Source organism: Musa acuminata, chromosome BXJ1-6 (genome assembly GCF_036884655.1).
Source record: "Musa acuminata AAA Group cultivar baxijiao chromosome BXJ1-6, Cavendish_Baxijiao_AAA, whole genome shotgun sequence".
In the NCBI taxonomy this organism is placed as follows: domain Eukaryota; kingdom Viridiplantae; phylum Streptophyta; class Magnoliopsida; order Zingiberales; family Musaceae; genus Musa; species Musa acuminata.
The window spans coordinates 16,947,917-17,019,723 of NC_088332.1; the positions used below are offsets into that span (position 1 = coordinate 16,947,917).

Consider the following 71,807-nt stretch of genomic DNA (forward strand, 5'->3'; position numbering starts at 1 on the left):
TCTGTCGTTAAGTGGGTCTAGAGGATAGTCAGCACGATAGAGAAAGGGCAACTGATGGGGTTAAGGCGTGACCATGAGCTAAGTAGAGAGCCATGACCAACATGACCAGAATGATAATTTTCTTTAAAAAAAATAGCACATTGTAAAAAAAATTTAAACTACTTCGCACAATATCTAAAAAATTCTTAAATTTTAAATTTTTTTAAAATTTACCCATATATATATATTTAAAAAGTTCAAAAAAATATTTATTTCTTAAATTTTAGTATTTAACTTTTTTATATACACCATTCTCGTTATCATCCGTTCAATAAACCAGATTAGCTTAATAGTAATAAAATTATATAAAAAATAAAAATATTAAGATTATCTTTTGCCACTTTCCATGATTATGAAACTCCTTATTTTCTAAATTTAAATGATAAGCATAATATATATATATATATATATATATATATATATATATATATATATATATATATATATATATATATATATATATATATATATATAAACATAGTCTAAGGATATATGTATGTAATTTTACCGATGTACAGATTCTTCCATCAGACTTTTCCCAACCTACTTTACTTCTAAAAGCTTTTCTATTAGCTCAACCATCCAACAACAACGAGTGTTAGCTCAAAAGCAAGATTAATCTTACATTACTTGGTCAAATTCTTAGTGACACAACCAAATTGTATTCCACCATCCCAAATTTATGTTATTTTTATTGTATTGGACCAAGGAGTGTGAAAGCATATCTCTCACATGAAACAAGTACATGTAGCCTGCTTGGAAAATGGAAATCCAATAATAGAGTGGCGTAGAATTCAATGCACACCAAAGTCTTAATTGTTCAACCACGAACAATATTACTTCTTGAAGATGAACAAATATGGAGTGTATGCAACATGCTAATTATGAGAACACATGGAAAAGATACTCCTACCTTATTGAGCCATGACATTGATTGATTAGCTTGTGCACCAATTAGCCAGTTGATGCAGCTCTTGAATGTGCTAGGTTTTCTTCTTTGTCGAGTGACTGGAAGCTAACAAACTAAACTATTGTACAGGATATAAAATATAAGCATAGCCAATCAGAAATTCTTTTTCATACATTCTCTCCCTTAAATTACATATTTAAAGGATACCGGAAACCCTGTTTCTAACTTGATATTTGTTTATCATATCTAAAATATCTGAAAATTATATATAATAATAATAGGCACAATATGAAATACAAAAAGAAACTCAATCCACAAGCATACAAGTATAAAGTTATTTTCATTATTCACATCCGATTCACCCAGATCATAAAGGAATAATGTTACAGACATATATTTATATTGTTGATACAAAACCATATATCACAAGGGAAATAATTAATCACCAAAAAGTAATATTTAGTCATCCACCCCAGAGAAAATAATAAAGTTAAAAGGACTGAAATCATTATAGTAGTTTAGGTCATAACCAACCATCCACTAAATGAGTTAATGTTATCAAAAGAATATAAATATATAAGTCATCAAAATATTAATAAAAAATCCTTTTTATGACAAAGAAATTATTCTCCTAGCATTAAATTACATTGTCTAAATCAATCCATTTTACACATGGTTCACCCTCATCTCATTGAGAAACATCACCAAACAGTGTTTGCCTATAGGGTCCATTTATAGAGTTGTAATACAATTGTCTTTATATTCATGAAGAATGACAAGCACTTGACTTCTATCTATCATATTATGATCTCATCATATATAAGATTTACCAGAACCAATTAGCTCATAATGCTCAATAACTAGGTAATGATTAACATTGCATACATGAAGAAAAATAATCCAGGACGCCATACAATAGTATTAAGAGATAAATTTCACAAGTTGGAATGCTATGTGCAATGGAACTATTTGAACAATAAAATATTTCTGTCAAAGAAAGGTAAAGGACGGATGATCGATTGTTGAACTCAAAAACTTGGGAGTAACGATTAAAACAATCATGAAAGTTTTTTGGTAATTTATTATGCTAGCCAACATTTCTTTAGCAACAATTTCAACAAGTTGGGATACTATGTTCGGTGGTAATGTTTTTCATTGATAAATAATTTTTAAAAGAGACGGTCAAAGATGATCATAAGACCCAAATACTAGGAACTAATAGATCAATATTTCAGAACAAATAACCACAAGTTGGAACGGGATGCAATCTATCTGTTTACTAGGTACTTTTCGGTCAGATATATAAGAAAGATGATACCAAAGACTTGGGGCCATCGATCAGAAGAATCAGGAAAGTTTTTATGTAAATCATTTTTCTATTATGATTTTTTTCCCCAATCATTGTGTATTCATAAAAGCCAAGAATGCCATATCAGATTCATACAAATATGTCAAAGCAACATATTTAAATCCACATACATATCTTGGTGCCATTTATTAGACCTCCAAAGCATGTGAACCAACCGGAACTAGGAACATTTAAACAGCTAAATCATTACAGAAGAACGAAGACGACTACATTCACAAAGACAACTGACCGATGAGCAATAATTTGAGAAATAACATTGTCGGAAACCTTTGCATTAGGGTGAATGCAACATTTGCTTTGCTTTATAGCAAAAGTTTGAACAACATGAAACAACCATATCTAAAATAGATGCATACATTGAAAAAGTTGCATATTTCCTTTTTAACCATCTTTGCAGATATTGCAATTTACAAAGTTACACGTTCACATTGTTGTAAAAGTTACATATTCAGATTATTTGATTTCATCAAATTAAGATCCACAAAACACTACACAATGAGTTCATAGATATTAAAACGGATCAAGAATCATACATAACAGTAACAAGCTTCTCATACAATTAGATCCACGTAGTTAAATTATTTTTGAACTTGCAAGTTAAATAACTTTGAGATCTAGTTTATAACTTTATATGCTGACGCAAATAGATCATCTACTAATCTGACAACTACTCTTTGTGATAACAGGAGTTTTTCTTTCCCCACTGCGATCCAACTGATTTCGTATCGTTGAATCTCGTATTTTGATGATGAAATCAATTGATACGTGTTTATGTTTTAATTTGCATTTCGAGTGACACAGGATGTTTCGATCAGGATGAGACAATTATAGTAGAAAAATCATGTTGTGCCGGAGGAACATGTCAGAAGATTGGACGTCGGACCGGTGGATCGGTCGACGCATCGACAGAAGGCTTCGGGCCGTGGATTCAGACATCGGGCCAAGAAGAGCAGAGATTGTGCCAAGGATATCGGAGTTGCAGAGTAAACTGGCCGATTGGACAATAAGCTGCAAGAGAGGATAATGCGTCGAAGAATCAGACGAAGCGTCGAAGGACCAATGACATGCTGGACAACTTGATTAGATGCTTAGGATTAATTGTCTAGATCGAAGTGTGTTTTACATGTGCATGATTAACTACGATAACTTAAAGACATAAAGCAAGAGAGGATGGGAGCCTCATCGAAGAAGGCTTCGAAAGTGGATGTACGTCATTTGACCAAACCACTATACATTGTGGTATTCCTTGAATGTGTAAGTGTTTAATTTTCTAAACCATTTCTCTACTTAGCTGCAAATCGTTCGGTTTTCATCTCCCTACTTTTGACTACCTTTACTCGAGCTATTTTAGCTAAGTCATCCTTCGTCGAATCGAAATCTCTATACATTTACGAAATCGATTTCAAACTTACGAGTTTTCATCCCCTGCACTAATTCACCCCCCCCCCCCCTCTCCCCCCCTCTTAATGCTGCTGCGATCCTAACAATTGGTATTAGAGCAAGGCTCACTCTCATATTTGGTTTAATACCCAAGAGAGATGTCTTACTCCGGCATACAAGAGGGTCACTCTATTACACATTCGCCTATGTCTAATGGGTCAGATTACACGTATTGGAAGACTTGTACGAGGATCTTCCTTATTTTCATGGATTTTGAGCTTTGGAATATTATTGAAAATGGATTTCAAAAATCTTCTCTTCTGATGAGCAAATGAGATGAATCAAAGAAGAATGTTTTTGCTTTAAACGCAAAGGCTATAAATGCCTTGTTTTGTGCACTTGACAAAAATGAATTTAATTGCGTTTCGATTTGTGATTCGGTTTTTGATATTTGGAGAACTCTTAAGGTTACTCATGAAGGCACTAGCCGAGTGAAAGAGTCCAAATCAACATTCTTGTGCATTCTTATGAACTTTTCCGGATGAAACCAAGTGAGTCCATCGGAGACATGTACACCCGTTTCATGGATGTCTCGATTTGTGATTCGGTTTTTGATATTTGGAGAACTCTTAAGGTTACTCATGAAGGCACTAGCCGGGAGACATGTACACCCGTTTCATGGATGTCATCAATGCCAATAACTCCATTTTGGTCCTTCAACCACATTGCCCACTTCCGATGTGGGACTAATGGGATGTTACATTATCCCCAACTCAATTAGCTTGACGTCCTCATCAAGGCCCAACATATCCCAGATCGAACCCTAGCATAGTGCATGTGAGGATTAACTCAGTAGTGGCTCCACGCCGTGATGAGTTCTCTAACTCCATCCACGGGTAGCCCTTTCCTACTCGAGCCCTCTCACCCTACCCAAATGCTAGGTCGGCTCTGATACCAAATGTCACGACCAGAGTCTGATGAGCTAACTAGCCAATAACTCCATTTTGGTCCTTCAACCACGGACCAAAATGCTTAAGCGTGAGTTAACGTAGTACACTCATCAGGCCCTTATAAGCTAATCATACACATTGCCCACTTCCGATGTGGGACTATTGGGATGTTACAGACTGGTGTGCTGTATACCCGTCCATATGATGGATACAGCTGGTCTCATAGCTGCTCGTGTAGGGACACTAGGGATACAATACAGGTGCTCATTGGAGAATAAGTTCACTGATTGATCCGCTTACGGAATGCTGGATGGTTGATGATGCCTTATTGTCAGACAGCGATTCCGTAGTCCTAGTGGTGTATCTGGTCCTTAGACTTGAGACACTAAGGATGTCCTGTATGAGTGCTCCACTCTTTGATACCAAACTTATAGGTTTGATTGTCCCATATTTAGTACATCTGGTCATTTGGAGTATTAGTCGACCTTACGAGGGCTATTGAGTGTCGATAGAGGATCATCCACTCTCGGCGTCATGAGAGGAATATCTCATGTGTTCTTGCTCAAACAAATCCCTGGCCAGGGTCATTTGGGTTGAGAGAGAAAGAGTTCTCCGGGAGAATTCGATTAGAGCGAGACTTGAGTAGAAACCGTATGGGTCTGACAGCACCATGCTCGATATACGGTCTCTGGGATATTAGAGGGATGAGGGACTATAGGTACATGGTAACTGAGGACAGACAGGTCCAATGGATTGGATTCCCCTGTATCGTCTGGGGACTACGACATAGTGGCCTAGTACGTCCGTAGTCGATGAGTCAAGTGAATTATTACAGAGATAATAATTCACTGAGTTAGAAGGAGTTCTGATAGGTATGACTCACGGCCAGCTCGATATTGGGCATAGAGGGTCACACATATATGGTAGGCATTGCGATGAGTAGAGGTTCGGATATGAGATATCCGACGGAGCCCTTGTCTTATTGGATGCAGATCCAATACCCACTAAAGGGGGACCCATTAGGGTTTGACAGGGGACCTCTATAAATAGGAGGGATTCAGAGTCTCCTCTTCCTCTCCACCTCAGAGCAGGCCTGGAGTTTTGAGGAGCGTCGTCGCAACCCTACTATGTGGATCACCGCTAGAGAGGAGGACGCTTGACCTCCTTCACCCTCTCCTAAGGAGGAAACAAGGATATACGATCTCCCTATGTAACACAATCTACTCTATATGCAGTTTTAAGTTTCGCGGATTTTGCGTACCAATCTTCGCACGACGACGAACATCTCTTTGGGAATCGGGGATTTTGTTTTCTTGTTCTTCCGTTGCGCATATGATGTCGCCCCCAAAAATTTCCCAACAGTGGTATCAGAGCCAGGTTGTTCGTGCGAATGATTGGTTTTGAACTACGTGTGTTGTGTTTAGGAAAAACTTTTGACGTCAAAATCGTTGACGCAAAAGCGAGAAAGGGCAGCAACAGTTGCTGACCTTGATCTGCGTGCGTGCAGCGCAGCCGCAGGCGGGCAGCACAAGGGCTGCGTCTGCAGCAGCCGGCCGGCGGCTTGCTTGCAGCGAGCTTGCGTCCGGCGGGGCTGGCAACCCGCGGGCAGAGGCACCTGCGGCCGCTTCTCCAGCGGGGTGAGGCGCCGCAGGACAGCACCGCCTGCGGGCATTGCCCCACCGGCAGAACCGCCCACGGCGGCACCCACCTACAGCGGCAGCGCCGCCAGCGGGCGTGCCGCCTGCAGGCGAGGGCAGCGCCTTTGCCCCGCCGCACAGGCCGCCGCCAGCAGGGTGGCGGCGGCGGCAGCAGTAAGAGGGAATTAGGGTTTTGGGCAAAAAGATAGTTTTGCCCCTATGAATTTATGAAATTTCAGTTTGTCTTTTGTCCAAATTACGAAAATACCCCTATGAATTCCAAAATTCCCTATATGTCCCTGATTTCAGAAAATATTAATTAATTAAAAAGTTTAGTTGATTATTATTTTTATTATTATCTAGTAATCCTACATGATGATTATTTATACATGTGATGTATGATGTGTGGACGGATGATCATGGACCGTGTGATGTGTGTACTTGTGATTATTATTATTGAGGTCTGTGAGCCTCCATTATATTTCTCGTTTATTGTTGAGCCTGCGTGCCTATAATTAAGTTGTAATCACATGAGGAGACGCAGCGGGAGCGTGGATGCGATAGTGGGACCTATGAGACGGACGATCGCGATACATGAAGATGCATCAAGATGTTGACGGAACCAACGAGGACGACATGGACGATCACAGGGCATGGAGATGCACTGTTGCACACATAGATCTTGATGTGAGTGATTAGGCCTACTGGCTCGGGCCTAATCACATTAGGTTGTGGTCTATGATCATCTGGTGTGATTGCTTATACACATACTAGATATGTATATATATTTGTATGCGATGTAGATATATATTAAATATGTATATGTGTGACATGTCATATTAGGAGACCAAATCATAGAAACATCTCTCGATAATATTAAGTCGGTAAACGTGAGGCAATTAGATTGACCCACGTGGCCTTCCATCGTTATAAGTAGGAACCGATTCCCGGTGTAAGTTGAGTTGGTCGAGTCCCTCGAGACTCACCTATATCGTGATTCGCTATCTTGCTTACAACATAGAGATGTCACCGGTGACCTAAGGGCATGGTATGCTTGGTCGAGTCCCTCGAGGGTATATCATCAAATCAGACTCATCTTGTAACGAAGGTGTTGACTTAACCGAGCATAATGGTTGGTCGAGTCCCCTCGAGGCCATGGTGATTCGGAGGCCGAACAGGACGGGAATCACAAGGAGTTGTGATCGGCAAGAGTTGCCTACCCTTTAGGCTTAGTGTGATTGGTCGAGTCCCTCGAGGTTACACTAAGACGCTGATTGGATCCTAATCCCCATTAGAAGTCTGTCGGAGACTTCCGTTTCACGTGCTGAGGGTGTCGCATGACTCGTTAGTAAAATAGTGGGAGTATATTAAGATAGAAGTCCATATCTTGATAGTTTATTTCTTGCAAAATCTGCATGTTATTCATTTCTGCTGCATCGTTATTTTTAGAAAATGTTGCTTTCAAATCCCTTACGTGGCATACTTGATGTCAACCGCCTCACTGGTCCAAATTATACGGATTGGCTCTGTAACTTGAAAATTGTTCTCACAGCGGAGAAAATCGTGTACGTCCTTGATACAGTGATGCCTACGCCCGAAGAAGGGGCAAGCGAGGATGAGATCATTCACTACGTGAAGTACATTGATGACTCCACTCTTGCTCAATGCTATATGTTGGGCTCTATGACTCCTGAGTTATAGAGACAACATGAAAAGATGGATTCCAGATCCATTCTCCTACAAGTCCGCAAATTGTTTGAGGAACAGGGAAGGACTCAGTGATATGAGATATCCAAGAGCCTCTTCCGCGCTAGGATGACTGAGGGGACGCCGGTTTAGAACCATGTCCTAAAGATGATTGAGTGGATAGAGAAACTCACAGGTCTAGGAATGGTCCTAGAGGATAACTTGTGTATGGACAAGTTATCTACACAGTTCATAATGAATTTTAATATGAACAAGCTTGAGGTGACTCTCCCAAAGCTCCTCAATATGTTGAGGGAGGCATAGAGTACTATTAAGAAAGAGAAGTCAGTTCTCTACACTAGTGAGACCAGAAAGAAAAGGAAAGCAGAAAGGTCCCTTAAGAAGGGAAAGGGCAAGGGCAAACCAGGTAAAGCAAAGGTTGCTAAGAAAGACCCAACAAAGGACTAAGGCCAGTGCTTCCACTGTGGTAAAGATGGGCACTGGAAGAGGAACTGCAAAGAGTACCTTGCAGAAAGGGTGAAATAGAAGCTTGGAGAAGCTTCAGGTACATTTATGATCAATCTCCAATTGTCAGATTTTTGTGATAGTGCATTGGTATTGGATACCAGTATTGCTTATCACATCTACAATTTATTGTAAATTCTAGCAAAGCCGAGGGGAGATTGACGAGAGGAATATTGCATAAAGGTTTGTTTATGCAAGACACTACTCCACATATCATGAATGTAAGTGTCTAAGAGGAAACGAGATGAGGTGAACAGTGCAATAATATGGCATTGTAGGCTAGGTCATATCCATGAGGGAATGATTCAAAAGTTGCTAAATGATGGATATCTAGATCCATTCGACTATGTGTCATATGTAACTTGCGAGCCTTGCCTTCGTGGAAAACTGACCAACTCTCCATTTAGTGGAACTTGAGAGAGAGCCACTGAGCTGTTGGAACTCATACATAGTGATGTATGTGGACCCATGTCAACTCATGTCATTGGTAGTTACTCCTACTTCATTACCTTTACTGATGATTTCTTAATGTATGGATATGTGTACTTAATGAAGTACAAGTCCGAGGCTTTTGAGAAATTCAGAGAGTATAAGAATGAGGTGGAGAACCAAACTGGAAAGAGTATCAAAACTCTTCGATTAGATCGAGGAGGTGAGTACTTAAGTACATAGTTTACTCAGTTCCTCAAGGACCATGAGATATTATCCCAATGGACACCTCCTTATACACCTTAGCTCAATGGTGTCTCTAGAAGGAGGAATCGTACGCTATTAGACATGGTACAGTCCATGATGAGTTTCGCTGACCTACCCATCTCATTCTGGGGATATGCCCTAGAAACCGCATCTTACCTTCTGAATAGAGTTCCAACTAAGTCGGTAGTGTCTACACCATATGAGATATGGAAAGGGAAGAAGCCTGATCTTAAGGTTGTTAAGATTTGGGGCTGCCCTGCCCACGTTAAAAGACAACCCCGATAAGTTAGAATCAAGGACAAAGTGATGCAAATTTGTGGGATACCCCAAGGAAACTTATGAGTATTATTTCTATCATCTCGAGGACCAAAAGGTCTTTGTAGCTAAGAGAGCAGTGTTCCTTGAGAAGGAACACATTCTTGGCGGAGACAGTGGGAGAATGATAGATTTGAGCGAGGTTGGAGAACCAAGCTCAAGCACCACTTTACAGCCCGAGTCTGTTCAGGTACCTAATACACAAGTTTCAACTTTACGTAGGTCTGATAGAGTATCCTATCCTCCAGAGAGATATGTGGGACATATTAGAGGAGAGGATGTTGAGGATATTGATCCTCAGACCTACGAGGAGGCTATTATGAGTATAGACTTTGGGAAGTGGCAAGAAGCCATGAATTCTGAGATGGATTCTATGTACTCCAACAAGGTTTGGAACCTAGTTGATGCGCCCGAAGGTATTGTACCCATCGGTTGCAAGTGGATCTTTAAGAAAAAGATCGGAGTAGATGGAAATGTAGAGACCTATAAAGCAAGGCTAGTGGCTAAGGGGTATCGTTAAAGGCAAGGTGTTGACTACGACGAAACTTTCTCACCCGTAGCAATGCTAAAATCCATCAGAATTCTATTGGCTATTATAGCATACTATAATTATGAGTTCTACTAGATGGATGTGAAAACCGCATTCCTCAATGGGAACCTCGAGGAGGAGGTGTATATGATGCAACCTGAGGGATTCATGTCCAAGAACTGCCCAGATAAGGTGTGTAGGTTGCTTAGATCCATTTATGGATTAAAGCAAGCTTCCCAAAGTTAGAAAATAAGATTTGATGAGGCAATCAGATCATATGACTTCGTTAAGAACGAAGATGAGCCTTGTGTGTACAGGAAGGTAAGTGGGAGCGCTATCACTTTTTGGTGTTATATGTGGATGACATCCTCATCATTGGGAACGACGTAGGAATGCTATCCACAGTAAAAGCTTAGTTATCTAGACACTTCTCCATGAAGGACTTAGGGGAAGCATCCTATATCTTGGGGATTAGAATCTATAGAGATAGATCCAAGAGGATGCTTGGCTTGTCCAAGTCCAGGTACATAGAAACCATTGTCAAAAGGTTTGGCATGGAAAATTCCAAGAGAGGTCTCATACCGATGAGACATGAGATATCGCTTTCTACGATTATGTCCCCAAAGACTCCAGAAGAAAGGGCGAACATGAATATGATACCTTATGCCTCAACAATAGGGTCTATCATGTATGTCATGCTATGTACTAGGCCTGATATAGCGCATGCTCTGAGTGTCACGAGTAGGTATCAGGCGGATCCAGGCTTGGAGCACTGGAAAGCAGTAAAGTGTATCCTTAAATACTTGAGAAGGACTAAGGATCTTTTACTAGTATATGGAGGTAATAGCCTTAAGGTTGAAGGCTACACAGACTCAAGTTTTCAGTCTGATGTCGATGATAGTAAGGCGAATTCAGAGTATGTGTACACCTTGAATGGAGGAGCAGTGTGCTGGAAGAGTTCCAAGCAAGATACTACTGCTGACTCGACCACAGAGGCGGAGTACATTGTTGCATCTGATGCAGCAAAGGAGGGAGTCTGGGTGAAGAAGTTCATCACAGATTTGGGAGTCGTGCCGGGTAGCAAGGGGCCAATCTCCTTATATTGTGACAATAACGGGGCGATTACTCAAATAAGGGAACCCGAGTCTCATCAGAAGTGTTTTGAGGAGGTTCCACCTTATCAGAGAGATCGTAACCCGAGGAGATGTAGCAGTGGAAAGAGTTTCATCCGAAGATAACATTGCAAATCCATTAACAAAGCCATTGTCTCAAATTATCTTTGAGCGTCACAGGGGTCTGATGGGGATCAGACACATAGGTGATTGGCTTTAGGTCAAGTGGGAGATTGCTAGTTATAGGTGCCTAGCAAGCCAATCATGTGAGTGATGGCACGTGTGACTTGATACAGAATCTTTTTGCTTATTATATTTTGGCGTATATCACTTTATAACTATTGCATAAATGCATATATATATTATGATGTCCTTGGATTTATGCAATGAGAATCGGATCGTGATGAAATCATGATAATGAGATCGATTCACCTTTAAACACATATCCTAAATAATCCTGGTCATAGGTTACTCGAGAGGGACATCGTGATAACCGGACAGACTGGTGTGTTGTATACCTATCCATATGATGGATGTAGCTGGTCTCATAGCTGCTCGTGTAGGGACACTAGGGATACAGTGCAAGTGCTCATTGGAGAATGAGTTCACTGATTGATCCGCTTACGGAATGCTGGATGGTTGATGATGCCTTATTGTCAGACAGCGATTCCGTAGTCCTAGTGGTGTATTTGTTCCTTAGACTTGAGACACTAAGGATGTCCTGTATGAGTGCTCCACTCTTTGATATCAGACTTATAGGTTTGGCTGTCCCAGATCTAGTACAACTGGTCATTGGGAGTGGTAGTCGACCTTACGAGAGCTATTGAGTTTCGATAGAGGATCATCCACTCTCGGCATCATGAGAGGAATATCTCATGTGTTCTTGCTCAAATAAATCTCTGGCCAGGGTCATTCGGGTTGAGAGAGAAAGAGTTCTCCGGGAGAATCCGATTAGAGCGAGACTCGAGTAGAAACTGTATGGGTCTGACAGCACCATGCTCGATATATTGTCTCTGGGATATTAGAGGGATGAGGGACTATAGGTACACGGTAACTGAGGACAGACAGGTCCAATGGATTGGATTCCCCTGTATTGTCTGGGGACTACGACGTAGTAGCCTAGTACGTCCGTAGTCGATGAGTCAAGTGAATTATTACAGAGATAATAATTCACTGAGTTAGAAGGAGTTCTGACAGGTATGACTCACGGCCAGCTCGATATTGAGCCTAGAGGGTCACACACATATGGTAGGCATTGCGATGAGTAAAGGTTCAGATATGAGATATCCGACGGAGCCCTTGTCTTATTGGATGCAGATCCAATACCCACTAAAGGGGGACCCATTAGGGTTTGACAGGGGACCTCTATAAATAGGAGGGATTCAGAGCCTCAAAGGCTAGAGTCTTTGCTTGCCTTTCCTATTCTCCTCTCCCTCTCCACCTCAGAGCAGGCCTGGAGTTTTGAGGAGCGTCGTCGCAACCCTGCTGTGTGGATCACCGCTAAAGAAGAGGACGCTTGACCTCCTTCACCCTCTCCTAAGGATCTGCAAGGAAACAGGGATATATGATCTCCCTAGGTAACACAATCTACTCTTTACGTAGTTTTAAGTTTCGCGGATTTTGCATACCAATCTTCGCACGACGACGAACATCTCTTTGGGAATCGGGGATTTTGTTTTCTTGTTCTTCCGCTGCGCATATGATGTCACCCCCAAAGATTTCCCAACATAAACTAGTAACTAAAATTTTAAGATCCCTTCCAAAGAGTTGGGATCCAAAAGTTACGGTCATTCAAGAGGCCAAGGACCTTAAAATATTTCCTCTCAAAGAACTTATTGGGTCTCTAATGACATACAAAATGACGTGTCATGCTCATGAAGAACTTGAGAACCACCTTCCAAAGAATATGGAGGATTTGGGACATAGAACACATGAAGACCACTCGAGCATAAGCTCAAGTGATGGTGAACTTGAACTTGTAAAGAAATTTAAAAAGTTAATGAAACAAAAATTAAAGAACAAAAAGAACGGAACTACTTGCTTTGAATGCAAGAAGAAGAACACAAATTGGGAAGACTCGAGCTTCTCCGAATATGAGGCGAAAATCAACAAAGGCGAGATGGTAAACTACGCCTTAACGACTTTCGACGATAAGGTAATAAAAATGCCCTTAATTTACTTCGAAATTACATAATGCTTTTCATGACATATTTTTTTATTTTAGTTTAGAATTAATTTTCTTAAAAATTACATATTTAAAAATGAAAATACAAAAATTATGATCATGCTAGTAATTTCGAAAATGATAATAAAAAATATATATTTTATGATAAACAAACAAAATGATTTTGATTGAAAATATAATCATATGTGGTTAAGAAGTAAAAGTGTGTATAATGTTGATTTCCATATTATTTCTCGATTTTGATTAAATGAAATCATATTTGATTTGAAGTAATGCATAATGATGTAATGAAAATATTAAATGTTTTGATTCCATGAGTGACGATTTTTATGCATAAGATTTCAAAGTTATATATGATGATTTTTATGATTATTTGATCTTGATGATATGATGATATTTTTTTTTCGATTTTAAATCATGATGTATGGTTTTCATACGAAAAACTTGAGCATGCTTATATGAAATCAATCACTTAAAATGTATCATTAAAAAGGGGAAAATATTTTTTTCTTCTTGAAAATTATTTTTCTCTATCTTATTGATATTGATGATTATTATGATAAATCTATGTATACCATTTTGAATTTGTTGAAAGTAATGTTGAGATTTTGATGAATTTGACGATTTGAATTTGATTGAGTTTATATTCAAATCATGATCTTGATTTCTTGGATTTACTACTTGAGTATTTTTTTTAATCACGAGTTCTTCTTTGTACACCTATAATTTTTGTTATTTATAAAAAGAAGAGATTTGATAAAATGAATCATGTATTTTGTAATTCATGAGGTCTTATCTTTCATGACATTATGCCATTGGATTTATGGCTTGTAAGCCTTCAAATAATTGAAATATTTTATACCATTTTGTTCTTCCCTTATTCTTTTTTGTTTACAATGATAAAATGGGAAAAAGTTATGATTATGCATGGCAGGATGCAATTTGACAGATTAATACCATGATTATTTAAAATATTTATGATTTGGAATGATGCATATGCTTTTTATTATGATGATATATGTGATGTATTGCATATGATGTGTATAATGAATACTTTAAATGATAAATGTTTGATACCAACAATCATGAAGTGATAAATACTTAAAAATATTGATTTAATATTCGGTATCATAAATACTTTATTATCATATATGAAAATAGTGATAAATATTTTGAAAATAAATGCTTTTATCATGTTAGATGATTTTACATTTTGTGCATGATGAGTTATAGTGATGATTAAAACAATGATTGAAATAATATGAATGATGATTTAGAATCATGCATATAATGATGAGTTTATATGTTTTGAAAATATATATGATGATTTGGTATTATGCAAGCAATACTTATGCTTTTTATTATGATAATGTATGTGATGTATTGCATATGATGTGTATCATGAATGCTTTAAATGATAAATGTTTTGATATCATGATTGATAATTTTGTTCTATGCATGAGATTTTCGAAATTATGCATGATGAATTTTGTGATTTACGGATTATCGATTTTTACCATAATGAAAGTGCCTTATTGATCCTTGTCGTAATAAATCTCGCACTTTCGGTTTTAAACATGATGCATGTTTTTATTTGATATAAATAAAAAAGGGCATGCTTGAATGAAATAAATCACATGAATTGAAACAACTAAAAGAGAAGAACATTTTTCTTGAAAATTATTTTTCTATATCTTATTGATTTTGATGAATCCATTTGTATTATTTTTATGAATATCATGGATTATGGAAATGATTTGAATTTAATGGGTTTTATTGAAATCATGATCTTGATTTCTCGCAACTATAATTTGAATTTTTTATTGAATGAATCAAGATTGGTTTTCATTTAAAAGGAGATTTGTCGAAATGTTTCATGGTCTTTTAGTATTCATGATCTTGATAATTATGTTTTGAAACTTTATGTAAATTAAGATTCTTCATCATGATTCTCTCGTTTTAGAAAAGAGGAGATTTTCTACGTGAATCATAAGATTTTATTAAGATTTTGTTCTCCTACAATTCTTTTTGCTATTAACTAACAAGAAACTTGTTCTTGTAAACCATGATATGCTACTTGACATCTTGATAATTTATAACTTGAGTTTTCTTTTTGAATCAAGATTGTTTCCTATCATGCTTTCTATTTACAAAAGAAGAAATTTGTCAAAAATGATATATGTCTTTTGACATTCATTTTTCATATTTGTTATTTACCCTTGTCATGATTTGAAGATTATAGTAAAGGGAAATGAATTACATGATTGTATTGTTATTCCCTTCTATTTGACAATGACATAGGGGGAGCAAATTTTACTAATTTGCATACTTCAAGAAGAAGCAAAAGTGCTGTCTTGTAAATCTCAAAAGAAGCAAAATGTGAAAAGTTACACATTTCGAAAATAGGCAAAATAATCCATCTTGCACATCTTTTTGCTAACTTTTTATGTAAAAGTTGATAACTTGTATACTATAAATTTGCATACCAAAAGCATAGTCTTGCCAATCTCAAGATACTAAAAGCAAGAGTTGCTTTCTTGAACGTCTCTAATTTGCTAGCTAGTATGATATAGAACTTGCTATCTTGAACATTACAAAAAAAATGCTATCTTGCACATCGCAAAGAAAAGCAAATATGCTAACTTGCACATCTTTAAATTTCCTAGCTTGTATGTTGTAAAACTTTCATATCTACAACTTGATAGCTTGAATGTTCTAAGCATGATGTAACACTTGCTAAATTTTCAAGCTTACAAATTGCATGATGATAAAACTTGATATTATGTTTTTCATGCAATATGTTGAACGTATACTTAAACACATGAAAGTTGGAACATCTCCTTTTTGTTGATGACAAAGGGGGAGAAGTATGTTGATGACATACATGATTGATCATGACATGTTGCTTGAATTTTTTAATCCAAGAGTTTCTATCATTATGGCATATTGATAGGGGGAGTATGTTTAAACTCCGGGAGTTAAGGTTAACTCCGTCATCGATTGGTTGTCATCATCAAAAAGAGGGAGATTATTGAATCTTGTATTTTGATGATGAAACCAATCGATATGTGTTTATGTTTTAATCTACGTTTTGAGTGACGTAGGATGCTTCGATCAAGATGAGACAATTATAGCAGGAAAATCATGCTGTGCCGGAGGAACATGTCAGAAGATTGGACGTCGGGCCGGTGGATCGGTCGACGCATCGACAGAAGGCTTCGGGCCATGGATTCGGGCATCAGGCCAAGAAGAGTAGAGATTGTGCCAAGGATATCGGAGTTGCAGAGTCAACTGGCCGATTGGACAATAGGCCGCAAGAGAGGACGATGCGTCGAAGAATCAAACGAAGCGTCGAAGAACCAATGACATGCTGGACAACTTGATTAGATGCTTAGGATTAATTGTCTAGATCGAAGTGTGTTTTACATGTGCATGATTAACCACGATAACTTGAAGACATAAAGCAAGTTTACCGGAGTCGAGTTTGATGGGTGTTCGAGAGTCCGTCGAAAGTCTGAAGAATCGTCGGAAGTGCTGCCGAAACCAACCGAGAAAGAATCGGGGACTTGCCGAAGTTTTCGGAAGTTCACCAGAAAGATCGTTGGAGGTTCGCAGAGATCACCGAGAAGGTTCGAATACTTGCCAAAGACTCGTTGAACTCGCCACAAGACCGGGAGCCTGCTGGGAGTTCGCTGGAAGAAATCCAAGGGTGTATCGGAAGTCCGTCGGAAGTTCGCCGGAATGCTCGCCGGAAGGAAACTCGACGTTGCCGGTTAAAAATTTGCTAAGGGCTATATCTAAATTTCATAGTTTTCATATAATTTGGGTAAGGATTAAGGGTTAATCCTATAACCCGGTTAGGAGCCAATTGGGCCTGAGTTTGGACTGATTTGGGCCAAGTTTGGAGCCCAACCAGTGAGCTGGAATAGTCCAGGCGGTGGCACCACCGAGAACCCGAGAGGTCCGGCGGTGGTACTCCCAGTACACTGTCGGACTAAGTGGTGGCATTGCCCAGAACCCGAGAGGACCGGCGGTGGCATCGCCAGTACACTGTCAATGTCTGACACTGATAGGCGGCGGCACCGCCAGCACTGGGAAACCCAAAAGTAATTCAAATTTAGAGCCCAAATTTAAATCCTCTTGGGGCCTATAAATACCCCTCAATTCTCAATAGGGATTACACCTTTTTGAGAAGTTAGAAAGTGAGAAAAAGTCTAGCAAAGTCTTGTTTTCAATAGCTTAAGTGTTCACCTCTCTCTTTCTCTTTGGAAAAATCTGTAAGAGTGTGAATCACTTGTAAGAAGGTTATAAGAGGGGTATTTGGTCCTTCTCCTTCAAAGTGATTTGATAGTGGAAGTTGAGAGCCTCATCGAAGAAGGCTTCGAACGTGGATGTAGGTCATTTGACCGAACCACTATACATCGTGGTATTCCTTGAATGTGTGAGTGTTTAATTTTCTATACCATTTCTCTACTTAGCTGCAAATCGTTCGGTTTTCATCTCCCTACTCTTGACTACCTTTACTCGAGCTATTTTAGCTAAGTCATCCTTCGTCGAATCGAAATCTCTATACATTTACGAAATCGATTTCAAACTTACGAGTTTTCATCCCCTGCACTAATTCACCCCCCCCTCCCCCCTCTTAATGCCATTGTGATCCTAACAATTGGTATCAGAGCAAGGCTCACTCTCATATTTGGTTTAATATCCAAGAGAGATGGCTTACTCCGACATGCAAGAGGGTCACTCTATTACACATTCGCCTATGTTTAATGGGTCAGATTACACGTATTGGAAGACTTGTATGAGGATCTTCCTTATTTTCATGGATTTTGAGCTTTGGAATATTATTAAAAATAGATTTCAAAAATCTTCTCTTTTGATGAGCAAATGGGATGAATTAGAGAAGAAGGTTTTTGCTTTAAACGTAAAGGCTATAAATGCCTTGATTTGTGCACTTGACAAAAATGAATTTAATTGTGTTTTGATTTGTGATTCGGTTTTTTATATTTTGGGAACTCTTAAGGTTACTCATGAAGGCACTAGCCGAGGGAAAGAGTCCAAATCAACATTCTTGTGCATTCTTACAAACTTTTTCGGATGAAACCAAGTGAGTCCATCGGAGACATGTACACCCGTTTCATGGATGTCATCAATGGACTCAAAGTTCTTGGTAAATGTTTTTCTAACTTTAAACTAGTAACTAAAATTTTAAGATCCCTTCCAAAGAGTTGGGATCCAAAAGTTACGGTCATTCAAGAGGCCAAGGACCTTAAAATATTTCCTCTCAAAGAACTTATTGGGTCTCTAATGACCTACGAAATGACGTGTCATGCTCATGAAGAACTTGAGAACCACCTTCCAAAGAATATGGAGGATTTGAGACATAGAACATATGAAGACCACTCGAGCATAAGCTAAGTGATGGTGAACTTGAACTTGTAAAGAAATTTAAAAAGTTAATGAAACAAAAATTAAAGAACAAAAAGAACGGAACTACTTGCTTTGAATGCAAGAAGAAGAACACAAATTGGGAAGACTCGAGCTCCTCCGAATATGAGGCAAAAATCAACAAAGGCGAGATGGCAAACTACGCCTTCACGACTTTCGACGATGAGGTAATAAAAATGCCCTTAATTTACTTCGTAATTACATAATGCTTTTCATGACATTTTTTTTATTTTAGTTTAGAATTAATTTTCTTAAAAATTAAATATTTAAAAATGAAAATATAAAAATTATGATCATGCTAGTAATTTCGAAAATGATAATAAAAAATAAATATTTTATGATAAACAAACAAAATGATTTTGATTGAAAATATAATCATATGTGGTTAAGAAGTAAAAGTGTGTATAATGTTGATTTCCATATTATTACTCGATTTTGATTAAATGAAATCATATTTGATTTGAAGTAATGCATAATGATGTAATGAAAATATTAAATGTTTTGATTCCATGAGTGACGATTTTTATGCATAAGATTTCAAAGTTATATATGATGATTTTTATGATTATTTGATCTTGATGATATGATGATATTTTTTTTGATTTTAAATCATGATGTATGGTTTTCATACGAAAAACTTGAGCATGCTTATATGAAATCAATCACTTAAAATGTATCACTAAAAAGAGGAAAATATTTTTTTCTTCTTGAAAATTATTTTTCTCTATCTTATTGATATTGATGATTATTATGATAAATCTATGTATACCATTTTGAATCTCTTGAAAGTAATGTTGAGATTTTGATGAATTTGATGATTTGAATTTGAATGAGTTTGTATTCAAATCATGATCTTGATTTCTTGGATTTACTACTTGAGATTTTTTTTAATCACGAGCTCTTCTTTGTACACCTATAATTTTTGTTATGTATAAAATGAAGAGATTTGATAAAATGAATCATGTATTTTGTAATTCATGAGGTCTTATCTTTCATGACATTATGCCATTGGATTTATGGCTTGTAAGCCTTCAAATAATTGAAATATTTTATACTATTTTGTTCTTCCCTTATTCTTTCTTGTTTACAATGATAAAATGGGAAAAAGTTATGATCATATGCTTATTTGAAATATTTATGATTTGGAATGATGCATATGCTTTTTATTATGATGATGTATGTGATGTATTGCATATGATGTGTATAATGAATGCTTTAAATGATAAATGTTTGATAACAACAATCATAAAGTGATAAATACTTAAAAATATTGATTTAATATTCGGTATCATGAATACTTTATTATCATATATGAAAATAGTGATAAATATTTTGAAAATAAATGCTTTTATCATGTTAGATGATTTTACATTTTGTGCATGATGAGTTATAGTGATGATTAAAACAATGATTGAAATAATATGAATGATGATTTAGAATCATGCATATAATGATGAGTTTATATGTTTTGAAAATATATATGATGATTTGGTATTATGCAAGCAATACTTATGCTTGTTATTATGATAATGTATGTGATGTATTGCATATGATGTGTATCATGAATGCTTTAAATGATAAATGTTTTGATATCATGATTGATAATTTTGTTCTATGCATGAGATTTTCGAAATTATGCATGATGAATCTTGTGATTTATGGATTATTGATTTTTACCATAATGAAAGTGCCTTATTGATCCTTGTCGTAATAAATCTCGCACTTTCGGTTTTAAACATGATGCATGTTTTTATTTGACATAAATAAAAAAGGACATGCTTGAATGAAATAAATCACATGAATTGAAACAACTAAAAGAGAAGAACATTTTTCTTAAAAATTATTTTTCTTTATCTTATTGATTTTGATGAATCCATTTGTATTATTTTTATGAATCTCATGGATTATGAAAATGATTTGAATTTAATGGGTTTTATTAAAATCATGATATTGATTTCTCGTAATTATAATTTGAATTTTCTATTGAATGAATCAAGATTGGTTTCCATTTAAAAGTAGATTTGTCGAAATGTTTCATGGTCTTTTAGTATTCATGATCTTGATAATTATGTTTTGAAACTTTATGTAAATTAAGATTCTTCATTCTCTCGTTTTATAAAAGTGGAGATTTTCTACACGAATCATAAGATTTTATTAAGATTTTATTCTCCTATAATTCTTTTTGCTATTAACTAATAAGAAACTTGTTCTTGTAAACCATGATATGCTACTTGACATCTTGATAATTTATAACTTGAGTTTTCTTTTTGAATCAAGATTGTTTCCTATCATGCTTTCTATTTGCAAAAGAAGAAATTTGTCAAAAATGATATATGTCTTTTGACATTCATTTTTCATCTTTGTTATTTACTCTTGTCATGATTTGAAGATTATAGTAAAGGGAAATGAATTACATGATTGTATTGTTATTCCCTTCTATTTGACAATGATATAGGGGGAGCAAATTTTGCTAGCTTCCATACTTCAAGAAGAAGCAAAAGTGCTGTCTTGTAAATCTCAAAAGAAGCATTATGTGCCAAGTTACACATTTCGAAAAGCGGCAAAATAGTCCATCTTGCACATCTTTTTGCTAACTTTTTATGTAAAAGTTATAACTTGTATATTATAAATTTGCATACCAAAAGCGCAGTCTTGCCTATCTCAAGATACAAAACATGCTAACTTGCACTTTGCAATGGAAACAAAATTGCTAGCTCAAACATTGCAAAGGAAGCAAAAATTTGCTAGGTTGCAACTTGCATATTTCAGGAAGCAAGAGTTGCTTTCTTGAACGTCTCTAATTTGCTAGCTAGTATGATATAGAACTTGCTATCTTGAACATTATAGAAAAATGCTATCTTGCACATCGTAAAGAAAAGCAAATATGCTAACTTGCACATCTTTAAATTTGCTTGCTCGTATGTTGTAAAACTTTCATATCTACAACTTGATAGCTTGAATGTTCTAAGCATGATGTAACACTTGCTAAATTTTCAAGCTTACAAATTGCATGATGATAAAACTTGATATTATGTTTTTCATGCAATATGTTGAACGTATACTTAAACACATGAAAGTTGGAACTTCTCCTTTTTGTTGATGACAAAGGGGGAGAAGTATGTTGATGACATACATGATTGATCATGACATGTTGCTTGAATTTTTGAATCCAAGAGTTTCTATCATTATGGCATATTGATAGGGGGAGTATGTTTAAACTCCGGGAGTTAAGGTTAACTCCGTCATCGATTGGTTATCATCATCAAAAAGAGGGAGATTATTGAATCTCGTATTTTGATGATGAAACCAATCAATATGTGTTTATGTTTTAATCTACGTTTTGAGTGACGTAGGATGCTTCGATCAAGATGAGACAATTATAGTAGGAAAATCATGTTATGCCGGAGGAACATGTCAGAAGATTGGACGTCGGGTCGGTGGATCGGTCGACGCATCGACAGAAGGCTTCGGGCCATGGATTCGGGCATCGAGCCAAGAAGAGTGGAAATTGTGCTAAGGATATTGGATTTGCGGAGTCAATTGACCGATTGGGCAATAGGCCACAAGAGAGGATGATGCGCCGAAGAATCGGACGAAGCGTCAAGGGACCAATGACATGCCGGACAACTTGATTAGATGCTTAGGATTAATTGTTTAGATCGAAGTGTGTTTTACATATGTAGGATTAACTACGATAGCTTGAAGACATAAAGAAAGTTTACTGGAGTCAAGTTCGATTGGTGTTCGAGAGTCTGTCGTAAGTCCGAAGAATCGTCGGAAGTGCTGCCGGAACCAACTGAGAAAGAATCGGGGACTTGCCGATGTTTTCGGAAGTCCACTAGAAAGATCGTCGGAGGTTCGCGAAGATCACCGAGAAGGTTCGGATACTTGTCAAAGACTCGTTGAACTCGCAACAAGACCGGGAGCCTGTTGGGAGTTCGCCGGAAAAACTCCGAGGGTGTATCGGAAGTTCGTCGGAAAGCTCGCCGGAAGGAAACTCGACGTTGCTGGTTAAAAATTTACTTAGGGTTATGTCTAAATTTCATAGTTTTCATATAATTTGGGTAAAGATTAAGGGTTAATCCTATAACCCGGTTATGGGCCAATTGGGCCCAAGTTTGGACTGATTTGGGCCAACTTTGGAGCCCAACCAATGAGCTGGAATAGTCCAGGCGGTGACACCGCCTAGAACCCGAGAGGACCGGCGATGGCATCGCCAGTACACTGTCAGTGACACTGACAGGCGGTGGCACTGCTAATATCGAGAAACCCAAAAGTAATTCAAATTTAGAGCCCAAATTTGAATCCTCTTGGGGCCTATAAATACCTCTCAATTCTCAGCAGAGATTACACCTTTTTGAGTAGTTAGAAAGTGAGAAAAAGTCTAGCAAAGTCTTGTTTTTAATAGCTTAAGTGTTCATCTCCCTTTTTCTCTTTAGAAAAATCTGTAAGAGTGTGAACCACTTGTAAGAAGGGTATTTGGTCTTTCCCCTTCGAAGTGATTTGCTAGTGGAAGTTGGGAGTCTTATCGAAGAAGGCTTCGAAAGTGGATATAGGTCATTTGACCGAACCACTATACATCGTGGTGTTCCTTGAATGTGTGAGTGTTTAATTTTCTGAATTATTTCTCTATTTAGTTGTAAATCGTTCGGTTTTCATCTCCCTACTCTTGACTATCTTTACTCGAGCTATTTTAGCTAAGCCATCATTCGTCGAATCGAAATCTTTATACATTTACGAAATCAATTTCAAACTTACGAGGTTTAATCCACTGCACTAATTCAACCCTCCCCTCTTAATGTCTCTCCGATCCTAACACTTTTAAATATATGTTATGCATTCATTCAAAAGGAACTACTGCCACACAGTGAACAATATATACCGATTTTGCATTTATAGAAGTTGTCTGCATTCTTCTCGTTTACATTGAAACAAATGTGTGCAAATCACTTCTCAACTCTCGCATCTTATTCAAGGAAAATCTTAATATTCATAAGTTCCTGCTCATCCGATGTTGATCACCACCTCCAATCTACATGCTCTAGCACCCAATAGATCCAACCGCTAAACCTAAACTTTTGCCACCTTTATGACCTATCTACCAGCATTCTCCTGATGATAACAAACATCAGTCCATGTCATGTTTTGTGATGATGACAACAGTTCAATGACAGTAGTAATCATGCTCATTCAACTATTACAGTCATCAAATATTGTCACTAACATACTAGTAATTTTTTTCTGTAAACTCATGTCATCAAATATTGTCACTAACATGCAAATAACATTTATACTTGTATATGAATACTGAAAATAACATTTATACTTGTATGTCTTGGTATAACAGTAGCATTATTCCTTTATGATCTTGGTGAACCGGATATGAATACTGAAAATAACATTTATACTTGTATGTCTTGGTATATAGGATAAATTTTAAAGGAATAATGCTACTGTTATACCAAGACATATATTAATATTGTTAATATAAAACCATATATCCGAAGGAAGAAATAAAATCAACCAAAAGCAATATTTAGTCATCCACCCCAAAAAAAAATGATAAAGACAAAGGATTGGAGTTAGTATAGTAGTTTGGGTCATAACCAACCATCCACTAATGAGTCAATATTATCAAAAGAATATAAATCCATAAATCATAAAAATTTTAATAAAGTCCGACAAATAAATTATTCTCCCGACATTAAATTACATTGGCTAAATCAATCCATTCTACACAGGTGAGGAGCCAACCACCTAACCTACCCACCTCATTGAGAAACATCTCCAAAAGAGTGCTTATGTATGGTGGTCGATTTATAGAGTAGTAATCCAATTTAATTGCCTATATATTCATGGAGAATGACAAGTACTTGACTTTTATCGATCACAATATCATCATATATGTCATTTTTGTAAGAAGATTTATTATAACCAATTAGCTCTGCTAAAAAACTATGTCGCCGTTAATGTTGCATACATGAAGAAAATATAATTCAGGATGCCATGCCATAGTACTAAGAGATAAGTTTCACAAGTTGGCATGCTGTGTGCAATGGAACTGTTTGAATGATAAAGCATTTCTGCCAACAGATCATCGATCGTAGAATTCAAAAACTTGAGAGTAATGATTAAAATAATCATGAAATTTTTTTGGTAATTAATTGTGCTAGGTAACATTTCTTTAGCAACAAATTCAACAAGTTGAGATGCTATGTTCGGTGGTAATGTTTTTAACCGACAAAGAATTTCCGAAAGAGACGGCCAACGATGATCATAACACCCAAATACTTGGGACCAGTAGATCATAATAATAATGAGTTTTTAGTATATCATTATGCTGTGCAACACTGTTTTAGAACAAATAACCAAAGTTGGAACGGCATGCAATCGATTTGTTTACTAGATACTTTTCGATCAGACATACAACAAAGATGATCGTAAGACCAAAGTTTTTATGTAAATCATTTTTCTATTATGATTTTTTTTTCCCAATCATTGTGCTATCATAAAGGCCAAGGATGTCATATCAAATTCATACAGATATGTCAAAAAAAATATACTTAAATTCACATACACAGATTAACCTAGTCATATCTTTGTGCCATTTCTTGGATCTCCACACCATCAGTGATAGTGTGATTGAACATGGAACATTTAAACAGCTAAATCATTACAGAAGAATGAAGATGACTGCACTCACAAAGACAGCTGACCGATGAGCAATAATTTGTCAGAAACCTTTGCATTATGGTGAATGCAACATTTGCTTTCCTTAATAGCAAAAGTTTGAACATCATGAAACAACCATATTTAAAATAGATGCAGACATTCAAAAAGTTGCATATTTCCTTTTTAACCATCTGCGCAGTTATTGCAATTTAAGAAGTTGCATATTCACATTATTGGAAAAGTTACATATTCAGATTATTCGATTTGATCGAATTAAGATCCACAAAAACACTACACAATGAGTTCATAGGTATTAAAACGGATGAAGAATCATACATAATGGCAACAAGCTTCTCGTACAATTAGATCCATGTAGTCAAATTATTTTTGAACTTGCAAGTTAAATTACTTGGGAGACCTAGTTTATATGCTGATCCAAATAGATCATATCCTAATCTGACGAATTGCTGGAGACTCATTAGTTTTTCAGGAGATATTGGCACACTTTCTAGCTTGTTTGTTTGTATGTATCAGTTATCTTTAGTGACAACTACTCTTTGTGATAGCAGGAATTTTTCTTTCCCCACTGGGATCCAACTGATTTCTTTTAAATGCATGTCATGCATTCTTTAAAAATCAATTACTGCCACATAGTGAACAATATAATACCGATTTGTGCAAATTACTTCTCAACTCTCTCCATCTTATTCAAGGAAAACCTCAAGATTCAAAAGTTCCTGCTCATCCGATGTTGATCACCACCTCCGATCTACATGCTCTAGCCCCCAATAGATCCAACCGCTAAACCTAAACTTTTGCCACCTTTATGACCTATCTACCAACATGCTCCTGATCCTGATGATAACAAACATCAATCCATGTCATGTTTTGTGATGATGACAACCGTTCAATGACAATAGTAGTAATCATGCTCATTCCACTATTACAGTCATAAAATATTGTCACTAACATACTAGTAATCTTTTCTGTAAACTCCTGTCATAAAATATTGTCACTAATATGGAACTCCAATGGCATCCTTCATGCACCCAATTGCATACAACAGATTCATTGCAATTCAATAGATAGTGCAATCAATGAAATCATACCAAAGTTGCCCGCTAGAAAATGTGAAACCACTGCATGTACAAGATTTGCACATAAAAAGACTTGTGTTACCTGAGGTTGACATATTTGGAAGGCATTATTGTAACACATTAGATTCATTAAACTTCTCTTCTTCCCCCTTACTAAGATTCATCAACTAATGGGAAAATCTACCATGTAATAGTCAACTATTGAATAAGAGTATCTGTATGGCTTATCTAATGATTTTCGCTCACCATTGCATTTATTGATGCCATTAGGACTTCCCATACTGTAGCATTTCAAAGAGGTGTATAAATATATAAAGGTGAGATCTGTTTCGTATGGCTCTTCAAACCCCTTTGGCACATTAATTCCCTATCTCTTTTTCTTTTCTCTTCTGATATTTTTCATAGGTGATCCGGGAGAGGATGATGGTTGTGGATGTGAGCTCAGAAGCACGAATGTTGAGAGGTTACGAGGAAGGGGACCGGAGGAGGGAGCTCGTTACTAGAGACTTGCTCGGCGGCAACGGAGCAGTGCTTGGATCCACTGTGGTGGATCTCGAGCTCAAAGTTCCAACCGGTTGGGAAAGGCGGCTCGATCTATCAGTATGTTGTTTAAGCTCATACATCATCTTCTTTTCTATTCCCTATGGGTACTCGTTTAAATTTGAATTCATAAAGTGTGTAACATATCTATATCATCCACCAACGTTGCAGACTAAGCCCCCGATGTCTGTAACATATCTATATCCCTTTTCAATTCTCTGAGCAACACCAGATTCTCCTTTCTTCTTTGTTCGGCTTTCCCTTTATAGAATAATTGTTCTTTCTTTCGAGGGCTCTCCGTGATCTTTTTGTTAAGGAAAAGTATTCAAACAATAAATTATTGATTTTCCATATTATTCTGGAAAAAAAAAAAACATCTTTTCCAAGCTATTCTTCATTTTCATCCACTAAAACCCTAAATTTCGACAAATTGCAGTCGGGAAGAACGTACCTCCTGAAGCGCAACCCTGATCCGGCACCCCGGCGATACCACGAACTCAACCTCCTCAAGCTCCCTCCGCCATCCTCCGCCGCACACTTCCCGGAAATGGAGGCAGCCACGCCGCCCTCGAGGAACCAGAGCGTGTGCACCCTCGAGCAGGTGAAGTACGCTCTCGAGCGCGCCGGGTGCGAGGAGCGGTCCCCCGCTGCCCGCCGCCCCCGTGGCTCCCCAGCGCCTCACTCCTCGTCGATCACCACCTCCTCCTCGAACAAACGGACGATGATGGCCGAACGGGAAGAGGGCGCGTCGCCGCCCGGGTCGATGGCGGTCGCCGGGTGCCCCGAATGCCTTCTCTACGTGCTCGTCTCGGTGGTGGCTCCGCGTTGTCCGAGGTGTGCCGCGCACGTGCCGGTCCACAGCGAACCCATAAAGAGACCCAAGTTTGACCTCAACACCATAACGCAAAACAATGACGAGGATGTTGACTTGAATTAATATTTATAAGTATTATCTAATAAAAAGGAAAATATATTAAATATTTAATTAGATTTAAGAGGAGGCAGCCATTTTTAAAAATTGATTTTGGGTGTAGAATTGCTCCATAATTAAAAATATATACTAATCGATCTCTTTTCCTCTTTGCATCACTTCATTTTATTTAAGCAAAATAGGTGTTTTTATTTGAGGGTCTATATTTTTCAATTTCAAAAATTTTATTATGTATGGAAATTTAAGAAAATTATATCTTGTTTATGATTTTAACTGTTTGTTACAAGGATTTGGGTTTAAATCTTTTATATATGTATATATGTATATATGTACGTACGTATAAGTGATTGAATTGAGGATAACACTTATACACATTGTCAAATTAGCACGCCACAAAAGCAACTTGGTCAGACCAATTCATCATGTTTTGGATGATGGAATGCACAACGAAGTCCAGAAAACAGGGTCGTCGATGGTTCATAATTAATTAGATCATTTAATCATTGACATTGTAAACTCACTCATAAAAGATTATATATTCGAAATCTATTAATTTTGTAAATAATAACAATTTCAATTAGATCATCATCAAACCAATAATATTGAAAAATAAAAATAATTTTTTAATATAAAAATATATTTAAACTTTTTGTTAAGGAGATTTAATTTTTATACTATAAAATTAAAAGAAAAAAATTATAATCGTTTTAATAATATTACACATGACTTAATATTTTTAATATAATAAATATATGCTGTTGCCGCCGTATCGAGCCGCATTTTCCCACCGCGCAACTCTGAAGGCTAAACCCTAGTGACGTCCTGCCGCCGCTCTTGGCTGCTTTTACCCGCCGTCGACGTCCGGCAGTCGCCACCTCGCGGCGTGGCCGATGTCTGCTGCCTCTTAACTCCGTCGAGAGCCCGTTGTCGTCAGCTAGCCGCGTGCGCTCTTCTCCCCGCTTCTCCCCTTTCTGCGCCTTCATGCCCAACGGTTCTCCCCTTTCTTCTCTTTCCCTTTAAGTTACAGCCGCGCAGCCGACCCCTTCTCCGAACCACTTCTTAAGCCACAGCCGGCCCCTTTTTTTGGATCGATCATCCTCTGCCATATTGTGATTGAAAGTTTGCCTTAAGTCAACTTGTTCACGTAGGGAGATTTGATATCTGCCAATAAATTTAGGTTGCAGCCTGTGTTTCATGTTTAATTTATTGGATTTAAAATGGTTTATTTACGTTTTCATGCATTGGGCTTGATGAGTCTTTCTTTCTCAGCAGACTCTCCTTCCTTTTGCTGCGACGACAAGTTGAGTGGCGAGTCGGCCGGTGTTTCTTGAAACCTTTTTCTGTATGTTTATTTTACTTTCATGGTATAACTTTGTCTTCTGTATGTTTTCGTGCCTTAGGCTTGATGAGTCTTTCTTTCTCCGCAAACTCTCCTTCCTTTTGCAGCGACGACAGATTTGACTGGTTTCGTATCTTTTTGCATCAGTTTTGCTTCTTTTAGGTCGGAGATTGATGGGGAAGAAAAATAAGGTCATCCTCCCTCCCAACCTCCCCCCAGAGGTCGCCGATGATGAGATTGAGGTTTCTGATGAGGATTTGGAATTCGTTGGCCGAAACCGTGAATATGTTGGATTCCTCACCAAGCTTGACACGAAATCTATAGACAGGTTGGGCATTTCTTGGCTCTTTAATCCTTTTTTTTTTCCTTTGTTGTCAGTCATCTCTTGATGCAAGTTTGATTTTTGTTGGCAATAGAATGATTTTTGGATATTAGGGTTTAAGAATAGTAGCTTTGGAGTGTGATGGTTTTGTCCAAATTACATTGGTTACCAGAATTTGTGTTGCAGGCATGTCAAGCGAGTTGCTAATCATGAGGATGATGAACTGGAAGCTTTATATGAGAAGCGGAACCGAAAACCTTCTCTTTTAAGACTGAAGGAGGAAGAAGATAAGCTTCAAGTTGATCCTGTTGATGCTCTTCCAGTAAAGACACTGGATGGGAAGTTGGAATACAGAACCGGTAACCACCGAACCTGGATGAATTGACTGTGGTTTTCAACTTTCTGTGGAGCACAGTACTTAGCCTAGTTTCACTGTCTTATAGATTCAAGTTTAGTGAGATGCTCCACATTTTAGTAAATCTATTTATCTTATGGTTGGAGAGAGTTATATGCATTATATGATTTTAATTTTGTTATATTTTAAAATGCCCTGAATATTGTATCTTTAGAACTGGAGAAAAAAAATAAACTAAAAGTATTATCTAAATGATCTCTGTAGTGGCTTCACTGTGGCCTCTGGAGAAAAGTAGCTGAGTAGTGTAGCTGAATTGGTTGAAGCTGTTTGATTGGGTATCATGTACACAATTGATGTTTGCGCTTCTGGGACTTGATCTCAGTGTGTTATTCTTGAAATTCCAAGAGTACTGCTTATGGACAAGTCAAAGAATTATGGAAATAAGAAGCCAAATCAGAGATCGTTGTTTGTTGTAGCTTCACGGTGTACCGTGACCATGTTTTTGTTATGATACTTGATCGTGGTTACTTTCTTCTGGAAACGTACCATTTTTCTTTTCATGAGTAATTAACTTCTAAATTCATTTGTGAATGTTAGTGGAGGTCTTGTAGGATGAAAATAGTTGCATACCATATTGCATAAATTGCTCTGCTTTAATGTAATTAATTCTTTTTTATGCATCTTGCTTATCATAGATTTGGAAAGTTTAATATATGTTCTTTTTCTAGTGTCCTTGTGGTTGGCTTGAGACTGATTGTGGTTCGAATAGTAGCTGACGTATTACAATTCTAGTTAGGATCTACCAATCCTAGCCAAACTTGTTCCATCTGGCATGTGTCTATTTGGAATCAGCTATTGACTCTTGACTGGAAAATTAAATTTTAATACCTGATCTAGTTTGGCTTAATCACGTGAACCGAAGCGATAGCTTCCACTCCAGTATAACTGAATCAATCCATTTTGTTGGGCCTTCTGCTGGTCCAAGTCAATGTGAGTCCAAGTTGTTATTGTAATTTAAATATGATCTGGAAGCTTGTAGGTGTCTCAAATTGCATTTATTACCTTGACGTAGAGTTTTTGCTTAAGACTCTGCAAGGTGAATCTTTCTTAAAATTTACACATCTCTTCCACAGGGGGAGCTAATAGAGGAATTTTATCTTTATCATGTATATTTTCTTGGATGAAGAATAACATTGAGAAGTTTTGAGAGGCATACATAGCATTATTGTTTAATCATTAAGTTTGGCTTGCAGTTAATGATCTATCAGATATTTCAAATTTCTTCTAATCTGGTTATTGGTGATTTTGCTTGAAACTGCATTTGATGTTACTAAAGATCTGAGCAGATCACTGTTATCTAAAGTTTTATTAAAATTGCAGCTGATAGATCAAAATCTGGTGATGGAACCGATGGAAAGGAATCTGCAATGGGCATAGAAGATGATGAAAAAATTGCAGGTATGATGAAGCTTACTAAACCAGAGAAAAGGCTAAAGCAAAAAAAGAGCAGAAAAGAGGCTAAGAAGCTTGCAAAGGTGGAAGAGAAAGGAGACGGTGGTGAAGAAAAGCTGCACTCCGAAGTCTTGGTATTTTGCTCAAAATTTGTTTGACCATACATTAACGTCAACCTTTTAATATCATCATTTTTTGTGCTCATCAGAATAATGGAGAGAAAATGCTTATGCTTCTTATTTTGAATTGATTAACCTTGTTATATGACAATTTAGTCTCTGTACAGGCATAAAATGGATGTGATTCTTTTTCATGAAGTTAATAACATTCTTAAGTTGTATCATAAACGATGACACACAATGGGTCATAGTAAGCTAAGCTACAAAATGGTTGTGATTGGGTATTAAGTTTCAGTTCTGATGTTTGGTCCTCTAGGACTGTTAGCAACTTAATATTGTATAAATAGATTTTCTTGAGTTGAAGATTGGTTACCGATACATAAGAATAACTCAAATAGTAGGAAAAATTATCATATAATGTTGCTACAGCATAAAACTTCTAGAGAATATTTTATGTTAAAAATGTTTCTGCCTTTCTTTTCCCCTTTTTCTTTTGCTTCACTTGTCTATTCTTCTCTCCCAAATGGTCAGAGAACCCTTGTGATAGTATAAGAATTGATGCCCGACCAGTGTGAAAGCTGCATCTATGGTAAGAGTTCGGCCAATGTCCTTATCTTGGCACTCGAGGCCTTTTGAGCTGTTGTTGATTTGATCCCCTTATGTTCATACAGGCTTCCTCATGCCCTCTATGACATATGCCCTGCCTGGGGTTTGAATGTGCCATGTGCATGATACAAACAAAAAAGTTCAAAGTTAGCCCTTTGCAACATATGACTGCTGCTGCATGGGGCATGAATGTGCCATGGCCTGATGCTAAAAAAAAAAAAGAAACATAAGTTCAAAGTTGGCAAGAGTCCACCCTACTGTTCTTTAAATAATCAAAATAGGCTATCGTTTTGTCATAATCTTAAATCATTGCTAACTTTAGTCCTTTACGTAATTAACATTAAGCTAGTTACAGACTTTTTTTTTAATCTTAACAAAAAGGGAAAGTTTGATCAAAAGATTTAGAAAACCAAGAATCTCTTTATAGGTTCCTAATGGCAAAATCCAGTTGCTGCTATCTTGAAGCTGCCAGCTTCCTTAATGGAGTTGTAAAACAAAGGCATCTGACAATGTCTTGGATGAGTGTGAGTTCAAACTATAATGTATTTTCATGTCTCAGAAGTTGAAAGAGGCTCTTGTAGGGAAAGGCTGTTGATTCACATTCAAGTTTCGGCAAAAGAGGAGATGTATAAAAAAATATGGTTAGAGTTTGTGATAAGGAACTTTGGAAGTTGTACCTTATCAATAATGTAAACTACCTACCCTTGGGAGTATTGCTGCTCTTACTCTCTCTGTCCTATGCTTGTTTATTTTTTATGTCTGTCTATGTGGGACTTTACAGCTTTGTTATTGCTGCTGCTTAAATATGTTATGCCCTAAACTTGATTGTCTCTGGATGTTAATTATTACAATGCAGATTTTATCTAATTGAGCAAATTTTAACTGTCTCAAACTTAGGAATCTGGTTAACATTCTCCTCCACATTTTTGGCTCTTCAAATTCTCTCTGGTTACACATATCAACCTGAGAAGAACATCCTACACATAGCGAGACCAAACTCATGATAGTGTTTCTGCTGTTAAAAATAACCCCCTACTTCACAAATTATGACTACAGGCTATCTTTTTTTCATGCTTCAATTATCTATTCTTTTTTCTCTTTTCTGGGAGTGGATTAAGTTACTTCTTTTTGACTGTGGATGTGATTTCCAGGCAAAGGTAGAGGAAGACCTTTCTGCTGAAGAGTTGTTCAGGAAAAAGAAGATTAGATTGGCAGAAATTGGGTTGCAGTTGCTGGAAAATCCTGAAGAAAATATCAAGGCCCTGAAAGAATTGTTGCAGATTTGTGATGATGAAGACCAAAATATAGTTAAACTTGGTCTGATGTCTTTGTTGGCTGTTTTTAAAGACATAATTCCTGGGTGATTGATGCTAAATTTCATTGTTTCTCTTTCTGCATATTTTATCATTTGTTAACTAGTTTTCATTTGATTTACTGGATTCAAAATTTCTGTATCTATCTTTTACAGCTATCGTATCCGGTTACCAACTGAAAAGGAGATGGAGATGACAGTTTCTAAAACAGTACGCCAGCAGCGGTTCTATGAATCTACACTTCTGCGCTCATACAAGGTTTTTTTTAATCTTTGCCTGTGATTTCATTGCTGTTTCTATCCAACTAATCATCTGAAGTGGCACAAAGATCATGTCATATATTTCTGTCACTGCTTTCTGAAAATTTTCCTACTGGCACTGACTCTATGAATTTAGAGTTTATGCTCATAAAGGGGTTCTCTCTCTGTCTATGCCTCTGACTTTGTATCTCTTTTGTCTTAACTAATCATTTGAACCTGTCTCTATTTATATCTAGCATTGCTACCAGAGCTTTTTGCAGCATGTCTTTTGTGATTTTTGGTGCTTTGAATATATAGACCCCTGACATATATAACCTCTTGCTTTAAGACAAAGAATCTCTCTGGAGTATTTTGATCAGAAACATGTTATGGGAGGCAATGGTTTATCTCATAAGAACGGATATAAGGGACATCACATGATTTTTGAATTAAACCATCTCGCTTTAGAGTAAAGTGAATAGTAGCCTGAACTGAAAGCAACTCATGAACAGGCCAAGATCTCTTGATTAGTACCGACCATGTATTGGTGGGTCTGATAAGGTGGGGTTGGGTTGGCAGGTCAGCATATTTTTCATCTAGTAATATATATACTAAAATTAGAGCTTGTCACTGATCTTATGCTGAAGAAAAACTCAAAGCATTCATTTTAATGATTATTGATAATAAATTAGTTGGGATTTTACGAAGGAGTTTTTGTTGTTGTATTGCTAGTAATTTGTTATTTATTATTTTTGATCTTTAACTTCGGAATTATATAAAAGTCAAGGAAAGAGGTCAATGTATATTTTTTATTCTCTTTCTGGTGCATAGGATGTTAAATACTTCGATTTATGAATGCAGTTTTATCTCCAAATACTGTTACAAGGCATTAAGTTCTTTTGTGGTTGGTTTTTTTAACTTGACATTCTTTAAATGTTGATCTAATAGGCATACCTCATGAAGCTGGTAACCTTGGAGAAGCAGCCCTCTATCCGTCAGGTTGCTGTTCGCTGTTTGTGCAGTTTACTAGATGCTGTGCCACACTTCAACTTCCGTGAAAGCATTTTAGCCAGTGTTGTCAAGAATATAAGCTCTTCAGATGATACAATAAGGTCTAATTTTGATTCTACAGTGTTTCTTTCTGTACTGGTTGCATCACAGCAAACTTATTTTGACAGCACTGATTTCAGATAAGAAAGACCTTGTGGGGATGCATCATAAAATGTAATAACTTTTTGAATTTCATAGTATTGAGCTAGTGAAAGTAAATTGATAAATATTAACCATTATGTTAAAGTACTACAAATAAATGTTTAACTGCAAATGTGTGTATGGTCATTATGATTAATCATTTAACATTAATCTGAATTAGAAGTCATTATGTTTATCAACCTCATGAATCATCGTCCAAATACAAGTCATTTTTCTTACCACAAGTCGAACTCCAAATTATCTGGATAGTTACATCTAAAACTATTAGTGAAGTTGAAGGTTTTGAATCAAATAATGTTCTTTTCAATTAATTTCTTAGTTTGAACATGTTTGTACTGATTCTCTTGACAGGTAGAAAAATGGTTGTTATATGCGCATGAAAAAACCTCTATTAGTTTCTGACTGCAGATTACATGTACAAGTATGTGTAGTTTGCTATCTGCTTTAGATTTTAATTTCCACCTCTTGGATGATTCCAAGCTTAAGCAATTTTCTATACCGACATAATATTTTGGCTTAGGTAATTTCTTTTCCTTCTTTTAGCTACTTAGACATCAGCCGTTTTTGCAGAAATATTGTCTAATGAGTTATTATAAATTTTAACTATGATTGTGTTCTGTCCACAATATTTGGAAATGTTTTTCTCATATATCTTCATTCATCCAACTCTGTTGTGCTGCTGTGAGTCACTCCTTGTTGACAATGATATAGAGGAACTTATTCTCATTTAAATGTCATAATGTTCTTAAACATGAGCCAATTGGATTTTTAATTCATTGTGTGGCACTTTGATATAGAACAATTTCAAAGTTATTTTTGACCCTAAGTTCTCCAGTATAAATAGAGTGTGATTTCTTTCTGTTTTCTATCATGTGACAGAAAGCTCTGTTGTGAAGCTACAAGGTCAATCTTCTCAAATGAAGGAAAGCATGGGGGTGAAGCAACCTTAGAAGCAGTGCGGTTGATTGCTGATCATGTCAAGTTTCATGACTGCCAGCTCCATCCTGACAGTATAGATGTATGCTTATCCTTGATCTTGAAGTAAAAGGAGCTTTTTTTTTTAATGTCTTTGTATTGAGCCAATTTGTAGTTTACATGGCACTACTCGTTTGCATTTGTTCAAAATATTCATTGATTAAATATGTTTGCTAGTTTGTGATGGAGGATTTCTTCTCTAAGTTTGTTTTCTGGTCTATGATGGGGGAATTTTGTTTTATATAATTTCATAGATTTAGGAAAAATGTTTGGTTTTTTTAATGTACTAAATTCATATTTGAATCATATGTTTTGCCAGGTCTTTTTATCCTTGACATTTGATGAAGATATTGGAAAATCAGACGTTTTGAAGGAGCCAGTCAAACCCAAGAAAAGAGGGAAATGGAAAAACCAAGATGGTTCAAAAGAAGTGCAAGGCAGTGATAGAAAGAAGAATAAACAGGAGTTGATGAAGAAAACAAGAGAAGAGGTATTTTACGATTAGCAACTTTCTACAATTGAATGTATGATTTTGATGGATTCTAATTGTTCTTATTATCTGCTATAGGTTAGTGCAGATCTAAAGGCTGTTTCATTTGCTCCAGACTCAAAAGATAGAAAATTGATGCAGTCTGAAACACTTACTGCTGTATTTGAAACATATTTTCGCATTTTGAAGCATAGCATGGATCCTTCTGCTTCAAGGTGAATCTTTTGCTGGTATAATTTTCTCTTTACTAGTAAACAAACTGTTGCATGCTTATATACTTTGCCCCTTGCTTGCAGGTCAAAAGTAAATGCTGTTTCCTTATCTTGTGGATCTGGATCATATCCATTACTTGCTTCATGCTTGAATGGCTTGGGAAAATTTTCACATTTGATTGATTTGGATTTTATGGGTGATCTTTTGGAATGCCTGAAAAAACTTGCTGGATACAGTGACCACAATGATGGTTCAATGCAGAATCACTTGTCTGTTTCAGAACGTCTGCAGTGCTGCATGGTAGCTTTTATGGTGATGAGGAATAATCTTGATGCACTGAACGTGGATCTGCAAGATTTTTATGTCCAGCTGTATAACCTTCTTTTGGAGTATAGACCTGATAGGTCAGTCGTCAACGTTTGCTAATTATGCACTGATTTCAATAGAAATTGTTGACACATAAGTACCTTATATATTTCTGTGTATTTGCTTCCGCTCTCTTTACTTTTTAAATGGCTTGATAGTTGATAGGTTGATTGCGTATCTACTTTAGTAGCTATATTATAAGATGTGTGGTTAATGATACTACATGGAGCTAAAAGTTAGAAGCCGCCAAATAGATCTGGATCCAATGTGCTATACAATAAAATCTGCATATTAACAAACAGCATTTTTGTGTTGTGGAAGGATTTTGTCTTTACCATGCTTGGATATAACTGCTATTAGGATAGACCATTCTTCTTTGTAGCTTTACTAAACACCAATAACTTTTTTTTTCATAATCATCAGCACGAGTTAAGTTTTCTGTTCCCACTTAGATTTAAGGTTGCACTTTTGGCAGGTTGGTTAGTTGAAGCTTAAACTAAAGGGAATCCAACACTTCCAAATCTCTCAACTAAAACCAACTCCGGTTGGGTTTTCTTTTGGCTCTACCCAACCCAACTTCGGTATTGACTAACCCTGACTTGGATCAGATTGTTGATGAGTTGTGGGTTGGTTCAGTTCATTCTGGGTTGGATTACTTGGTTTCCATTTAACTAAAGCATGATAATACAAGTATAAAGTTGATGCTAAGAAAATCTGATGTTATATCTAGCAATTTTGCCAAGTTGGTTTGTTTCAGGTAATTTTGGCTTTGGCTATACATGGGTCAGGTTTAGGTATAGTGTAACCTCACCCAAGTCGCAAATGATCCAACCCAACCCAGCACAATAACAGGTAGATTTGGCTTCTTGATACTGTCTAACATAAGCAAGCCATTTGTAATTATTGATTGTTCTAGGTCCTTGTAAGTTTTCATTGCGTCTGCACAATATTTTCTAAAACAGAGAGTTGCAAGTTCAAAAGATTTGGAATGTTCAATCATGGAATGAATTGGAGGAGTGTGTTGATTCTTCAAACCCTATATTTCTGCATATGCAATCCCTAGGTAAACATGCAAATTTCATTTAGCTTATCTGTTCTCTCCCTCAAGTTGCCAGAACTTATAATTGCTTGGACATAAATCTAGAGTTGACTAATGTCTATGAGATAGCAAAACTTTGTGTCAGATTTATGAGATGTGATGCTATTATTGCATTATGATTGAATTATACTATTTATATGGTTTGGTTCCCCTGAAGCAGAGACTGTGGTGAAGTGTTAGCTAAAGCTCTAAAGACGATGCTTTGGGAGGGGAAACAACATGACATGCAGAGAGCTGCAGCCTTCATAAAACGCCTGGCAACATTTTCTCTGTCTTTTGGATCTGCAGAGGCTATGGCAGGTACTAATCTTTCTTGACTTCTAACTTAGATTATATGCTCGGGTTGCGGTTTTATCATTTTCACGCATTATATTACATTATAATCACTTTGATGCTGCTTCTTTCTTTGTAAGAAAAAAATAATGATGTTTCTGGGACATAATATTTAGATCTCTACATATTTTGATTTTAACCCTTCTCCCATCACTCTTTTTGTATGCTTAACATGAGTTTACTGTATGAATGTGTTGCTTTCTTAGGGTATCACGTTTGTTGTCTTAATACCATAACAGTAAATGCCTATCTTGGGTTTTGCTGGAAATGGATTTTGCAATTGAGTATTAGCTGACCATTTATGTTCAACAAACTTTATAAAACTTGTATTCCTATAGTATTTTTTTTATTTCATATCAAACAATTAAATGCCTTCAGGCCATTTGCAGAAATAAAGAACGTTTTTTTTGTATGTGAATAAACCAAGAAGTTGGTTAGTCGGCATGCATAAATTATTTTTAAAATCTTCTATTTTGTTTTGCAGCCTTGGTTACAGTGAAACATCTTTTGCAAAAAAATAGCAAGTGCCGAAATCTGTTGGAGAATGATGCTGGTGGTGGTTCGCTGGCCGGTTTAGTTGCAGTAAGGATTCTGTCCTACCTTAAATTGTGTTTCACCTTGTCATCGTTCTTACAAAGCTGCTATTTTCAGAAGTACCGACCTGATGCTACGGATCCAAATATAAGTGGTGCCCTTGCTTCTGTCCTCTGGGAGCTTAGCCTTCTGGTGAAGCATTATAATCCATCTATCTCGTCGATGGCTGCGAGTATTTCAAGCATGACAAGCATGAACCCAGCACACTCTCAAGTTCTATTTTCCACTGCCTCCCCTCTACAAGCATTTGCAGACTTATCTACTGAGCGGGAGCTCTTCAAACCTGCTAGCAAAGCTGCCTCTCTGAGACGCAAAAGGACAAGAGAAATAGAAAAGGACTTTGTGGTTATGGATCCTGATCAAATAAGGAAGTATGAGAACATGATAGATGAGGGTGTCTTGACAAGGAAGTTCAAAGATCATTTCATTTTGAACAAAGGTATTATGGAGAATGAGAGGTTGAGGCGAGAATTAAATCACACGATGTCATCCATAAGCTTATATGAAGATTACAAGAGACAGAAAAAACATAAAAAAGAAAGGTAACCACCAGAAGATTTGATGTCAGAGATCATCTGCAATTGTTTTACTGTGCAAAACGAATGTTTTACTGGCACAATTCTCAGCCACTATGCCAGTCTTCAATCCTTTTTTTCTTGAGGAGCTAAACTGTGCATATCCATATGATTTCTCGAGCAGAGCAGTAATATGAGTTTCTTCTGTTTGGTTACAAGTAATGCAGGCAATTCTCTGCCGTATCAAAATTTCTTCATATTTCTCATGACCACAGGTGTATCATTTTCTGTTTAGCATGATATTATGTTGTATGATGTTTCATTGTGGGGAGTGAGGATTCATAGGGCCCAACATATATATTCTAAATTTGATAGCTTGATTCCTTGAAAACGTTTTTATATATAAATGGTTGTGTGTGTGTGTGTGTGAAAGCTAGTATTCTGCAGTAATAATGACAATGTTAAGCTGTTAGCCCATGTATTGGCTCATTTGTCCCAGCTAATTTGAGAAAAGAGTTCGCACCATCAGGTCAAAGTGGAGGTTGAAAGACTTGTTAAGGTACTTCAAGCTTGCCGTTGATCTACTGTCTTTATATCCTTTTACAGACTTTAGTGTTTTCTATTATGTGCTGGTGGAACTCTAATTCTTTATAGTGGTCAGATAATATGAATCTGTCCTGTATAGGTAAATAGATGCTCTGTGGTACATTGATGAGATGAAAGTAGATTCATCTGGGATATCATCTTAAATAACTTGGATTAGTGATCAATATATCCGTCTGTGATCACATCATGTTGAAGAATGCATGGTCATATATACAAGGTTTTGTAGGGGATGTAAAGGTCCAACAATAAGAAAGATCACGAGGGAGGACGGTGGTGTCCTGGCATTAGGAGAACAACATATGGTTCATTGTTCTTCTAATTTAAGTTAAAAATATTTGATTTAGTTGTTTAAAATTTCTATAAAGTTCAAATATTAATTGATGTTAGATTTCTAAAATCATGATGCATGATATATATTTCGGAATCGGCAATGTTATTTTAATTATTTTGATATTTGAATCAAACTTAACGAAATTCATGCCTTCTATATATCATTCTAGATTATTCTTTTGTATTGATTTAATTAAATTGTTTAATATTTTTATATTAACTAATTTCATGTCTTCGTATAATAAATTAGATTAATTGTAAACTCAATCTTCTATCATGTCAAAACGAAGAGTCTTCGGATGAAGGGCCACTATTGGGTCCGATCTGAACAGACCCTGGCTCGATTTGAGCTCGGGTCAGGCCTGGACCACATCGGACTCGAATTGGATATGTTGACTGACGCGGACCAGACCCGACCCAAATCGAGTTTTATATATATATATATATATATATATATATATATATATATATATATATATATATATATATATATATTGATGACTGGCAAAACTTTGACACGTTAGAAGTCCATGGGCCTACAGAAGAATACGTGTGAACTTCGGTGACGGACTCGTTGTGGGCCTCATATGGGCCCCTTGTAGTCGTAGCACTCGTCAAGACCAATTTGGTACCCCTGACCTGCTCACGCCGTTGAAGGCGTCGTACTCATTACCGACCCACTTCGTAGCGTTCGTATTCCTTGATCTTGCGATTCCAATCCGCAGGGAGGTTTTGCTGGCGTTCGGTCCAGTCGGGGATGGCAGATAGGCGAAAGCCGCTGGTCCTCTCTTCCACTCGAGCCCTCCTCGATTCTGTTCTTGGTTCCGCCGGATCCCAGGGCGTTGGCGATGGGGCTGTTGGTGCCGAGGGGGAAGCCCGTGGCGCTGCAGACCGGCGCCGGCCGGAGCTGCGATTGCCCGTTGGGATTCTTCGATTTTCTGACAGTGGTGGAGTTGGAAGCGATGAGCTGAAGGAGAATTTCTTCGTGGTGGGGCTTTCTGCATCTGTGCTGAAGAAACTGGCCATAGCGAGTGGATCACTGGTAAGGAAAGAACAAAGAGAAAACGAATTTGATGTTGTAGAACGTGACTTTTGAGTGATTATTTGTTAGTAGGAAAGTAGGGATCTTTTTCTGTTCTATTAACTTGAACATTTTGTTGTTGATTTCCGTGTGAGTCGTGATCACTGCTTGCTTGGTTCTGAATGTATACTTTGGTGTGTGCAACTGGCCTTGGATTTGTAGTTGAGATATTCTAGTCAGGGACCTGAGAATCGATTCGTAATTATAATCTGGCTAAATTCTTAGTTGTGCTTGGTTGTATTCCAAGTTGCACGATTTGTTCTGATACTTGTATTGGTTGTAGTTCTTTGTTTTGTTGCTCTACTGTTTGGTTGGTGTCTTATGTCAAATTAAAAGCTCCAGTGGTGTTGATGTCCTTTTTATATTTATTTAAAAAAAACGCAGGAAGAAATGTTGATGTTGTTTTTTTTATTTATGCAATTTGAGATGCTATTCTTAAGCTTTTCTGATGTATTGTGATATCAGATTCTTCTAAAGAACTCTGAGACTAATGTAGGAAGGATCGCCAAAGCTAAAGTTCTTCATCATCCACTTGCTGGAGAGAAATATAGAGGATGTACACAACAAGCTACTTCTGTTTCGAGTTCTCAACGTGTAATGAAATTGTTACCTTCTTTTACATACCCATCAGAGGCTTATTGTCCCTCAGATCAGGAAGTGGCCTATGTTACTCCCTTATTAGCATTTAACCTTGGATTGCATATATCTTGTCTTAAGGTTCTTGTTCGTAGTGGCCAAGAATCTTTGACATCATTGTTTGAAGTGGAAGAGCATGGAGAAGAGAAGGAGACGAATTACCACCCACTATTCATTGACCTTATCCCATGGGCTGACTTGCCTAAATATGCCACTCACCTAAGAATTTCCTTCGTGAAGATCCCTGAATGTGGTTTACTTGGATCTCTTAGAGGAAAATCAGCAACTGAGGAAGGTGATCGTCAAGATATGATTGATTTAGCTTTAAATGAATACTTTAAAGTTGATAAGTTCCTGGCAAGGGGAGATGTTTTCTATATTCGTGTAGATTGGAATTGCAGTTCGGAAATGTGTGTTTTTTGTAACCAGAAGAGCCCAAAAGGGTTGTCCAGTAACATAGTATATTTCAAGGTAATCCTGTGTCACTGTGCTTTCTTTCTTTATATTAGAAGGTAGCTTGTGTTACATTTGAAATAGTAGTAATTATGGCGGAAAACATTTTTTCCAGGTTATGTCCATGGAGCCATCAGATGAGCCCATTCTTTGTGTCAACTGCAATCAAACAGCACTAGTTCTTGGAGGAAGTGCAGCTTCTTCTATTCCTCCAGATAGATTTATTGGCTCTTCCAATGACTTCATGCCTTTGCATGTTGAAACAGTGAAGAAATTGACATCCATTCTTGCACCTGCTATATGTCCTTCGGCCTTATTGTCAAGATTCAGGGTTTCTGTCTTCCTGTCTGGTAATCCAGGTGATTTTCAAGCTCAATCCTCAATTTTCTGGTTTCAGATTTTACTTCTTGATGTGCACCACCTGCATTTATAGGTTCATATGACACATGCTTCGTACAGGGTGCGGAAAGCGAACTGCTGTTAGATATGTTGCCCGATGTCTAGGCCTCCATGTTGTTGAATATAGTTGTTATGACCTTACCGAATCCTCAGATAAGAAAGCATCTGCTGCACTTACAAATGCCTTCAAATCGGCATCTAGGTATATGTCAAGTTAATGCCTTCTATATTTCAAAGATCGCCTTCAAATCTATGAATTTCTTTTATTTCTAGTGTTGTGTTTACCAGTTGTATTGCTTGCTTGATTCTTGTTTATTTTTTTTCTCTTAAAAAAAATAACAACAAAGATAGTGATATTTTCCTTTCATTTTGTTGTATGGGATTTCATTTTTCATTTTTAGGAATGATCTCATGAATCTGAATTCTTCACAGATATTCACCATGTCTACTTCTGCTTCGCCATTTTGACGTGTTCACCAATTTATCTTCCAATGAAGGTTCACGACCTGATCAAGTTGGCATTACATCTGAAATTGCATCAGTCATTAGGGAGTTCACAGAGCCACTTTCTGAAAATGAGAATTCTTATCCAGGGAAAATGGCAAATGATGCTTCTGTAAGTTGTTTGTGTATCATTGTTCATGCATTTCTAGTTGGAAATTTGAATTGCTTCTTTGATCGGTTCTGGATGCATGTTTTTCATGTTAGCACATTGGTATTAGGTCAAAATCAGGGACTAATTCTGGCATTTTTTGCTATTCAGTTTCTCGTTGAAGCTGAAAAACCAAACAGCAGGGTGTTCCTAGTTGCGGCTGCTGGCAGTTCTGATGGCCTGCAACCACAAATCAGACGTTGTTTCAGCCATGAAATAAGCATGAGTCCTTTGAACGAGGCACAAAGGATCTCTATGCTGTCTCGGTCACTCAGGGGATCCATCAGGACACTTGATAAGGTTTTTGATTTTCTTTTGAATCTTTTCTAATGTGCCAATAATCTAGATGTTGAAAAGAGTTGTCTTGCTTGCAGACAATTGGCGATGAGTTTCTAAAAGATATAGTTTCTCAGACATCGGGTTTTATGCCTAGGGATATACATGCTTTAGTTGCAGATGCTGGTGCCAATTTTGTACAAAGAACTCTCACTGATGGTGGCAAATCTGAAAATGGAGATTTCAGTGAGATTACTGCTACAGATCTTGAATCTATTCAAGATGAAGATAACTCACATGACTATGCAAATAAGCACATAGAGAAGGAAGACTTTTCAAAAGCATTGGAAAGATCGAAGAAAAGGAATGCTTCAGCATTGGGTGCACCAAAAGTGAGTCAATCAACTCAAGCCAACAAAGCTTGATTTTGGTTGTTGGGAGATATCTGGCTGTGTTAATTCTTGAATCAGTATTCATACAATATTCTGAAAATGCTTTTGTTTTAGGTGCCCAATGTAAAATGGGAAGACGTTGGTGGACTTGAAGAAGTGAAGAAATCAATTCTTGATACAGTACAGGTGCATATATACATGAGACCTGACAGTACAGAGTTTAGGCTTTGTTTCCTTGTTGTTTTCTTGTATTTCTTCTATGTGTGCTTGAAACTTGAAGCATTGAGAAACTGTTTCCTTCATATCTATGATGAAATTCTTATTGTGGTTGAGAATTGTTTTGTCTTATAGGTGCAACTTTGAGAACTGTGCCTTCTACCTATCATTATTGTTGTTTTGCTTAGCATGTTTTTGGAGCTTGGTAGTGAGGTTTTTCTGAATCCTTGCTTTGGGCTGTTTTTCTGAATCCTTGCATTAGGAACTAGAGAGCAATCATGACCAACTTGGTTTATTAGGAAAGTTTGGTCTTAAATGTCTTTATTTCTAAGACATGTAAATTCTATGATGCTTGCAGTTACCTCTTCTGCATAAGGATTTATTTTCATCTGGATTGCGCAAACGTTCAGGTGTTCTTCTTTATGGGCCTCCAGGAACAGGGAAGGTTGGTGTATTTCTTTTAGTGTGTACCATCTGTGATTCTGAACAGAAGTTGTTTCTTAGTATTTAATCACTTATAATTTCCAGACACTGTTGGCAAAAGCTGTTGCGACGGAGTGCTCACTAAATTTTTTGAGTGTGAAGGGGCCAGAATTGATCAACATGTACATAGGAGAATCAGAAAAGAATGTCAGGGATATCTTTCAGAAGGTATCTTTTTTGCTACAACCAAGGAAGTCATAATGTGTAAGAATTAGATAAAATTCATCTTGATTTCTTCTGCAGGCCAGAGCTGCACGGCCCTGTGTCATTTTCTTTGATGAGCTTGATTCCCTTGCTCCTGCTCGGGGAGCTTCTGGAGATTCAGGTGGTGTCATGGATAGAGTGGTCTCACAGGTAATCATAGTTTTGTTGCTCACAATTGTTCTCTCTTTTTCACTTAGGGTATCATATTTGTCAATCATTTCATAACTGTTCTCTTTCATCTTGTAGATGCTAGCAGAAATTGATGGCCTAAATGATTCCAGTCAGGTTCTTATCATGGATTTCATTACAAATGTTCCATATATGATTTCTCTAATGCAAATTTATCAAGTAGCAATTCTTTTTTTCTTGTGAGAATTTGTTTCCCACTTGCACTAACTTTCTTTGGTTGATTTATCTACTGTAGGATTTATTTATTATAGGGGCAAGTAACAGACCTGATCTTATTGACCCAGCACTTCTGCGTCCTGGCCGATTTGACAAGCTTCTGTATGTTGGAGTCAACACTGATGCATCTTACAGAGAGAGGCTAGTTCTTTTCTGCTTAACTTATTGTTATCAACTTTGTAGTTCATTAATGCCATATGACATATCATCCCTTTTGCAGGGTTTTGAAAGCACTTACAAGAAAATTTAAGCTGGACAAGAATGTTTCTTTATTCTCAGTTGCTAGGAAATGCCCTCCAAATTTTACTGGTGCAGACATGTATGCATTATGCGCAGATGCTTGGTTTCATGCTGCAAAGCGTAAGGTGAGTTACCAACTTCGTGAATTAAATTTTCTCTATGCTAGCAAAACCTGCTCAGTCTTCTAGTTTCTATCTACCAAATGTTACTAGAGAGCTCCCTCTGAGTTCTGCCATTGAGAATCTTATACCTAATGCACGTATTTGTGCATCCTAACAGAGGAAGAAATGTGGTTTCTGTTAGTATTTGTCAACTATCTTAACAGGAATAAGTCTGTGAGGTACTTGGGGCATGTTTGGTTGTTCACAATCAGGACTGCAGGTGCCTGATTACAGGCAACCTTTAAAACACACTTGAATGTGTAGCAAGAGCCGGCTGTGCCTACGTTTTTCATCACAACCTGCAGCTGAAGTCTCCGGAATCTCTTGCAGATAATTAGACCGATCATGGTTTTGTGAGCTGGCTTGATATAGTTGGGCTTTGACCCATAAAATTGCACATGAATACAATACATCTCTATCTGCAGGTAAAAAGAAGCACAAACAACCAAACACAACCTTAGTGCTACTAATGATGATAAAGAGAGATATGATGTCCTGTTTGTAATCAAACATATGACAACTGCTATTCATAGTGGAGCAATTCACGTAGATGGTTGATTGGACATGTGGACTGTGTAACCTTTGAGTAGGGTGGTGTCTTACAATGCTAATTGTAGTTGACTTTCTGTTCTAGTGACATGTTTCTGATATACAGGACCAAGTTTTCTGGCCAATGTATATCATGACTAAATTTGTGCCTGGGTCTTCCTTAGTTTTGGCAGTTTGGATTCTGTACACTCCACTTGATCAATACTCAGTGTGGTAGGAAGCTTATGATAAACACAACCTATCAATATCAATTTTTTATTCGTAAAAATTTATTAGATCAACAAAACCCAGTAATATTGTCTGTATTCAATGTTGATGTCAAGCTACAATTGTTGTCAAAAAGAAAAGATCAAACTACCGTCAGTAGCAAGACTAGGCCTACCTGCTAGGTGGATGTGGAAAAGGTTTATGAAATGTAGTTGTGAAATTGAGCACAAGTTGAATCTTGGCTGGTCTTTTATCTGATCCAGATTCACGTGTGGCTTAAAGTAATATATTCTTATGCCATTCTCTTTTGTCTCTCTGTCTGCTTCAAATCAACTCTGTTCTTCATGTTACCCTTTTATCATCCCCAACCATTACCACTTGAAGTTCTCCTTGGTGACTCACATGTGCAAGTGTACCTGCCCGTTATGAAGTCACTGCAAAAATTGAATCGTCATTCATCTCTGTATGGAACTAGGAGTTCAGGCTTTTGTTTCAGAATCCATTTTTAGTTAAGCCTGATCAGAATGGATAGGAGAACACACTCATGGTTTGCTGATATTGAGAGGGGATGCCTGGCTCTAATGAACGAGTTAACCCTTCTCAAGCATCATTTACTCTTAGAATGTTATTCTCGTGAGTATTGACCGCATCAATATGTAAGTTCCTATTGTTCTGCCTTTACTGATATCTTAAAGCCTTCAAGTTAAGAAGAAACTGTGTAGACTTAGTAACTGTCTATGACAATATGGTTTTCAATTGATAGACATGTTCAAGAACACTCATTGTTCTGGTTCGAATTTTCTCTTTGGGTCACAAATATGAGCAAGACATATTGGTTACCCTCAGTTTGCTTCACTTGGAAGTTTGCAAACGATTTCACTTTCCAGTTGGATCTTTTTGCCTGTGCTTAAATCATCAGTCAGTTTAATCTTCAGTTTGTGATGAACATTTAGTGTTGTAATGAGCATTTCCTCATAATCTAGTTTTGATATCAGATAGTTGAACTACTATGGTTTTTCGTTGTGTATTTCACTCGTCGATGATTTTTTTAGCTTACAAGACAATTTTCTTTTGCTACAGACATCAAGCGATGGCTCAAATCCAACTATTGATGATAAAGCAGATTCAGTCATTGTGGAAATCAATGATTTCATGAAGGTTTGTCTTCCATCTTATTGCTACTTCTTAAAATATAGTTGTTTGGACACAAGTCCAGAATAATTTACTTCTTAAGTTGTGGTATCGCTACTGCTTCTCAGGTACTGGGAGACTTAGCTCCCTCACTATCAATGGATGAACTGAAGAAATATGAACGCCTAAGAGAGCAGTTCGAAGGTCCAAGCTGAAGCAGTGCCAATCGCTACTGACTGCATGTTGATCACCCAAACGGTTTGTCCTTCTTTCTTTCTCTGGAGCTGAAATTTTGTTACATGTTATGAACTGCTAAATTATTACAAAAATGCTTATATTTTGATCAATGATGTGTGTGGTTGTTTCATTGTAATATGCCCCCCCTCGTAATTCAAGCAACATTTTCTCATCCTCTCCTTTCACTTCACTGATTGAAGAAAAATGACCAACAAACATGCTACCATGATTTCTGGACAACATAGGAGCACAGCATATCCACAAGGAAATTTGATCCAGGAATGCATCAAACTGTAATTATGCTAGCGTTTCTTACTTTGTTGCATATAAATTCTTCGTTCCGGCAGGTGAATAATATTTTTTCAAGTTTCAATTGTGAGCTTCTCTTGTTTGAATAATTACAATTCAGAAACACCCTTTACCAGTTTACCTTACTGATGAATGTTTAATCTATAACAAACATAGGCTAACCTTCTAGTGTGTCTTATTTACCTTTTGAGGTACATACAGAGCCTAAAAGGACTTGTCTGATAAGATGAAATGACCACTCGTACTCGAAGCCTTTTCTGTTGGTCATCTTATGCCATGCTGTATCAACTGTCGATGTGTTGTTTTCATTTTCCCGATATCTTATCTTTTTATTTTGTTGAATTATCGTTGATTCCTTCAGATTCACTTTACAAGCGGGCATAAATACCTCATTTGTGCAAGGTCAAGCATATGCCATGGAGCTTCGAGCTACATTGCTATTCACCGTCAACCAAACACCGGATGACATTGATTCTTAAACCACCATAACGTATTATCAAACCAACAATGTCTTGTTTTAATGTGTATGTTCTGCCATTTGGTGCCGTTCTATGAACCAGCTTCGAGGTTACTGTTAACTGTTGTACCATGGATGAGCAGGAAAGTTGCAGCAACCTGCTGTGTCAAGTCTCTGTCCTAATCTGTACATTGTGACCGACTCGTAAGTGTACATTGCGTTCATTGAGTTAAACCACAAATGGTGGTTTGTACTCTTCATTTACAAGTCTCCATACTGTCTGCCATGGTGGAAGAGAAGCATAGTGCTTGCAGATCATGGCCATAAATGGATTCGTCCCAAGATTATTGTTGTGTCACTTGTGCTACTGTAAAGTATTCCATGATCAGAAAATTTGGTGTCGATGATTTGATTACGCTTATGAGCTTGTCCTTGGTTAATAATGAGGTTGGTGAATGTATACTTGTTTGAGATTGAAGTAGTAAAAGACATTCTATAAATAGGTTGAGAGGCTATATATAGTTGATGGTTTACGTTTCGTTAAGAATGTTACATAAGGGATATATGAATCTACTATTATTTATTTAGATCTAAGAATGTTATTTAGATATATTACATATATATATATATATATATATATATATATATATATATAATATTTATATTGATATTCCCAGAAGAAGAGAGGAGTCAAGGTATCCCAGGGTGAGAAGCAGCTACCTCGGGCCGGTGTGAGTGATCACGCCAACCATCCGTCGAAAATGATCGACGTCGCATGGAATTCTCTCTCACAACTCCCTGGTGGCGATAGCCTTAACGCCTGCTGAGCTCCCATTTGGTGCTCAGGCGATAGCCCAACTGCTGAGCTCCCATTTGGTGCTCAGGAGCATGAATCCTGCTTCCCCACCCACCCACCCAACAACTCGATAAAAGCGAGCTCGGGTTTTATAGAGGAAGATTAGAGAAAGCTTACGCAATTACTACTAACCCAAGCTTTTCTACTGCGGTTCATATTTCCTTGTTCATGCTGTGCGGATTGCCGGATAAGAAGTTGACTGCTGATTGATATAGAATAAAGATTTTTTAAGTTTGATTATTTTCTTGTTGGATTATTTTTCTCAACAAGCTAATAATAATAATTATTATTATAATTATTATTATTATTATTATTATTATTATTATATATATATATATTCTGACGAAATCTCATATCTCTCCGAGCAAAAAAACTATAATTTTTCGTTCATTTGAAAATGATTTTGATCGATTAAATATACCACTAAACCTACCATTTCCAACATAAAAAAGATTTTGGAAGTTATAATTCATCTCTCTCTATATACATACATACATATATATATATATATATATATATATATATGTATATATATATATGTATATATATATGTATATATATATATGTATATATATATACATATATATATACATATATATATATACATATATATATACATATATATATACATATATATATACATATATATATACATATATATATATATATATATATATATATATATATATATATATATATATATATATATATATATATTGTTCCACAAAAGGTATAGTTTTCTGAAAAATGGTAGAAGGAGAGACATCACATCATTCCACCAAAGAACAATGGCAATAATGACCATAAGAATAGACTAGACGGAGGAAAAGCAACCCCCAAAATGCATGTCATTTTTCCAAATGAAACAAAGTGAACATTAAAGCAGTGTTCTAAAAGCTGCCGCACACTAACAGAGAAAGAGCATAAGGAGAGAAGACAACTGAGTTCCGATTGAATAGTTTCTATATCTAATTCAATCATGGATGATATGAGATAATTAGCATTAGGTTCTATAAATAGGATCATAATTAATTCATAAGTAAAATAATATATGTACACTTAACAATATTATCTTACCTTTTTCTCTTTTTTTTTCTTTTTTTTGCTCCATCGCCTTGAGCCTGCTCACCTCCCCCAACCAATGAAAGTCCACGTTGAATGAAACATCAATGGACGCCATGTTTGGAGTTTTCACAGGCAGACATGCATGCCATGAATGACATCAGCCAATCCCAGTCTTGATCTCCATGACTACACATCCTGCACCGGTCGTCTCCGTCACCTTCATGCACAAACCCAGAAGATGAAAGGTTGATCACAGACCATTCATTCTTCATGGCCTTCTCGGTTTCCTTCTCTAGGAAAGACGGTTTGACTCAGTTAGTCTCTCACACTGTATGACTTTACCACATCTTCCTATGCGTTGAGTGGCTGCATCGGTATGATGCCATGCTTGGGACTCTATGCGATGACCTCGACGTAGTACGAGGAATTGAGGTAGTTATTTTTATTTTTATTTTTGGGAAGATAGAGGAGCAAATAAAGAAAAATAATAGTAAGAGATAATAACCATATTAGCTCTTATTCAATATATATATATATATATATATATAGAGAGAGAGAGAGAGAGAGAGAGAGAGAGAGCGCTCTCAATATAATAACTTTTTATGTCCCCATGTTTTGTAAGTATTAATTCAAATTTTAATTATTTAAATTGGATGTTAGTTCAAAGCTAATTGAGGATCTTTTCTAAGTTAATCTTAGTCTAATTTTAACTAAGATATGGTTCGTTTGACTTTAAAAATATTGAACCTGTAAAACTGTGTCAGGAGCTAAATATCTCTTGGATGCTAAAGTTACTTTGGGAAACAAAATATTTAGAATTCTTAAAGAATATTTATCTATGAGGGAAACCCTTTTATTAGTGATAATGGGTTTGAGAGGCTATTACTCCGATCATTCGATGATAATTATAATAAAGTTATGTATTATTCTCGGGCTTAAATATAATTACAGTAATGATGATTGGTTTGACTCGATCATCATATCGAGGTGTTGATCATATATCCTTTATATATCACTGAGTTACTAGTCGCATGTCGATCACTTGTTTATCCACATGGCACCGGAGGTTCGACCACGTGACAGCCACATCGAATCGAGACTTCGATCGCATGTCATCGACGTGATGATGAAATATTAGCCAGATTATCATTTCCATATTAGTACATTAATGATAAAATCATATCATCATAAATACAAATATGTCCTTACAACACTCATATATATTACTGAAAAATAACTCAATTTATCAATCTATTATCTAATATTTAGAGTCTTTATATATGCCCTAATTACAAGAAGAAAAAATAATAATAAGAAAGAAATAACCAATCATATCAAGGCTAATTAAATAAATTGTACTGCCAATTTTTTTGGTGAAGGTATGTTACTAGATAATCTTTCTTTTTAGTGTCTAATAGTATTATTCCCTTCTTATAGCTAGCTAGATGATTTATTTTCCTTCTTTTTTCTTCTTCATGATTAATCTAGGTAACATAATTACACGTTACCACGTAACAACTTGTCTCATCAGATTTTATTCAAGTAAAAACAAATAATTTGTCCCATATTCCTATGTCAAGTTCATCGTAGATAGTTAGTTCTACGAGTATATTAGTAGCAGAGCTAAAGACTACACTAACGCTTTTCTTTGACCAATGATCAATTGTGTTGACCATTGACTTGACAGCTGTGGATTCTCTCTCATGCGCTAAGCAGGTGTTTCTATGAGCTATTAATGAGCTCGTTTCCGATCTGTTGGATGGATGGGAGAGGCAAAACGAGAGGGCTTCGCCGGCTTTGAGACCGGATAAAGCTGACAGGTTGTGGCGGTTGGGCGCTTAGGTGTGCGTCTCCGAGACCCTAATGACCCATTCGAACAACCCAGTCGGTGTCGTGTGGGGCCCACACGGGTCTGTTCTCCAGGCGCACCATTAAATAAGCGTAAGGAATTCGTACGAGCCGTCACCTATTGCCTTGCGAGTGAGTGAGTTGACAACGGGGCCCGCTTCCAGATCATCCTCTCCCCCCGGCCGAAGGCAGGTGGGTGAGATGGGTGAACCGGGGCGGCCGGTGGGGTGAAGTAATTACAGCATTAGATGTGCCACGCGGTTTTGGTTCTAAGCCTGCGGCGTGAGTTAAATATAGGGATTCCGTCAACCTGGCGGTTTTCTACTGGTGGAGGTTGATGTGTAGTAGGTCGAGGGAGGACTGATCAGGTTTTTTTTGTTCTTATGAGAATGTTCCCGCAGGAGCAGCAGAAACGATGCGCTCGATCTCCCACCCCCTCCATCCGGGTGACAACAGGTGGGTCCCGGCAAAAACGCGTGGGGGGCCGGGGGCGATGGAATTCCACGTCCTCAGGTCGGTGCTTTCGGGTACGGACGAGGGTAACGCCACCGGCGAAAAAGGAGAAAGCGACGTGGGCGGGGCCCGCCTCGGGTGCCGGCAGCGCCACGTGCCGTCGTTCCCCTGGAAACGTAAATGACCGAAATAACCAGCAGTTAGGAGGGCGTCCCGCTCTCGTGAAACGCCCCCACTCGCTCCGGAAGCACATGACCGCGGGGTGGAGGTCGCAGTTTTCGTGCGCTACGTTGCACCGTCACCGGATGGCATCGGTTCCCAACAAGTCGGTGTACGTAATGCATCAACACCGAAGCCATACCCTCCGGAATCACAAAATGGGAAGGGTAATTTGGTCAAATGAAGCGTAACGTGCGAGGGAGGGCCCCACCGATCTACTGCCAGTGACCGCAGGCTGAGGTCAGCGGAGGAACGTTTCACGGACACCGTACAGATGGGGACTACGGAAATGATACGAACCGCTTTCATCTCTCCATCTTCTCTCCCTCTCCGCGATATCTCGCGCCCGAGCCTTCAACATCCTTCCGAGTAATCCCGATAGTCCACGCCATGTCCCACGGCCAACAGTTGAACGACACGTACGTAGGCGCCCCACCCCTGTTCTGCGTCGGGTTTCGATTTCACCATCGCGAAAGCTGTTCGCTATTCAGATGGGAACAGCGGATGTCTCCATATCCGGAGTATGCGTACCGCTCCGTAGTCCCTCCCAAGTCACACACCGCCTTGTTGTACGATTAAGGTTTCATCTATTTTATGGAGGAAGACCGAGAGATAAGCGTCATAAATACCGAGGACAAGCCCCCCTCATTCGGCAACACGCTCTCCACGTTCCTTGTTCTCTCTTCGCTCCTTCCGGTCGCGGTCCTCGAACCCTGACGCTCTTCGATCTCGATCGCTGCTTCGTGTTTGTGTGGATCTCGATCATTGGAGGGGAAATGAAGCGGCTGATCCGGCGGCTGTCAAGGGTGGCGGACTCGTCGCACGACCGCCCGCTGCAAGCCGCGAAAGGGGGGCCACGGCGGGTGCCGGAGGGCCACGTGCCGCTGTGCGTCGGGGAAGAGATGGAGCGGTTCGCGGTCCGGGCGGAGCTCCTCGGCCGACCGGCCCTCGTCGAGCTGCTCCGTCGCTCCGCCCAGGAGTACGGCTACGAGCAGCAAGGCGTCCTCAGGATCCCCTGCCCAGTCCCACTCTTCTGCCGCCTCCTTCTCCTCTCCTCCCCCTCCTCTTCCGCTGCCGCCGCCGATCCCGCCCTGGAGGAGCTATTCCGCTCGCTCCCGGACGAGGGCTGGTCCTTCGCCGCTTGACCGACTTGACCGTTCGTGTCTGTTAACACCCTCTTTTCCCATTTTGCCCTTCTCAGTGCCTGAGTGTCCCCAGAGGGTGGGAGGAGGGCAGTTCGGGATTTGACATTTATTTGGCCTATTTTTTTTTCCTTTTTTCTAAAAGAAGGAATTCAGCTCAATGTAGGGATGAAATCGTCGGACTGGAAATGGAGTGCTTTGAAAGACGTGTAATTTTGATCTTTATATATATATATATATATATATATATATATATATATATATATATATATATATATATATATATATATATATTGTGCTAATGAGAATGCTTTCTAATCATTATCCTTAGCATGATCTCAATAAGATGTGTTCAAATGTTCACACCTTGCACAACTCATTCCAATCTATTTAAGAGAAAAGAAATCTCATGTGGTAAGTTCAAGCTCATAGTGTTGCCAATTGCTGCATTTGTACATTTTTGTGCTTATGATAATTTAATAATTATAAGAACAATAAACAATTTGGCCATAATCATGGTCAAGTAAACAATACTAGCAATGGAAGCCTAACCCACATGCTATGTATTCAAGCAATGTGATCATATCATGCATTCGTTTAAATATATTACCTCTATCATTTCCTTTCCCCCAAAAGAATTCAATCTCTTGATCTGATCTTGCTTGATTCAACCACCAATTGGAAAGGTTTAGAATTGGGTTTTACACTACAGACTGAAACTATTACTCTATGCAAACTATTAGATCAGCAAATCAGCGGTTCAATGTTACTTACTGTTGATAGTTGACTCTTCCAATAGTTTTACATAATACTGCAAAAGTCAAGCTTTTCCAGACAGCAACTGCTTCTTGTACTTTTCTTCTATTAAGAATCCACCGCAACCTTTATCCTCTTTATTCCACCTTCCACTTGATGCAGTCAGAGCAATTGCAATGACAAAGCTTGGTTTATATGTTACATGTTTCTCTTATTACAACACATTTTTGTGTGATTTCCTTCCTTGCTTTACAAGTGTCCATGTGCTGTTCCCTGGTACAAATGCCAACTCTTTCTCAACTTCTATATTTTTATGTCTCAATAATTTGCTTCTCCTAATCATTTTGATACTTTTGAACCAAGACTTGATACCTGTGCACAGCTAATTAAGTTGTAGTTTTTTGGGGGAGCATAGTCTCAGGGGAAGAGAGAACAAAAGAATATGAAAGCATCTGCTATTATGCAATAATGGGGATAGACTCTCAGAGGAGATTAACTGACAATATACAAGTCTTCAAGAAGTAAAAGATTCAAGTGCACATTGTCTAAAGGGAAGCAGCTTTCTTTATTGGAAGGCTTATCCATGGCAACTATGGGTGGACTGACATCCAACGTGATATATTAGCTTGTGTTTTATGTAACATGGGAACATAACCAACTGTTCAATCTTTTCTGCAAGAAAATACCAGAGAAGCTAATGAAACTAAGTTTCAAGTCTGCATGCAGAAACCAGTAATTAAGAAATTCTTACAGAAAAAAATGCAAACTGCAAATACAGATTCATTTGCCTTATCTGCTCTGGTGGCAAATCCCTTAAGCTCCCATAGCTTTCTGTCATAAGAGTGTCATGTGTACCATGGAAAGAAACTAAATTTAAACTAGTAATTTCCAAGAATAATGCAACTTTGCCCTACAACATGGTTAAGGGCTTCTCTCTTTCTGTACACTTGCTAGTAATTTGTACTCCAGGAAACATATGAAGTTGCACAGTTTGTTTTGAGTTCCTCCATGACAATTTCACATCACAACCGTCTATTTCATATCACCACTCTCTAATAAGATTTTAGCATAATGAATATTCAAATTTCCCTGATTTAAAAAGAAATGATCAAGATGTTGCAATGCATTGTGCTAATGTTTTGAGGTTGTAAGAAAGGTTCACCTTATGTTTATTCTTAAGTTCATCCTTTATTGCATCTTTCTTCTATTCTTTTTCAATTCTGACCCTGGTGGATTTTCGCCCTCTCAAGTAAATCACTTCACCGTAGCAGATCTTTGAGGTAAAAAGAGTAATCCACCAGTTATCATTAGACTTTGTGGACCTCTGATAGTTCAGTTATAACCACAATGAGGATGGCTTGCTGCTGCAACCTAGGTAATACAGAAATATTAAGAAAACTAACACTTACTTTACAGTACTCGGAAGAAATAGAGGGAACTTCTCAAAATAGGTTCTACTGGTCCAGAAAAAGCCGAGTAATAGCATACTCTACAGCATGGTTGAATCAAAGAATGTCCAAGTATGATGGCACAGGTATCATATGCACATCGACATGCTTTCGACTTTCGTTATGTGCCTTGCTAGAATGCCTATTTATCAAACATGCTTTGCATTCTATTTTGGTGTGACTTCTTTGTATCAGCCATTCACTTGAATGCAACCATTAAAATAAACACTGTATTTTATGAAGGTGAACATGGCTGAGAGACCCTTAGGAAGATCTTGCTGAAAAACTTTCATGTAATGATGGGCATCAAAAAAATCAAGCATAAAGCTACTTACCAACTTACACTGTTGTTCCCACCCTTTCTCCACCAGGTTGATCGTATTGTAATTGAACATATGACAAAAGATAACACAAAATTGTTGTTAACGGAATGATTAGATTCTCTTTCTGATTTCTTGGTCTATTCTTCTGGAATTCATCTCAGAAACACTCAAGTGCTTGGTTACTGCTAGCTTATAAAGCGATACTTATGCTAATTATACAACTAGTGAGAACCTGAGCTTCTGTTTGTCAAAGAAGAAACAAAAAGGAAAAGACAAGACTTTTGAGATGATGTTTCTAATATATTAGAATATAGCTCCGACAAAATTGCAAAAGTGAATTGAATAGATTACACAATTAGTCATGTAATGTCAAACACAAAAATTGACTATTTGATCGAATCGGTGAGCTTATATCTGATCAAAGCAGACAAAATTGCTCAGTCTGTGCCTCAGTTGATTGTCAGAACTAGTTGCCTGAACAGTTGTTTTGCAGGCATATGTGCCTTCCAGAAGTAGCTAAATCTCGTCAAAACATACAAACTGTTAATATTACAATATCTGCTCAGATTTAGTGCTCTGGGAACAGGTAACCTATATGCCTTGTGTTTTGAGATTTTAAATCATGTTATTGTCGTAAGATAATCATCTGGATTGTTTCTGACTTATGGATTTCTTTTGAACCATGATATCATCAGTCATTAAGCCGTTGCCTGACTGTTTTAGGTTTGTGTTATAAGCCAAACTCATTTTTCTACACCTTACAACTCATGCTTAAACGATAATGACAGAAAGCCAGCCTAGTTGAGGAGGGTTTCATGATCTATATCTGGTTGTCACATGATCATAATTTCATTCATTATACAGGCTCCACTATCAGCAGAGAGGCTTCAATTTCTCTTTTCTCTTCGAACGATATAAAATACTAGTTGATTGCTTTAAAGACTAGAAGAGCGTTGCAGTATGTTTGTGGGTTTGTCGAAGTTTAAATTTTAACATGTTCAAATCTTAACACTAAAATTATCAGTTATGAAAACACATGGAAAAAAGTGAAAGGTTAAATGTTACATCAAAAACTGGCCAAATAATTTTAAAGTTTATTATAGCTTTAAGGACTTCCCTGAGCAGATTAGAATCCGATTTTAATTCCGTTTTTTCATATTGATGCCACACATTTATTGAAAGTTCCAATTCTCACAAGGCTAATATATTTTGATCATATAGATCCTGTATGCTACCTTTATCAATAAGTATAGTTGCTATAGCAATAAACAATGATTCTGGTATTTTGAATTGGGTCAGGTTTGAAGGTTGATAAAATTGTGATAGGCGACTGAGTAATCTGAAGGGAAGACAAGATAATTCCAGAAAGACTCCAGTAATTAGTGGCACTTCCATGAAGCAAAATTATATAAAAAAAACATTTTTCTACAATAAAAAATCAATGTAAATCATAAATTAAGACTGGGAAATTTTGATAGTAAAAACGAAAGGGCTTTTCTCTCCAATCAACATAAACGTACCTTTACAAAAGGAACTTTCTCGCTATCAAGCAAACCACCACTCCAACAAATACGTTGACAAGTGGACATGAAAGCAGAGCCGTATCAAGAGCGGGCTAGACGTTCAAATCAAGAGAAACAACAAAGAAAACCATTCTTGATGCAACATAACCAGGTAAAGAAAAAAATAAATTTGCTTGAATCAAAAGAAATATACTAACACTACCAAGCATGCGACAGCTCCAACAAATGCAATCTTAAATGGATGAAATTTTCAGTCCAAGCAAAAGAACAGTGTAACATCAAAGGATGAAAAATATCACCTCGACTGCCGAATATTTGGAAGCAGAGCCGTGAAACGAGCCGGGGAACGAACCCCATTGTCCGTCTTCTCGAGGGGTCCGGACCGAGACACCCTACTCTCGATTCCCCATTCGCTCTCACCTCGGACCCCATTCAATCGATTCTCTCACCCTCTCCCCCACATTCTCGTTCTCGCACGCTCGCTGCGGCCCTAAAAGCGAGCCTTTGTCGAGAGCGAGGAAAAGAAGCCGTTAACTTAAACTTAATTATGAATTGTTTGGGGTTCAACCGCGTCTTGGACGAACCAAACCAAGCCTGACCCAACCTAATGTAGCTGTTCGATTGGAGACGCGCAATCGATCGAGTCAGCCACGTGGCATTTGGTCCGACCCAGTCCAATCATGTTACAAACTCATTTGAAATAACATCCATCAACAGTTTAACGTCCACTTGCGTTTGATCTACCTATATATATATATATGTATATATATATATATATATATATATATATATATATATATATATATATATATATATATATATATATATATATATACATACATACATATATATACATATATGTATATATACATACATATATATATATACATGTGTATGTATACATATGTGTATATACATGTATATATATGTATGTTTATATATATATACATGTATATATGCATATATATATATATATAAATATATATGTATATATATATATACATACATACATATATATATATATACATACATATATATACATACATACATATATATATATACATACATATATTTATACATGTGTATGTATACATATATGTGTATATACATGTATATATATGTATGTATATATATGTATATATATACATGTATATATAAATATATATATACATATATATGTATATATGTATGTATATATATGTATATATATACATACATATAAATACATATATACACATATATACATACATACATATATATATGTATATATATATATTTATGTATGTATGTATGTATGTATATATACATATATATACATATACATATATATATGTATGTATATGTATGTATATGTATGTATATATATGTATGTATATGTATGTATATATATATGTATGTATATGTATGTATATGTATGTATATATATGTATGTATATATATTATACATACATATATATACATATATATATACATACATATATATATATATATATATATACATACATATATATATATATATATATATATATATACATACATATATATATATATATATATATGTATATATATATATGTATGTATGTATATATATATGTATGTATGTATACACATATATGTATATATGTATGTATATACAGGTATATATATACATACATACATACATAATATACATACATACATACATAAATATAAATATATATATATAAATATATATATATATATATATATATATATATATATAAATATATATATATATATATATATTCATCACATGTGAGTTGGAATTAGGCTTTTGTACCAAGATTTTCCTGCTTATTATGATATTTAGAATATTGAAAATTTGTATTTTTCTAAAATTTCTGTGTCAAAATTAATCATATTTGGAAGTGGTTAATTTGATCGGGGAAAGCGATAGTGTCAGGCAGATAAAGTGGGACCCATGTTTCATCCTTTAACAAGACAGGTAGATTCGACGGGTAGGACAGCACGAAGACCTGCTATTCTTACCCAATGGTTGCTAACCACACCTCCCACGTCTCTTCGCGATCGCCACCGGGATCGAAGACGACTCCTGGCTCGGCCTCCGTCCTCCTCCTCCTCCTACTCCTCCAAACCCAAACCCTAGCATTCTTCTGATCGATCTCTAGGGTCTAGTTTGGTCTCCTCCCACGGCGATGGCGTCCGATGGCGTGGACTTCGACCTCCCGGACGAGATCCTCGCGGCGATTCCCGTTGACCCCTATGACCAGCTCGACCTCGCGAGGCGGATCACCTCCATGGCGATCTCCTCACGTGTCTCCCGTCTTGAGGCGGAGGCCGGGCTCTTGCGGCAGAAGATCGTTGATCGGGATCGGGTGATCGACGAGCTCCAGGACAAGGTCGACCACCTTGATCGATTGGTCCAGGAGTCCCATGCCCGCCTCAGGGCGACGCTCGAGGAGAATGTGAGGCGCTTGATGTTTGATTCGGTTTGAACTCTTTGTTCTCATTTTCGGTGTCGTCTGGAATTGATTGGTAGTTGGTGCTTTCTTTTGTTACATTCAATTGAAGGCTACGCTTAGTGAGGAACGTGTTACGCTCGATATGACGTCGAAGAAACTGGCCAGATACTTGTCCAAGGTGCGACTTTTTTCCCCCCCAGTCTATCAGTCATGCTAGCTATCATCTTAGTCTTCAATTTTATTTCAAAGATTACTTGCAGGATCGGATGGAAATTTATGATATGCTTAAGCTTGATATCACACATGTAATCATAATTATCCATTTGGTAATTACTCTCGAGTTTCTTGATGACTTAGAAGAATACCATTCCGCTACGTAACAGAGGACGCAAACCATGCTACAGATATGTCATCAAAGTCGTGATCAGGAGCTTAACATAAACAGAGGCACTAAATGGCCAAAAAAGGGGTGTTTCAGTTTTCATGTTTCTTTTCTGCGGCTGATGTTTATTTGGACATGTTAGTATCGAATTCAGATTGTTAGAAATTAGGGTTCTGATTCAATTTGTTGAAGATAAAAAAGACTCCAAGTTATGGATTTAGGCTTCTGTTCCTGTGCATGTGAGATTATATTGCGGCTACAGACCAGTTGCAGAGATCTGTGATTGCAGTAGCAGGCTTCATACAACAAATTAGGCTTCTTTGATTCTAAAACATTCCTCATTTGAACGTAAATATCCTCTGGAGTGAATGTCTTTCATGAACATACCTTTCAAAACATATAAAGCATGTATAAATTATCCGTCATTTCATTTCTTTGCACCTGCTAACAAAGAGTAGATAATTATTTAAATTTTCGTCACGCTGATTCCAGTGGTTGTCAAATGAAGATTTGGGGTTTCTTTTACAGTAGGGTGGCAGTCCTTCGTGGCTAAGTTCACATCTATATAATTCTATGAAACTAAAGTAAGACTCTTTCTTGAAAAGCTTTTGGTGGGGGATCAGACTTATAAATCCTAATATACTTTTTGCTTATGTTTTACTGGATTCTTTCACTTCTGTACATTGTATGATGTGGTATTCATGTGGCACTGACAAATGAGAAAAAGACAAAGAAAGAGAGCGAAGAATTGACGATTTGTTTTGTGAAAAACGATAAAAAATAGCTGCATCCATCTCCTTCGACATCCTCTTCTTCTTTCCTCTAGTTCCTTTTGGCAGACATTGGTGGAGCCCGCGAGATGAAAGGAAAAGAAGAGAACTCCACATGCGGAAGCCAGTTGGCTGCAGTATCCCTTAACCGTAGCCCATTTATCATATATAGTAGACTTGTCTTTTTCCAATTATCCATTGGTCTAAGCAGTTCGTGTACTAAATTTATATGTGTTGGTTTAAGCTTTTACCTGTTTGATTAACATTCCAAGGTTTATCTCTGCAAGCGGTTAGTTAATTTGGCACATGATTTCCCTGTTCGACAAGGTGAGATGCTAGCTTAGTCCAGACCTTATGTTTTACAACTTGATTGTCAACAATCAAAGCACCATAAAAATTGACATGAATATGTTACTGGTAATATATGCGATATTAGCAACTTAGTGCAAGCGATAATAGCTGGGATCTTTTTGCTATTACAAGGATATAGTGGCTACGCAAATGAGTTTATTTATAAAACCTTCCACGGTGGCAAATTGGAGTATGGCTAAATTCATCTGATATATTAATTTCTAGTGTTCATTTTACAAGTGCCGCTATACGTTTATAACAAATAAGAGATATGTGCCTGTCAATACTTTCTTGTCCTGAGCCCATCAGTATTATTATTTCATCTGCAATGCTCTGAGCTTCTGAGTCACACAAACATGAGAAGAGTTCTACAATTTATGGCACTGGTCGATCCTGTTTATCCTGTATATATGGAATTGATTGTTTCTTGGAAGTTCCAATTTTGTGAAAGGGGAAATTACTAATGTCTAATACTGACTTAAAGCAATTCTTTTTATAGTTGGAGACATTCAAGAGGCACCTGGTGAAGTCACTGAGTGATGACAATTTATCTGTAAGTTTAAAATATACAATACATACAAATTTTTCCTTGACTTCCCTTCTAAATTCTTTTCTTCTCCTTCACATTTAGCAACTATCAGAAGCAGTTGATAATGAAATGTATAAACAACCAATTGCTAGAATCTCTTCTTGGAGAGGTAACTTTTTCTTTAAAGATTTTGATTACCCCGTTTGATATTAACTGTCTAAGCTTTATATGATTGTGTTTTTATTTTCATTATGAAATTGGGAACAAAGATGACGATTCGATTAGTCACGTTGGATCTGATGTGGCTAATGGATCAGCAGAAACAGGGGATTCAACTCAAGACGGTACCGATCTGGACATAAACTATGTTATAAGTGTTCAACTGTTGAAACTTGAATGTCTTGTTTGTTCCTGATGAAATGTAAGAAATTTTTTTTAACAGGATCAAAGCATGTCATGCATCAGTTCTCTATCACACCGTACATCACGCCAAGACCAACACCCTCTAGCACACCAAAATTCTTTTTGGCTGATGATTCTCCTAGAGGATTCTCAACTACAGAATCATCACCTAGAGTTGTGTCTGAGGCAACATCACCATCAAAGCCTCAACTTGAAGGGCGTGGCTCCATGTCACATTGGTATGCTTCGAGTCAGCAATCATCTGCATCGTGCTCTCCTCCTCACAGGCAATCTATGCCAGGTCAGTAGTCACTGTAGTCACGATAGGACAATTAACTCAATGGTGCAACTTTATAACTTGTGATGTTTTAGGATATACTCCTCGTATAATTGGGAAGGAAATCTTCCGTCAAGCCAGGTTAGTTCTTCTATGATGTTTGTTCGACACTAGTAAGCCACTCCTGTTGACTCTTCTAGTTACCTATTCATTGTAGGAGCCGTCTCTCATATGAGCAGTTTGCAGCATTTTTGACCATAGTTAAGGAGTTCAATGCTCAAAGACAATCACGCAAGGTATGTATTGCAGCATTGGTTTTTTCCTTATATTAGCTGATCTTATGTATACGCTTCTCCCTTTTTTCAGCAGTAGATCACAAGATACTCACTCTCTTGTCTTGTATTCGATGAAGGAAACTTTGGCTAAGGCAGAAGAGATTTTTGGTACAGAGCATAAGGATCTCTATATCTCCTTTCAGAGCTTGTTAAATCGTACACTACCATAGATTTTCATTTGGTGTGTGGAGTCAGGTACTCTGGTTCTTAGATAACTCCTGGTTGAATTTTGCACTTTCTGAATCTATTTTGTGCAAAGGATTTTTGTTTGTACCTCCAATCTCTATTCCCAACTTATTGATAAAGATTTTGAACTTACGGTAACTAGTTGGTGCATCAATTTATATGATACCTTTTCGAGCTTAAGATATGGTTTGACACCAAAAGCTTTTTATAATACATTGTTGACAAAAATTTTTTGTAATACATTTTGACTTCAGGTGTCGTGCAACTCAACGATCTTAGAGACGGACACCATCTACGAGGGATCTCCGAGCCATCACTTTTTTGGACTTGCAGGTGGCATGTAAATAACCATCATTGACATGCTCTTATTTGTTGCAACAAGACAAACCGTTCTGGAAATTATGTTGTTGTACAGAAGAATTCAGATTATCATTCAAGGGAGAATTATTTTCCTGTTAACTGTGCAAGTATATGTAGTGTAAGAAAGATGTTGCGTTGAAGGATGTGTCGTTAGGTATGATTCATTGCAATGACAATTCCTTTTCCTTACAAGCCAATATTTCTGGATATGTGTTTGTGATCAGCCTATTTATGATACTTCCAAGTTAGCATTGGATGGTTACAGATGTAACATTGCATCTGAGACCCGTGAACAGGTTGCTTTGAGATCCTTAAATTTCACGAATCTAAAAGCAGCGATGATTGGATGCTTGCATACAACAGTACTGACAACAAAGAAATATATATATGTATATATAAACACACGAGTACGTAAGTTCTTTCTCGTGTCCGCATCTTAGAAGTTTCTCGAAACTGTACAAAGACCACAATCCGACCTCTCTCTCTCTCTCTCTCTCTCGCACACGTCGCTGACTTGGTTTCAAGAAACTCAACGATGAGATGAAGATCCGTGCAAAACTCAACAAGCCTCGTATGCTAATGACTACTCTTTGCTCCTCTGCACAAGCTGTGACATCAGTGCACCCAATCGATCTATCATCTCTACTCAGCTATGTCTTCATTGCTTCGATCCTTGTCCAACTACGAAATGAGTTGGCCAGAACCAGGTGATGAGATGGTCAGCTCCAAGTTGAGGTTGTCGGTGGAGCCATCGCCATTTGTGCTACTTGGAACTGCAACCGCAGCAGTTGCATCGAAGTCTATACTCGAACCCAAGTCACTATTCTCTTCTCTCACTGTCGGCTTCTGATCATGGAGGTAGAAGGATGATAGAGTCAGCTCGCAGTCCATCTGCAACATCTTAGCGGCCAAGTTAATCCGATAGCATTCAGAACTTAAACTGCATGTGAGTTATGTCGATGTTAACCTCGTCATCTTGGCTCGATACGTCTCCTCCTACCAATCCACCACTATGGTGGCTGTTTCTGCTCTTGGAGACCCACTGGCTTAGCATCTCTTCGAACGTTGGCCTGTGGAAGTCGTAGCCAAGTGTGAGGAGCTTGAAGACCGGACAGTATGTATACTGAACTGTGAACGAGAACTTAGCACTCACATTCGGAACATGTACTCGGGATCGAATCCAGAGATGTGGTGCGTGTCTTCACAATGGTTCGAGCAGGTGAGACCGTGGCGCTTTCCTCTCCTTCGCTTCCCCATGGTTACATCGGACACTAAGCCGTGGAGGTTGGCATGGCTGCTGGCAGTTCTGTACATCTATCAGGAGAGCAGCAAAGGAAGATGTAATGAGTTGCATGGTGGTGTTGTTGCTGATACTGCTGAACTTTCTCGGTTAAGGCACTTCATTTCTTTCATCGTGAGAAGTGTGTGATTCCAAGTAGACGGATCAGTAAAGGGTGTTTTTTGATGAACTAATAATTGCGTTGCATTTAGAACAACAATGAAAAAGGAATCAAACATAAAATCGAGAAATTGTAGAATACATATTCTCAATACAATCGAGATCAAGATTCGAGTCACAAAACATATGATATGCTTCCGAAATCCCACAGTGGCGGATATTGTGAGTCCATAAAAAAATTTGCACTAAAGAACAAGGAACCCTTTTGTTTGCTGTGCAGAAGAAAAGAGTGGATAATAAGTAAATATATTTTAGATCAAAAATTTTTCCTAGATTATTTGCTGATTGGTTTCCTATGAAATACTTGTTTAGTTACTGATATCCAATTGAGACTTTGAATTACTCCAGATGATGACAACTCAGTCAGTGTTTTCATGGCTATGGATCTCTAGACATAGACAAAAAAAAGGTCATAGAAAAGAAAGGAAAAAAAAAAAACAAAGAAGATAATTGATTGAGGAACAAATATATATATAAAAGAAAGAAAAAAAAAAAAAAAAAGCTTCATCCAGTCTATTCCACACTGCTGACTCCCAAATATGAACCTGAGATGTAGTGTTGAATGCTTGTTCAATAAGAATTTTGATGTATGCCTTGAATGTTCCAAACTTCATGCCATTTATTACATTTTTGGTGCAACACTATAGCTGAAAGCATGATATCAATATATATATATATATATATATATATATATATATATATATATATATATATATATATATATATATATATATATATATATATATATATCTAATAGAATGGGTTGATGGAAAGGCATTAGGGACCTTTTAAGATTAATATTTACTGGAGTTTCTTTAATGAAAACAAAACAATACAATAAGAATAATTCCAACCCTAACTAATGAGTCCTACAATCAATTGATCTAAAATGGATTTTCAAGGATAATCCAGAGAAGGAAAGTTGTTTACTATTGACAACTATTGAGAATTAACTATTTTAATATCACTGGTTGAGAAAGAAAATAAAAAAAACGAAAGAGGTGAAGGAATCTCAAACACTAAAACTCTTTGGCACTAATCAAGCTGGAATTTATCCAAACATTTCCATTTAATCTCTATATCGTGATCATTGTGTTTATGACTTCATGTTCCAATTTATTTTGCAGTCAAAGGACAGAAAACATACCTGCAGGTGGCTTTTAACATGAGATATGCTGAGTCCATCGACGCCCATCAGCTGTAAGATTTGCTTTGGAGTCGCTTCTGCAATAACAATCACAAAGGAATTGAAATCAGAAACAGTGCTCACAGTTAATTTCCTCCACATCTCATTCGCTGCTCTTTTTCTCTCTGGTGCTTCTTGATGTTATTATCACTTTGATCGATTACATGCAAATTTCCCATCATCTACCATATCATAATAATGAAGATAAACTCATATGATCATGATCGTTATCAACCTTACACATAAATAATTGCTTCGTCATCTTCTTCCACTTTAACCAGCTTTTTAGGGTTGTGTACCGAAAGAAACAATCTAATGGAAGATGGATGGAAGAGAGAGAGAGAGAGAGAGAGAGAGAGAGAGAGATAAGCATTAGGGCATTCAGAACTTACTGTTTCGTCCACCGAGCTTGTCGACAGCTTCGACGAAGAGGCGATGAAGCTCCTCTGTCCAACGAATACGAGGTGTTTGAGATCTGTTGTACCGTCTCACTCCTCTTGTTCCGAAGCATATCATCTCGATCCTAACCCGTGGTTTTGCCTCAGGGAAGCTGGTGGTGCAAAACAAGTTCCGCTGCTACTCTATCCACAGTAGTAGTCCGTGACAAACTCTTTACTTGGTAACGTGTATTTGTAGGTAAAGCTCTTGTGATTTGGTCCACTCAAACGTGCTCACGTCTCTCCAAAAAACCAAAGCTGCGCAAAATTCTGGTCTGAGGAACATGTGCTTGTTCTTGAGAAAAATGTAGGGTTGTCGTACACTAGGATACAACCTTACGACATGCATGACATAATGAAGACCTTGTGATGCTTGTAGAGCACATTTCATGCACCATGAATCATCTCTACACCAACCCTAATCGTAGGTTTCAGTGATGGTTAGCAATACAATTTGGTACAGATGGTATTTATCATTTACTATGTGGTAAATGACTTGTATTAGGTTTTCTTTTTTACTTTTTGTTTTCTCAATTATTTTGGGTTTCCTTTTTCTAGATACTAGTACGGATCGATAGTCCAAGCCCTGACTAATACATTGTCGGTATACAAAATTACGAATCTTGATTTTTAAGATCATACAATGATCTACGAAAAATTGTATTAGTATTGTTCCAAATCTTAATCGATATATGACATTGCGAACCTTTGATCGTAATAGTTTCATGATCAATCGATCATTTTGAGGCCAAGGTGTCAAACTTATATGGATGTAGAGATGTTGTCCGAGTGCAAGTATGATCGAGAACTTTATGAGGCTTTGTGGTTGAAATGAAACCATGTGAGAGGACAGGACACCAATTGCTGTCAAGAATATACATATATTCCTCCAAAGAATTAAATGCAGCGGCAGCATTTCACATTGACAGTAGCCATCTCCATCACAAAGTATCACTCTCGAATACAGATCCTAAAATATCCCGCAAGAACAACTAGAATTAGATCCAACATGAACGTTTCGTCATATATGACATGCTGCGGCTACTTGTAGCCACTCTCGATGTACTACAGGCCAAAAGGCCAAAGCTGTCTTGTAGCCAGCCATTAATCTCTCCTTGACATAGGTCGAGGTGCGATTGCACGCACATGAATGAAGCCTTTGGGGTAAGCCAACGGGCACCAAACTCTCATCCTTGCATTCATTATCTCTCATGTCAAGTACAGTCGGTGCCTACTTCTGCACCGGTCGGTTTCCTTGCCGTGTCCCGAACTCCTAGCCTTCCTATGCATTCTCTCCACTAGAAGAATGAGGAAGAAGAAAACAAGCGAGAGGAGCATAAGAAGGTCCACGTTACCACCTTTCACATTTAGCTGTCGTCTTCTGCTTTCGACAATATTCGCCACATTCACACGTGTGGGATCAGCAGCAAATGGAACCAAAGCAGTCCGTAAAAGATAAGGATTAGGGCGGCTCAAAAGTCCCAACCCCGTACAGGATGGGTTACCAAGTCATGCTTGGGAAGTGACCAAGAAATGGGTTGATAGATACGAAGGAATTAATGAAGCATTAGAAATGTATGTTGTGTGGTGCAAATTCTAGAGATTGTTTTTTAATAGTACAAATTCTTGAGAGACTTCATTAGTCAAAGGTGCAGAAGTTGTAGTCGAGAATCAAGTTTCAAGTATGCATGATGACTTTGAAGGAGGATTGTTGGGAAATGGTAGATCATAGCAACTTGACAACTTCAAAGTAGCTATGTGTGATGGCCAATCTTTATTGTCAACTTCACCAACTCTACTTGCGGAACGATATTAGTCGATTTGGTCGAATGAAAAACTCTTTTGGAGTAAAATATAATCGGATTATTTCAATTTTACTTTGGATGATTCTATAAAGTCGTGTTAGGGATGCATTCGATAAAAGTCCTCTGATGATTAAATTAATATTGATTCAAGAAGAGTTTAGAATAAGACGTTAATCCTACGACCATAAATAGTTGTGGATAATTAGGTGTCTTATTGATAGAATGTTCTTCTTGGATATCATAATAACGTGACGAATCATTGTTTTTTTGGCTAAAAAGGAGAAATATATTAGCCACTGTTCTTGACCAAGCTAGACTTTAGATGTAATAGCAACAAAGAAGTTGGTACTGATTCTGGTATTTCTTTCTTTCTTTCTTTCTTTCTTTCTTTATATCTTTCCAGTGCTGAATGTTGACTAGTACTTAAAGCTTTTAAAATTGGGAAGCTAAACTTGAATGATTCACCTCATGATCCAAGTGAAACTCCTCATCATTTTCCCTTGAACATTCTCCGGGCTCTGAGAGATTATAATATGCAGCAGAAATCTACCACTTGAGCTTGCATGATGTATAATAAGAACTTTTCGGTAGATAACATTCGATATAAGCTTACATATAATACGATGATTGGTTTAGCTTAACAAGACTCCAAGGAGACCACTGCATGTCGGTCATGCATGCTCATGGAATGACAGCCTCTCTTTCTTGCACTGCTTGTCAGCTTTCAGCTACTTGTCGTCGGCTTGGGAAGAGTTCAACAAGGTTAGGCAAATATGTCCAACTCAGCAATCATACACACGTTTACAACATGTTGGCATCTTTAACCAACCAGTAAAACCACCACCTTTCACATCCTCACTGACCTTATTTCATTCTACTTAAAAGGAGCAATGGCGGCACGAACTGATGGTGGAAGACCCAACTCTTATCTCCACTGGCCTCCTTTTACCGACCTTATTTCGGTCTTGTCCAGGATAGTGATGTAGTTAAACAGATGGCACATTTTGTTTGGGAGTACAGTGCTTTGTGCTGTGTTGGCTTAGAACATTGACTACAATAGTTGGAGAGTGCAAGCAACATTGATTGATCATAGAGCATAATTTATTCTCGGCGAAAAAACTCAATAGAGACAAAAAAAAAAAAAAAGAAGCCTTGTGATACAGAAACTTCAATTACGTCAACAGAGATTTGCGTTCGAGATGGAGGAGCAAGGAAAAAATAGAATATTATTATAATATTAAAAATAAAAAAATTGATAAAAATACTTACAAAATATTCCTAAGTGCATATGCTCTCTATATCTCTTGCTTCATGAACTATGATCCTATTTATATAACATAGTTGTAATCATTCTATAACTACTAGATCATGATTGAGGTAGTTATTGAAACCACCCTATAACTACTAGATCATGATAACTACCTAGATAACTATGAATCAAATCTCAACACTCCCCCTTGATTCATAGTTGCATACACCGATTTAGGACATGAAATAAATATGCTTTTGAATTGGAAGTGACTTGGTGAAGATATCTGCAACTTGTTCATTTGTTCCACAATACTTCATTGTTATGACTCCACTTGTTACAAGATTTTGGATGAAATGATAGCATATCTCTATATGCTTCGTTCTTCCATGAAACATTGGATTCTTCATCATTGCAATTGTGGCTTTATTGTCACAAAATATTTCTGTTGCTTCTTTTTGTTCTTGATGAAGATCTTCAAGAAGTCTTCTAAGCCATATTGTTTGACAAACTACTAATGCTGCGACTGCATATTCTGCTTCCATTGTCGACATACTTTTTAGAACTCCAAGATATAGCTCCCGATCCGAGACTAAAAACATTGCCTGAAGTACTCTTTCGATCATCTAAAGCTCCTGCCCAATCACTATCAGTGAAACTAGATAATTTACAATTAAAATTATGAGAATACCAAATACCATAATCTGTAGTTCTAGCAATATAACGCAGAATTCTTTTAATAGCTCCGAGATGATGTTTGTTTGGGCTATGCATAAACCTGGATACTACACTAATAGAGAATGTAATATCTGGTCGAGTATGAGTTAGATACAAACCTCCAACCAAACTTTTATAGTATCTTGCGTTTGTCAGACTTATACCATCTTCAAGTTTCAATTTCTCATTTACATTCATGGGTGTTGCTGCAGCTTTGCAATTAATCATGTTAGATTTTTTGAGTAGGTCCATTGCATACTTTTTTGTGAAATAAAAATTTCATCTGATCCTCGCTTCA

At 37.3% G+C, this 71,807-nt stretch overlaps 6 protein-coding genes across 21 annotated transcripts; 5 read left to right on the forward strand and 1 right to left on the reverse strand.

The window, feature by feature from the left end:
- Positions 1-18,915: 18,915 nt before the first annotated feature.
- LOC108953087 (uncharacterized) lies at positions 18,916-28,030 on the forward strand. The gene is made up of 3 exons (XM_065189838.1): positions 18,916-18,951; positions 26,959-27,153; positions 27,530-28,030. The coding sequence occupies exons 1-3, from the start codon at positions 18,916-18,918 to the stop codon at positions 28,028-28,030; spliced, it is 732 nt and encodes a 243-aa protein (XP_065045910.1).
- A 772-nt stretch (positions 28,031-28,802) lies between these two features.
- LOC135584559 (nucleolar complex-associated protein 3-like) lies at positions 28,803-39,985 on the forward strand. 16 transcript variants are annotated; one of them, XM_065187848.1, is made up of 15 exons: positions 28,803-29,201; positions 29,294-29,388; positions 29,511-29,691; positions 29,872-30,044; positions 31,421-31,626; positions 33,369-33,577; positions 33,686-33,788; positions 34,718-34,881; positions 35,861-35,999; positions 36,276-36,446; positions 36,525-36,661; positions 36,743-37,063; positions 38,285-38,424; positions 38,942-39,039; positions 39,109-39,985. In XM_065187848.1, the coding sequence occupies exons 3-15, from the start codon at positions 29,537-29,539 to the stop codon at positions 39,595-39,597; spliced, it is 2,505 nt and encodes an 834-aa protein (XP_065043920.1). In that variant the 5' UTR covers positions 28,803-29,201; positions 29,294-29,388; positions 29,511-29,536; the 3' UTR covers positions 39,598-39,985. The 16 variants fall into 16 exon arrangements, with proteins under 16 accessions (XP_065043920.1, XP_065043917.1, XP_065043921.1 ...); XM_065187845.1 differs by having other exon boundaries at positions 29,294-29,366; XM_065187849.1 differs by having other exon boundaries at positions 29,294-29,366; positions 29,526-29,691.
- Positions 39,986-41,136: 1,151 nt separating this feature from the next.
- On the forward strand, positions 41,137-49,411 carry LOC103988554 (peroxisomal ATPase PEX6). Its single transcript, XM_009407118.3, has 17 exons — positions 41,137-41,544; positions 42,049-42,690; positions 42,788-43,031; positions 43,132-43,273; positions 43,504-43,687; positions 43,835-44,023; positions 44,098-44,391; positions 44,506-44,577; positions 44,966-45,052; positions 45,136-45,258; positions 45,334-45,444; positions 45,541-45,579; positions 45,719-45,840; positions 45,920-46,064; positions 47,937-48,014; positions 48,116-48,245; positions 48,895-49,411. Exons 1-16 carry the CDS (start codon positions 41,260-41,262, stop codon positions 48,200-48,202), a joined length of 2,844 nt encoding a protein of 947 aa, XP_009405393.2. The 5' UTR covers positions 41,137-41,259; the 3' UTR covers positions 48,203-48,245; positions 48,895-49,411.
- Positions 49,412-54,074: 4,663 nt separating this feature from the next.
- LOC103988555 (auxin-responsive protein SAUR71-like) lies at positions 54,075-54,787 on the forward strand. The gene has a single exon (XM_009407119.3). The coding sequence runs from the start codon at positions 54,208-54,210 to the stop codon at positions 54,574-54,576; it is 369 nt and encodes a 122-aa protein (XP_009405394.2). The 5' UTR covers positions 54,075-54,207; the 3' UTR covers positions 54,577-54,787.
- A 5,827-nt stretch (positions 54,788-60,614) lies between these two features.
- On the forward strand, positions 60,615-64,863 carry LOC135676544 (uncharacterized protein At4g15545-like). Its single transcript, XM_065187861.1, has 10 exons — positions 60,615-61,067; positions 61,174-61,242; positions 63,067-63,120; positions 63,199-63,265; positions 63,366-63,440; positions 63,539-63,799; positions 63,871-63,916; positions 63,993-64,071; positions 64,188-64,305; positions 64,551-64,863. Exons 1-9 carry the CDS (start codon positions 60,798-60,800, stop codon positions 64,278-64,280), a joined length of 1,014 nt encoding a protein of 337 aa, XP_065043933.1. The 5' UTR covers positions 60,615-60,797; the 3' UTR covers positions 64,281-64,305; positions 64,551-64,863.
- Positions 64,864-64,985: 122 nt separating this feature from the next.
- Positions 64,986-67,909, reverse strand: LOC135676545 (myb family transcription factor MPH1-like). Its single transcript, XM_065187862.1, has 5 exons — positions 67,694-67,909; positions 67,263-67,339; positions 65,810-65,970; positions 65,624-65,726; positions 64,986-65,547 (listed from the first exon to the last, which is right to left on the reverse strand). The coding sequence occupies exons 1-5, from the start codon at positions 67,815-67,817 to the stop codon at positions 65,338-65,340; spliced, it is 675 nt and encodes a 224-aa protein (XP_065043934.1). The 5' UTR covers positions 67,818-67,909; the 3' UTR covers positions 64,986-65,337.
- Between the last annotated feature and the right edge of the window lie 3,898 nt (positions 67,910-71,807).

Bases quoted from the DNA above. Each gene is read 5' to 3' on its own strand.
- LOC135584559 (XM_065187848.1), top strand. From the start codon at position 29,537: ATGGGGAAGAAAAATAAGGTCATCCTCCCTCCCAACCTCCCCCCAGAG. The intron at 31,627-33,368 runs GTATTTTGCTCA...TGTGATTTCCAG, and splicing joins AGCTGCACTCCGAAGTCTTG to GCAAAGGTAGAGGAAGACCT. The intron at 39,040-39,108 runs GTAAGGATTCTG...TGCTATTTTCAG, and splicing joins CGCTGGCCGGTTTAGTTGCA to AAGTACCGACCTGATGCTAC.
- LOC103988554 (XM_009407118.3), top strand. From the start codon at position 41,260: ATGGCAGATAGGCGAAAGCCGCTGGTCCTCTCTTCCACTCGAGCCCTC. The intron at 44,578-44,965 runs GTGCATATATAC...TGATGCTTGCAG, and splicing joins CAATTCTTGATACAGTACAG to TTACCTCTTCTGCATAAGGA. The intron at 45,841-45,919 runs GCTAGTTCTTTT...TCCCTTTTGCAG, and splicing joins GATGCATCTTACAGAGAGAG to GGTTTTGAAAGCACTTACAA.
- LOC108953087 (XM_065189838.1), top strand. From the start codon at position 18,916: ATGGCAAACTACGCCTTCACGACTTTCGACGATGAG. The intron at 18,952-26,958 runs GTAATAAAAATG...TATTTTTCATAG, and splicing joins TCACGACTTTCGACGATGAG to GTGATCCGGGAGAGGATGAT. The intron at 27,154-27,529 runs GTATGTTGTTTA...GACAAATTGCAG, and splicing joins AAAGGCGGCTCGATCTATCA to TCGGGAAGAACGTACCTCCT.
- LOC135676545 (XM_065187862.1), bottom strand. From the start codon at position 67,817: ATGATATGCTTCGGAACAAGAGGAGTGAGACGGTACAACAGATCTCAA. The intron at 65,971-67,262 runs GTATGTTTTCTG...CTCTCCTGATAG, and splicing joins ATGTTAAAAGCCACCTGCAG to ATGTACAGAACTGCCAGCAG. The intron at 65,727-65,809 runs GTGAGTGCTAAG...CGACTTCCACAG, and splicing joins CCCGAGTACATGTTCCGAAT to GCCAACGTTCGAAGAGATGC.
- LOC103988555 (XM_009407119.3), top strand. From the start codon at position 54,208: ATGAAGCGGCTGATCCGGCGGCTGTCAAGGGTGGCGGACTCGTCGCAC.
- LOC135676544 (XM_065187861.1), top strand. From the start codon at position 60,798: ATGGCGTCCGATGGCGTGGACTTCGACCTCCCGGACGAGATCCTCGCG. The intron at 61,068-61,173 runs GTGAGGCGCTTG...ATTCAATTGAAG, and splicing joins GGGCGACGCTCGAGGAGAAT to GCTACGCTTAGTGAGGAACG. The intron at 63,121-63,198 runs GTAAGTTTAAAA...CTTCACATTTAG, and splicing joins TGAGTGATGACAATTTATCT to CAACTATCAGAAGCAGTTGA.